The 72,089-nt window shown below is 36.9% G+C and overlaps 4 protein-coding genes and 1 non-coding gene across 7 annotated transcripts; 1 reads left to right on the top strand and 4 right to left on the bottom strand.

Moving 5' to 3' along the window:
• Positions 1–13,802: 13,802 nt before the first annotated feature.
• On the top strand, positions 13,803–36,029 carry LOC104241360 (probable DNA helicase MCM8). The gene is made up of 17 exons (XM_009796326.1): positions 13,803–14,084; positions 14,855–14,995; positions 15,084–15,201; positions 15,303–15,525; positions 15,701–15,864; positions 17,304–17,564; positions 22,885–22,980; positions 23,074–23,226; positions 26,921–26,991; positions 27,074–27,192; positions 32,081–32,210; positions 32,988–33,039; positions 33,121–33,277; positions 33,362–33,536; positions 33,695–33,865; positions 33,954–34,067; positions 35,862–36,029. The coding sequence occupies exons 1-17, from the start codon at positions 13,905–13,907 to the stop codon at positions 35,904–35,906; spliced, it is 2,370 nt and encodes a 789-aa protein (XP_009794628.1). The 5' UTR covers positions 13,803–13,904; the 3' UTR covers positions 35,907–36,029.
• A 1,029-nt stretch (positions 36,030–37,058) lies between these two features.
• Positions 37,059–39,589, bottom strand: LOC104241277 (pentatricopeptide repeat-containing protein At3g09650, chloroplastic). The gene has a single exon (XM_009796243.2). The coding sequence runs from the start codon at positions 39,488–39,490 to the stop codon at positions 37,283–37,285; it is 2,208 nt and encodes a 735-aa protein (XP_009794545.1). The 5' UTR covers positions 39,491–39,589; the 3' UTR covers positions 37,059–37,282.
• A 2,448-nt stretch (positions 39,590–42,037) lies between these two features.
• On the bottom strand, positions 42,038–52,139 carry LOC104241137 (E3 ubiquitin-protein ligase UPL4). Of its 3 annotated transcripts, none has more exons than XM_009796081.2 (18): positions 51,901–52,139; positions 50,261–50,889; positions 50,045–50,155; positions 49,831–49,947; positions 49,577–49,735; positions 49,316–49,477; positions 47,478–47,630; positions 47,269–47,387; positions 46,064–47,180; positions 45,854–45,949; positions 44,426–45,655; positions 44,126–44,350; positions 43,939–44,043; positions 43,156–43,236; positions 42,999–43,067; positions 42,787–42,915; positions 42,586–42,669; positions 42,038–42,486 (listed from the first exon to the last, which is right to left on the bottom strand). In XM_009796081.2, the coding sequence occupies exons 2-18, from the start codon at positions 50,855–50,857 to the stop codon at positions 42,421–42,423; spliced, it is 4,620 nt and encodes a 1,539-aa protein (XP_009794383.1). In that variant the 5' UTR covers positions 50,858–50,889; positions 51,901–52,139; the 3' UTR covers positions 42,038–42,420. The 3 variants fall into 3 exon arrangements, with proteins under 3 accessions (XP_009794383.1, XP_009794443.1, XP_070006542.1); XM_009796141.2 differs by having other exon boundaries at positions 44,426–45,652; XM_070150441.1 differs by lacking the exons at positions 50,045–50,155; positions 50,261–50,889 and having other exon boundaries at positions 51,901–52,138.
• LOC138874259 (U2 spliceosomal RNA) lies at positions 43,354–43,541 on the bottom strand. Its single transcript, XR_011401301.1, has one exon. It is a non-coding gene; the product is annotated as a U2 spliceosomal RNA (small nuclear RNA).
• A 5,460-nt stretch (positions 52,140–57,599) lies between the features above and the next one.
• Positions 57,600–61,442, bottom strand: LOC138874018 (uncharacterized). Its single transcript, XM_070152518.1, has 3 exons — positions 61,268–61,442; positions 61,108–61,223; positions 57,600–57,902 (listed from the first exon to the last, which is right to left on the bottom strand). The coding sequence occupies exons 1-3, from the start codon at positions 61,440–61,442 to the stop codon at positions 57,600–57,602; spliced, it is 594 nt and encodes a 197-aa protein (XP_070008619.1).
• Between the last annotated feature and the right edge of the window lie 10,647 nt (positions 61,443–72,089).

Genomic DNA, 72,089 nt, shown 5'->3' with positions numbered 1-72,089 from the left:
ATATAGCATACCAAAATAATAGAAAACAAATAGCAATGATAGCAACAATTATCAACTAGTGATATAAACAGAAGGACAACAGGAACACCAAAAATATTGCTCAATGTATAATGAATACAAGTACAACCATTTAATCAAATCCTTCAATTACAAATCTTTCATAATTAACAAGTGACATACATAGCAGGACAACAAGAACACCATAAATATTGCTCAACAAATTATGATTACAAGTACAACTATTTAATCAAGTCCTTAAATTACACATCTTTCATCTAAATATTTTTCAAATAATAATCTTTAGAATATAGTACTTACCAATAAATATATTTCGAATATACTTCCTTCAAATAAATATCTTTCGAATCTAATTCTTTGAAATAATATTTTGAATATAACTCTTTCAAATAAAAGTCACATTGTGACACCTCATTTCACAATCATAAAAATACGGGTCTCAGCCCACCTTCATATTTTTCGTAATACAGGCCTCAGCCCACTTTTATATTTTTACGGCACCTCGTGCCCATATTTCTATCACAACTGCACGGACAACTCACGTGCCAAAAGTATCAATATATAAAAAAATATGCACGAACAATTTACTTTATAAATAGTTTGAGTGAAGAAAATGACATTGCACTTAAATTAAAGCATCATATAAACTATTGATTTGGATGTAAAACTTATTAATTTAAAACATAATAGCAATTTCTTTTATTTAAAATAACTCAATCATTGAAAATCACTAAAAACCAAAAATATAAATCTTCAAAGTCTCGTACTAAAAAGTCAAAGCCAACACATTGCAACAAGGAGCACAAACACATAATAAACATAATAATAATAATAATAATAATAATAATAATAATAATAATAATAATAATAATAATAATAATAATAATAATAATAACGTTAACTAGTACATCACGAAAGAAGATAAGAATTTACGTATTAATGAAACAAAATCACCAAAGACAAGAACATAAACAAAGAAATATCAACAGGGCACTCCCGAGGTACCGCCTCGTAGTCCCAAATCATAAATAAATTCACAATATCTCATTTCCTTATATCACCGCGTGAGCCTTCACATATAATTTTAAAGAAAATATTTTTCCCCGAAATAGCATCCCGCGTTTTAGCCACCCTTATCACACCGCATGACTTCTAGTAGTTCCCCTACTAGCCACGCATTTCAAGCCACCTTTATCTCACCGCATGCATTTCAACACCCTGGCCTTATGTCACCGCATGCGTATCAATATCACAATATTTCACAAATCGCACCTCAAGTGCCCAAATATCACAACATATGCAACTTGCACCTCAAGACTCAAGTGTCCAATTATCGCAGCATAATACAACTTGCACCTCAAGTGATCACATATCAAAACATATCACAAATTGTACATCAAGTGCTCAAATATTACAACATATTACAAATTTCACATCCAGTGCCCCAATCTTATAACATATCACAAATTTCACGTCAAGTGCTCAAATATTACAACATATCACAAATTGCACATCAGGCGCCCAAATATTACAACTTGCTACATAAATCAACAATACATTATTTTTCCATAATAAGAAGCCCACGGCTCGGTCATAATGCGCACAAAAATTCTAACAAAATATTTGGGAGTGAAAACTCAACAAAATAATATTTCACAATTTAACACTTCGCCTCAATATGATTTACAGCCTTTTATAACTCAATATCAATTTCAACCGCATGAACTGAAAAGAAATTCATCAAGAGATAACACACTTTTTTTTAATTCACAACTTCGTGAAATAAATAGATTTATTCATCTTATTAACTAAATTTCTCATTTAAATTGTATGTAGATAAAATCAATAATGAAAGTTATTTCCATAAAAATAGCAACTCAAACAAACACAGAGTTCACATAAAAGTCAAGTAGCAATCACACCAAATTATCATATAAAAATAATCTAGACAAATAAGGAATGAGACATGACAAATAAGAGATTTAATAAATCTCAACAATTTTTCAATTTAATACATAAGGTTGTCTACGAATATTAACCGATATAATTTGCACATATAAACCAAGTACGTACTCGTCACCTCGCGTACATGGTTTTCAATCACACAATTTCCACATAAGACTCAATGCCTAAGAGGAAATTTCCCCACACAAGGTTAGGCAAGATACTTACTTCAAATCATGCTATCTCAATCCAATAATTGACATTTTTCCTCGATTATCCAACTCTGAATGGTTTGAATCTAGCCAAAAATAATTCAATACAATCAACACAAATTATTGGAATCAATCCCATATGAAAATACCAAATTTTCCAATAAAATCTAAAATTAGATCAAAAATCGCCCGTGGGGCCCACGTCTCGGAATCCGACGAAAGTTACAAAATATGAACGCCCATTCAACCACGAGTCCAACCATACCAAAATTACTAAATTCCAACAATAAATCGACCTCCAAATCTTAAATCTAAGGAATAGAGAATTTCTACCATTTTCAACCCAATTCACTAATTTCATGATAAAAACAACAATAGATTCATGTATTTTAATCAAAATCGAGTTAGAATCACTTACCCCAATCCATATGGTCAAAATCGCCTCAAAAATCGCTTCAATCCGAGCTCCATAGCTCCAAATGTGTTAAAAATGGCTGAAACTCACGTTTTGTAATCTGTCCAGGTAAGTCGCAGGTGTCGAACACAGCATTACCCGCCTTCAGTAAATCAATCATAACGTTTTGTACAAATGTCCAAATGATGAACGGTTTGAAGCGTTAGAAACTAGACTCAAAGACCTTAATTTGATGCGTTGGTCATCACATAACACCTTATATATATGTAGATATGCTCGCCCAAAGTGTAATCTTGTGCGTGCTCATTTAAAATTTTAGTCTATCTTGAAATTTTACAACTTGGCTTAGACTTAGGCTTCTCCTTAGACCCCAAATCACTTATAATATACTTCGTACACTTATTATCATATCCAATTGATATCCATCATATTAAATAGTCTGTCTTTGCACACAAAATAATATAATTATCGCACATCAACTTTCTTAATAACTTAAGTACTTCAAAAACATTCCGGGGTGTTACATTCTCCCCCACTTAGGATCATTCGTCCTCGAATGAGAAGTAGAGTCAACCCCAATTCTGCACATATCTTCACTCTTTTCTCACACACCTCAAGTTCCCAAAATTTTGACTAACTTTCAAATTTTATAGAAATTTCGGCAGAGTCTCCCCTGTAATTGGGCCTATCGACCTGTCAAAGTAACACCAAAATAACTCCTAACAACACATTTACAACCCAAATCAATAATATTAATCTCAGTATTACAAGAATTGCATCATCATAATGATATATGAACATAAAACACATCATATATATGTCCATAACTACATCTCTGGTCTTAATAATTATCCATAATTGATTACAACATCGCCAATTAACTTGCTGAAACAAAATCTCGTTTCAAACCTCCACTTTCCTAACAACAAGGCATGAGGCATGAAGACCTCATAATTATTTACCTGAATTAACGAGTCACATTTTACACCACTTGGCACTCACCTCATAGGTTGAAACTAAATAATTACAATACGAATTTAGCAAAAATATGCACAATAACACATAAAAGAATTATCAAATAAACCTAACATGCATAAATTTGTGATAATACTATAGTACAAATTATAATTTTACAAGAAGGATAATTTAAACACATAAATTTTCATCACAAGTATCTCGTCCTCATATAACTTCAATAGCAGCACATAACATGTTTTAAATATTTCACATCCGCTAAAAATTGTGAGAACCTCGTCCTCAACTCTAAATCATAAGTATTTTGCACATTGTGCCAACTGAATTCTTTTCATTTCCTTTCTTTCTTCTTTTAAATAATTTCCGTTAAATAAAATTACAACATATAATGAACCCTCATACCGATAGGGAATATAATTCACAATTGAAATTAATTATTTAAAAATTACATCAAACTCACCGAAATGATTAACAAAAGTCACTTTTAGCCTTAACACTATTCTTACTGACCAACACATAATGATGAACATAGCTATCTCCACTCATGAGTAAGTTTCTTAATCCTAAAATCTATATATATGAATACTCCTGTTGAGAGATGTTGAGCAACTTGTCACGATCCCAACTTTCCCTCCGTAGGATATCGTGACTGCACCTAGTCTCTAATACTAGGTAAGCCTAGTGACATGCAGAATAATCAAATAACAATTTAAAAACTCTCAAAATATCCATTAATCAGTACATAATAAAATTTCCAAAACCTGGTGAAAATACAAGTCACAAGCTTTTAGAAGGAGTCCTAAAATAGCTCTAAATATCAGAGTCTAATAAAGATAAAGAAACAAGATAGTAAAGATAGAATGGGACTCCTAGGTATGTGGACGCTGGCAGATATACCTTGAAGTCTCCATGCACCGCTAGCTCACGGGTACATGGTCTGATAAGAAGTACCTGGATCTGCACATAAAAAAAATGCGCAGAAGTATAGTATGAGCACACCACGGCGGTGCCTAATAAGTGTCAAGCCTAACCTCGGTTGAGTAGTGACGAGGTGAAGTCAGGGCCTTACTGGAATATAATACAAGACAGGGCAAGAAGTTTAACAATATAATAGCAGTAATGACAAATGGAAACATGTCACATAAAGATTATGTCAAAATTTAACAACACAAAATAAGAGCAATTAATAATAACTTACTGAAGGGAAAACTTCAATTCAATAAATAAAGAGTCATAAAATAACTAGAAAGTAAATGCAGTCGTAAAGAAATATCAGCAGGGGCACTCCCGAGGTACCGCCTCGTAGTCCCAAATCATAAATTAATTCACAGTATCTCATTTCCTTATATCACCACGGGAGCCTTCACATTTAATTTTAAAGAAAATATTTTTTTCCCGAAATAGCATCCCGCGTTTTAGCCACCCTTATCTCACCGCATGACTTCTAGTAGTTCCCCTACTAGCCACGTGTATCAAGCCATCCTTATCTCACCGCATGCGTTTCAACACCCAAACCTTATACCACCGCATGCATATCAATATCACAATCTGCACCTCAAGTGCTCAAATATTTCAACTTGCCAAAATAAATCAACAACAACAATATTTTCCACAATAAAAAGCTCACGACTCAATCTCGATGGGTGTAAAATCTCAACAACTAATATTTCACAATTTATCACCTTGATTCCATACCAATTTTTACCATGCCAAATACTTCATATTTAAAATAATTAAATTAAAAAAAAAAAACTTCAAATAATGAGCACAAATAAAAGAAACAAGTTTCAATTTAACAGATAGGAAATTAGCAAGAAAAGGTCAGATAAATTTCAAGGATATGAAAATAATTCAATGACAATGAATATAACAAGAGTAAATGATTTAATTAATATGCAAAAGTGATCTACACAATTTAAAAGTATAACCTTCCATATTTAGTTCGTGTACACACTCGTCACCTCATGTACACGACTTTCAATACATTGCAATTAGCACATTAATACCAATCCTAAGGGAAAGTCCTCCACGCAAGGTTAGACAAGTCACTTAGCTCGACTTGCTCCAATTTAATCCACTAGTAGTCCTTTTCCTCGATTATTCAATTCTGAATGACTCGAATCTTGCCAAAATAATAACAACAGCAACAACCAGAAAAATAATAATTACAAAACTAGTTCATGGAAGCAAATGTGAAGCAGATCCGATTGCAAGATGGAAGAACAATCAGTTGTCAGAGCAGTACCAAAAAGAAAATCATAAAAAGGTGCCAAGAAAAGGAACTATTGTAAACTAAAGAAACAAAAATATCCTGGATGAGATCTGGATGAAACATAAAAAGAAAGTTCCAAACGTTTTGGCCAAAAGCACAACAATGAAAGAAAAGTAATCAGAAAAGAAAAAGTAAAAAAAAGTTTTGAGCAATCTACATGGTACTATAAAATCCCGCAGTAAAAGAAAACTACTCAACCATAAGACAACCAAATGAAGCAATGAGTAAAACTCATTTCACTTATCAAGATTTAAATCTAACATCTTTAATAAAAAAAAAACTACCATAAAACAAAGATCAAAACTTCACTAGACTAAACCCGAATTAAAACTACTTACTTTAATCAAATACTAAACCGCCACAAAATAAAGATCAAAACTTTACTAGACTAAACCCGAATTAAAGCTACTTACTTTAATCAAATACTAGACTGCCATAAAATAAAGACCAAAACTCTAACAAATAAACCAAATTTAAAAAAAGTATAAGTACCTCAAATAAGTCCAAAAATGAAGAAAGGGAGAATTCGCAATCTGGGGTTGATAAGGTCTTTCAATAAATAGTGATTGCATATAAATATATAAGTTTAATGAGTGAACTCACCTACCCAATGTGGACTTTTATGGATGGAGAGAAACAAACTTTCGGTGACATGGTCTAATTTTCTTTTGTAAACACACTAGTTTACATCTTGCAGTAAGAGTACGACTGCTCTTTATTTATTTATAAGATTCCAAGAATACTGCCCTATAAAATAAATTTCGATTTGCCTCAAATTTTGCGCACAAGTCATAAATGACATAATGAAGCTATGAAAATTTTCAGAACTGGATTCTGATCCCTGTATCAAAATGTTAACTCCTCGATCAAACTTCCAAACTTAAATTTCTTATTTTCGCCATTACAAGCCTAACTTAGCTACGGACCTCGAAATAATTATTCGGACACACTCCTAAGCCTGAAATTACCATACAGAGCTATTAGAATTATCAAAATTCTATTCTAGAGTCGTTTACACATATTTTACCTTTCGGACAAATTATTCAACTTAAGCTCCCTTCTTGGAGACTAAGTGTCTCAATTCATTTCAAAACCTCACCGGACCCAAACCAATTACCTCGGCAAGTAACATAACAACTGTAAAGCATGAATTTAGCAATAAATGGGGAAACGGGGTTGTACTATTCAAAATGACCGGTCAGGTCGTTACATTCTCCCCCTCTTAAACAAACGTTCGTCCTCGAACGGGTTTAGAAAAATACCTGGAGTCTCAAATAGGTGTGGATATTTGCTCCGCATATCCCGTTCAGTCTCCCAAGTAGCTCCTCCGACTGACTGATCTCTCCACTGCACTTTCACTGAAGCTATGTTCTTTGATCTCAACTTTCGAACCTGCCGATCCAAAATTGCCACCGGCTATACAACATAAGTCAAATTACCATCCAACTGAACTGTACTGAAATCCAAAATATGTGACGGATCCCCAATATACTTTCGGAGCATAGATACATGAAACACTAGATGAACACCCGATAGGTTAGGTGACAAAGCAATCCTTTTAAGTATTTCAAAAGGTTCAATATATCTAGGACTCAACTTTCCTTTCTTCCCAAATCTCATAATGTCTTTCATAGGTGAACTCTTCAGCAGGACCTTCTCACCAATCATGTAAGACACATCACGGACCTTCATGTCAACATAACTTTTCTATCTAGACTGTTCCGTGCGAAGCCGTTCCTGAATCAACTTGGCCTTGTTCAAGGCATCCTGAACCAAATCAGTACCCAATAGCCTTGCCTCACCTGGCTCGAACCAACCCACCGGAGACCGACACTGTCTCCCATATAAAGCATCATACGGAGCCATTTGAATGCTGGATTGGTAACTGTTATTATAAGCAAACTCTGCTAGCGGTAGGAACTGATCCCAAGAACTCCCAAAATCAATGACACAAGCACGTAGCATATCCTCCAATATTTGAATAGTGCGCTCGGACTGTCCATCCGTCTAAGAGTGAAATGTTGTACTCAGTTGTACCTGTGTGCCTAACTCTCGCTGCATTGCTCTTCAAAACCGTGATGTAAACTGTGTGCCCCTATCGGAAATAATAGACACTGGTACACCATGAAGGTGAACAATTTCGCGAATATAAATCTCCGTCAACCGCTATGCAGAGTAAGTCGTCACTACTGGAATGAAATGAGCTGACTTGGTCAATATGTCTACAATCACCCAAACTGTATCAAACTTTTTCTGAGTCTGTGGAAGCCCAACAACGAAATCCATAGTAATCCGCTCCCATTTCCACTCTGGAATCTCTAGCTTCTGAAGCAATCCACCTGGTCGTTGGTGCTCACACTTCACCTATTGACAATTTAGGCACCGGGATACATACTCTACTATGACCTTCTTCATTCTCCTCCACCAATATTGCTGCTTCAAATCCTGATACATCTTTACACCACCCGGAGGAATGGAATACCACGAACTGTGAGCTTCTTGGAGAATCAACTCACGCAAACTTTCAACATTAGGAACACACAACCGACCATGCATCCTCAGTACCCCATCATCCTCAAGAGTTACATCACTGGCATCACGGTGCTGAACCGTATCCTTTAGAACAAGTAAATGAGGATCATCATACTGGCGTTCTTTGATGCGGTCATATAAGGATGACTGAGAAACCATACATTCCAGAACCCGATTGGGCTCCAAGATATCCAATCTGATGAACTGGTTGGCTAAGGCATGAACCTCCAATGCTAATGGCCTCTTTGCCACCGATAAATATGCTAGACTGCCCAAACTTTTCACCTTCCGACTCAAAGCATCGGCCACCACATTGGCTTTTCCCGAGTGATACAATATGGTAATATCATAATCCTTAAGTAATTCTAACCACGTTCGCTGTCGCAAATTAAGGTCCTTCTGCTTGAACAACTGTTGTGAACTCCGATGGTCGGTATAAACCTCACAACGAACACCGTACAAATAATGTCGCCAAATTTTCAAGGCATGAACAATAGCTGACAATTCAAGGTCATGCACATGATAATTCTTCTCATGTACCTTCAGCTGTCTGGACGCGTAGGCAATCACCCTACCGTCTTGCATCAACACTGCGCTTCTGGGTAGTCAACACCAGTTGAGCTTCTGGAAGCTTTCCTCACAATCCTTAGACCACCTGAACGGAGCACCCTTTTGGGTCAATCTGGTCATAGGTGTAGCAATAGAAGAGAACCCCTGTACAAATCGGAGATAATACCCTGCCAAGCTGAGAAAACTCCGGATCTCCGTAGCTGAGGATGGTCTGGGCCAACTCTGAACTGCCTCTATCTTCTTCGAATCTACCTGAGTCCCTTCATCAGACACTATATGCCCCAAGAATGCTACTGAACTAAGCCAGAACTCACACTTAGAGAATTTTGCATAAAGTTTCTCCTCCTTCAGTCTCTGCAATACAATACCAAAGTGTTGTGCATGTTCTTTCTGGCCACGTGAGTATACCAGGATATCATTAATAAATACTACGACAAATGAATCAAGATAGAGCCGAAATACACTGTTCATCAAGTTCATAAATGCTTATGGGGCGTTAGTCAGCCCAAAAGACATCACAAGAAATTCATAGTGACCATAACGGGTCCTGAATGTTGTCTTCAAAATATCGTAATCCCGAATTTTCAACTAGTGATACCCAGACCGCAAATCAATTTTTGAGAATACCTTGACACCCTGCAACTGATCAAATAGGTCATCAATACGAGGCAATGAGTACCTATTCTTTAGTGTAATATATATATATATATATATATACATTAGAGAGAGAGAGAGAGATAAAGAGAGAGAGAGGAAGATAAAATTGTTTGAATTGACTTTTTTTTGAAATATAAAAAATATCAATTTTAAATTTTGCATCTAAATTCTAGGATCTAGGATAAGATAGTTATAATATATATATTAAAGGAATAAAGTTACCATATATATTTGCATTATGGTTAAGCCAAGTGGCAAGCTATTAAAAAGCCACTTGGCAATATTAAGGAGAGTTTGTAGGGATATTGTCAAATAAGGAAATATATCTTATATATATATATATATATATATATATATATATATTAGAGAGAGAGAGATAAAGAGAGAGAGGGTGAGAGATAAAATTGTTTGAATTGACTTTTTTTTTGAAATATAAAAGAATATCAATTTTAAATTTTGCATCTAAATTCTAGGAAATAGGATAAGATAGTTATAAAATAATTATAAGCGTAAACAAAAATTGAAAAATAATAAAATTAAAACTCCATATTTTATGTTGAAAATAAATGAGAACGAAAATTTAAGCTTGAAATAGCATGCGTTAAGCTATATGTTTTAGATTTATGTATCTTTTTCTTATGTGTAACAATCTCTCTATATATTAAAGGAATAAAGTTACCATATATATTTGCATTATGGTTAAGCCAAGTGACAAACTATTAAAAAGCCACTTGGCAATATTAAGGAGAGTTTGTAGGGATATTGTCAAATAAGGAAATATACCTTCTATATATATATATTAGAGAGAGAGATAAAGAGAGAGAGGGAGGGAGATAAAATTGTTTGAATTGACTTTTTTTTTTGAAATATAAAAGAATATCAATTTTAAATTTTGCATCTAAATTCTAGGATCTAGGATAAGATAGTTATAATATATATATTAAAGGAATAAAGTTACCATATATATTTGCATTATGGTTAAGCCAAGTGGCAAGCTATTAAAAAGTCACTTGGCAATATTAAGGAGAGTTTGTAGGGATATTGTCAAATAAGAAAATATACCTTCTCTCTCTCTATCTATCTATCTATATATATATATATATATATATATATATATATATATATATATATATATATATATATATATATATTAGAGAGAGAGATAAAGAGAGAGAGAGGGAGGGGGATAAAATTATTTGAATTGACTTTTTTTTGAAATATAAAAGAATATCAATTTTAAATTTTGCATCTAAATTCTAGGATCTAGGATGAGATAGTTATAAAATAACTATAAGCGTAAACAAAAATTGAAAAATAATAAAATTAAAACTCCATATTTTATGTTGAAAATAAACGAGAACGAAAATTTAAGCTTGAAATAGCATGCGTTAAGCTATATGTTTTAGATTTATGTATCTTTTTCTTATGTGTAATAATAAAATAATAATCAATATATCTTCTATATATTTACTTTGTTAAATCAAATCATATTCAAAACTTATTCAAGCTTTTGAATTGAAAAATAAAATGAATCAAATCTTATCCAAGTTTTTGAATTGTAAAATAAAACTCCAAAGACAAATTATATACCTTGAGATTTTGGTAAAGTATAAAGTATAAAGTACAGGCATATGCACTTTTATTTATTTTGTATATTATTGGATTAAACACTAGATAGAATAATTATATAAAATTTATAATAGAAAAACTAATACAGGGGAACTAGATATAGTGTGAGAGAATTTATACTTTGAATTAACTTAAAAATAAAATAAAAATAATAGATAAATATATTCAAAAATATTATTGATAAGTTTGAATCTGAGCAATAGAATAGAAAAATAAAAGTATATGAAAAATTTATTACAAGAAAAATAATATAAAGAAAAAATTTCTATAGCGTAAAAAAAGAATATATATATATATATATATATATAGTAACTTAAATTGTAGTTAATAAATAGAATCATAATTCCTTATTGAATAATACAAAAATATAAAGATATTATTAGGATATATATATACATAAGATTTAACATAAGATAAGGATACTATTTAACATATAACAAAAATTATTTAAAATATGGATAGATTTTTTGAAAAAATAATAAAAAGTTTATCTCTTTTTAGTTTTGATAAATTAAAAGTTATAATTTAGTAAACAAAATATTACATTATTTAATAAAAACTAATCAAATATTTCAGTAGAAAAGAATGTACGAAAATAGGGGATAAAGATAATATTAGGATATTTATATTTTAAATCAATTAAATATAACAAAAGGTACAAAAATAATACTCAAAGAATTTATTGACAAATTTAGACCTTTTGAACAGTATAACATAAGTTAGAAAAATTAAAGTAAGAAAATATATATCTATTTTATATTAAAAGAAAAATAATGACAAAATATCAAGACAATATACAAGTTAATAAAGAAATACATTAGTAAAAATAAATAGTTCTAAGTACTTGCTAATTTAATAAACAATAGAATAAGGATCAAATAATTTATTTGATTACCATATGATGCGTATTCTTTAATTTATATAGATTTTGTTATATTTATGCATACTGCATTACAAAATAAAATAGCAACTAAATTTTATTAAAACAATATGATATATCATATTATAACCTCATAAGACTAATACTCTTTCAAAATATTCGCGCATCGCGCGGGTTCTAACACTAGTTAATAAATAATTTCAAAGTTTCAACTTTGTTGGAGCTTTGTCCTAAAAATCTACACTTGTTGTCTTATGGTTATACCACTTGGCATCATATAATTATTTACTTCTCTTTATATATATATATATATATATATATATATATATATATATATATATATATACACACACACACACACACACACACACATATTAGAAAGAAACTACTCCACAATTTGAATCAAAAGCTTTTTTATTTTAAAATAATTTTAAAACTCCAACTTGAAACTACTCCACTCAATTTGAATGGGCTTTTATATACTTATATTTTTGTTTTTTAATTGTAGTTAATTATAGATATCTATATTTATTAATTCAAATAAAGTAATCTTTTCAATAGATAATTTCTTTGTTATTAACCAATTATGCCATATGGTTTTTTCTAGGCTACCACTTGGATTAATGTGATGCCTTTTTCTTTGATTTTTAATAATATATAGATATAGATATGGATTTGAATTAGCAATTTTTTTTATATAGATTCTTATTATAAAATAATTTCAAAGTTTCAACTTTGTTGGAGCTTTGTCCTAAAAATCTACACTTATTGTCTTATGGTTTTACCACTTGGCATCATATAATTATTTACTTCTCTTTATATATATATACACACACACATTACAATATTAGAAAGAAACTACTCCACAATTTGAATCAAAAGTTTTTTTATTTTAAAATAATTTTAAAACTCCAACTTGAAACTACTCCCACTCAATTTGAATGGTTAGTAATTTTTTTTATATACATATATTTTCGTTTTTTAATTGTAGAGGGCGACCTAAGAAGTATTGGGGAGAGGTGATCAGACAGGACATGACGCGACTTAGGATTACTGAGGACATGGCCCTTGACAGGGAATTATGGAGGTCGAACATTAAGGTTGTAGGTTAGGGGAAAACTGTGAATATTTCTACAGCACAATAGAGTGAGACTAGCTAGTTAGGAGTTAGACTAAGAATGCCATTGGTCGTCTATTGATGCAGGGCTTTACCTGCTAGTTTTACTATACCAGCCATTTATTTCGTATTTCGTATTCTGTATTTCATATCTCTTATATTGCTGTTATTGTATTATGCATTTTTATGGTACTAATATATCGGCTCATGTTGTTTTTTGAGCCGAGGGTCTCTTGGAAACAACCTCTCTACCCTTCGGGGTAGGGGTAAGGTCTGCGTACATATTACCTTCCCCAGACCCCACTTGTGGGATTATACTGGTCGTTGTTGTTGTTGTTAATTATAAGTTATCTATATTTATTAATTCAAATAAAGTAATATATATATATATATATATATATATATATTGTAGTTTTTTTTTTCGTTTTTTATATATATTTTAATTTTAATTCAAAAATTATTAATCAATAATTAATTATTTGCTAAATAACTAATTAGTAACTAATTATGTGGCTTTTTTTAAGGCTATATATATATATATATATTTAAGGCTGCCGCTCGGGTAAAAGAGAGGGCTTTGTTAGCGAGTGTTCTTTTCCCGCCAAAACAGCGTGAAGTTTTTTCGTCGTGGAGAGCGTTGGACCAATTGCAGTCGCAATAGCCATTTCGCCGTGAGCGGAGAGATGATGAAGAACGGGAAGATTCAACAGAGATTGACGGATTTTAGCGGTTTCTCCAAAATATTGTCTCTCTATTTCCCTAAAATCGATTTCTCTCTCGATGACTCCAAGTTCAAAGTCCGCCTCTCCTCTCAGCTTGCTCGCTTCTTCTCTTCTCCTTCCGGCGAACACTTCGTTTCTCAGGTTAGCTTGATTTTAAAGAAAATTGTAATGTGTAGTACAAATTGAGAAATGGCTATCTGTATGTACATTGAAATTTATATGAATTGACCGTTGTACTCCAAATTCCGAGTATTTGCTGGTTCCTAGGATTTTTAGGCTAATCGGTTTGTGTAGTTAATGTTTTCTAATGATAAAACTTGATGACTGGAGTCTGTATATGTGCTGTGAATGAAGGCGAAATTGATACTATTTGTAAAAGGAATATTACTTATTTACTGATTTTATAATGTAACATTACTTCTAAGCAATTTTAAATTGTTGTATTTGAATGAAAAACTTTGTCCCCTCGAGTTTATGAATTGACTGTCGTACTCCAAATTTCGAGTGTATTTGCTATTTTCCCTAGGGTTTTGACTCTGCTAAGCTGTTAGTGTATTTGATGTTTTCGAAGATGAACTTAATGATCGGGGTCTGTATCTGTGACTTTGAATGAAGGCTAAATTGATACTATTAGTAAAAGAAAAAATACTGATTATTGATTTTCTAATGTAACATTACTTCTAAGTAATTTTCAATTGCTGTAGTTGAATGTAAAACTTTGTCCACTCGAGTCTGTGTCTGTCAATTTATGGCATAGTTTGGTACTAGTAGTAAAGGAGAATGGCTGATTTACTGACTTTATCATGTAAGATTTTGATTTATTGGCCAAGTTATTTTCAATTGCTGGATAATTATGATAATTAGAATTTTAAGATAAAGGTTAAGGACTGACATTGAATTATTATTTCTAGGTGAAGGAGGTTGATGGCACGTTCTCATTGCCACTGGACTTTCTCCAGTTCCGTAAACTTTCTGAACTACAGGAATTTCTTGCAATTTTAGAGAGTAAACCTAAAGATGCTCTATTGTGTATGAGTGCTGCATTACACAAGGTAGTATATTTATATTTATGAAATTCAATTTTTCACATATTTATATCGTTTTACCTTACTTGTATCGGTGTGTTGCTGATGCTAGCAGGTTTTCTTTGAGAAATTGGGAGATGAAAGTTTTGATGATTTTGTGAAGATAAATATCCGTCTCCACAACTACCCTGAATCAATGATTGCATTGAAGAACCTAAAAGCTGCTTATATTGGTAAAAGATGATATTCAACTTTACATTTACTCTTTAGATATCAAGCAGTTTAATGCTACTTAGATTCTAAATAATTGAGTTTTGATGTTTTCAATTGACAGATAGGCTTGTCTCTGTACGTGGTACAGTGGTAAAAGTCAGCACAGTCAAGCCTCTGGTGATGCAAATGGATTTTACTTGTACTAAATGTGGAATCAGTATTACTCGTGACTTCCCAGATGGAAAATTTTCACCTCCACCAATATGTAAATTGCAAGGTTGCAAATGCAGGACTTTTAATCCCATAAGGTCTACAGCTCGACTTATAGACTTTCAGAAAATAAGGTAAATTCCTCTTCTTTGCTGTCTTTTGATGTCTGCACTTAAACATCTTTATAAATCATACTATTTGAGTTAAAGATTTAACAGAAACTATCTTTTCTGTTATTCTTTTTATTCATCTTCTCACCTTGGTATTATCTTGTTCATTTCTTATCTTATAATTATCTGCTTCTCCTAGAATTCAGGAGCTGCTGAAATCTGAAAATCATGAAGAAGGGCGAGTACCTCGAACTGTTGAATGTGAACTATCTGAAGATCTTGTGGATGCATGCATCCCTGGAGATATTGTGACTGTCACTGGTATAATTAGGGTTATTAACAACTACATGGATATTGGAGGAGGTAAATCATTTTATAGAGGACACGTCATAGATGTGTATGGATTGTAGAATTGCACTTCCTCCACCTGTAAAGCAAATTAAGATACTTGTCCTGCCTCTTGTGAGTCTCTTTACGCCTTTCAACAAAAATTCTAAATGTTTTTCCCAACAAAAGTTTCACAGTTAGGTTGCTGCATCTTATGAGCAAAATTTCTTATACTCCTAATTTCCTTCCATTCCATATATATTAGAGTGTGTGTGTGTGTGTATATAATATACATATATAGAGTGCACATAGTGTAATATTGTTCCTGAGAAATGAAAGAAGACTTCATTCAATCACTTGCATGATGCTTTACTCATATTTTAAATGTAGTTTGTTTCTATTTTAGTGCAGCAAAAAGCGTGTTCCATCTGATTTTCTCCATTGAGTTAGATGATATACGTGATCATCAACAATAGCATTCTTTGATTGGATTGTAACATATGGTTCCCCTTCTGAATTAAGGATATAAAGGAGAAGTCTTCTTTATCCTCTTCTCTACCTCCACAAGGTAGGGGTAAGGTTTGCGTACACTTTACTCTTCCCAGACCCCACAATGTGGGAATACACAGGGTAAGTTGTTGTTGTAAAGGAGGAATTTTTGAGAAAAGTTGATGCAGTGTGCTGACCTTGTTTTGACGCATGAGTCTTTTAATTTCATGTAAAAGTATGTTTCGAGTCACATGCTTCAAAACTCATGCTCCTGACCGATACGAAATAGGAATCAGATTCAATTGCAAGCTTAAATCTGATGCAGACTAGTAATATCATCAGCATTAATGAATCTTGTAGCTTATTGTTTGTATAGCTTTAAAGACTTTTAAAAAATCTGAACATCTTGGGTTAAATCTAAAGGCAGTACCTTCTTATATGTTCCTATCTTTTATTCTGAACCTATTTTATTAAGTTCTACTGCTGTCTGCACAGAGTGCAAATGGTAATGCACTTTGAAATTTCTAATAATGTATTAAGTACGAATGCTGCTTTTGTTCCTCCATGTAAAGAAGGTTTAATGTCTTAATATACTTGTCATTCAAAATGCATATTAACTAGATCAAGTAACCTATGATTTCTCCGTAAATTTTGTTGCACATAACACAATGGATTCAAAATGATATATCGATAGAGTGCCTTATAACAAATTGACATTCGAATTAGTTATGTTTTAGCACCCTACTTTGAGCCCAAAAATCACAGATATTCTGCCTTTGTCTGAAATAACTGATATCTGGGACAGACAAACTCATTTTACCAATTTCCTACTGCACTGGAAAAAAATACGAGACAGTCACATTGAATAATATTGTAGGTGCTGTTGTTAACTGGATCAAATTTTTGCTTTTGATTTGCTGCTATGTACTTCATTTTCTGTTAATCTATGTCAGATGTTAACTATAAGCGAACCTTGGTAAATGCAGGAAAGTCAAAAAGCAAGAATCAAGGACTTCACTATTTGTACGTAGAAGTAATTTCTATTACAAACTCGAAGTCTCAATCAACACTCCAGGGTTCACAAGATAATTCTAATGCTAGATCTACAGAGCCTTTTGATTTATTCTCATTCACTTCAAAGGATTTGGAGTTTATTGTTAAGTTTTCTGAAGAATACGGTTCTGATGTCTTCCGACAAGTACTTCAATCTATTTGTCCCTCGATCTATGGTCACGAGCTTGTTAAAGGTATACATAACGACTGGGATGAGTTATTATTATTATTTCTTTAATAAGCTATCTTTCTTTAATTTATTGATGTGTACTCTACTGCATGGTGATGAACAAGAGCTTATCTGGTTGTATTAGGACATATATCACATTGACAGTCTTAGAAGATGAGTTGGGTTCTTTGTATCTAACCCTCTTGTTGGACATTTGGCTTTTCTTTATATCTCATTTTCACAGCTAGGGTAATTATCTGGGGTAGGATTGTTTGTCTTTGGACACTGGATTAATGCCTTCCAGTCGTAATCCCTTTTCGTATGGTGATGTGTACCTTTTACTGAAGAATAGAAATCGACCAGATTCACGTCTAAGGGGCGAGTGACTATTTTCTCCTTGACTTTGTATTAGTTTTAGGAAAGCAATCTATATAGGTTCCAAGAGTTGACTCCTTGTTGTTGATGATTGCTGTTATGAGCCGAGCCTTTGAGGTCAAATATTCAGGTGGTAATCCTAGAAAAGATAAAAGAAAGAAAAATGTTACAAGCTATGCTAGCTCTAATTTTTACAGTTTGCACTAGTCTACTATTAAACTAGAGAATCATGCACGTTTCAAAGCTCTGATGAGGGACAGTGGTCAATTTTAATAGTCATGACTAAATGCTTATATCTGAAGAAGCAACAATCACGAGGCAAGTACTTACAACTGATGGTGCTGAGATATGTCTAAGGTCTCCATTATGATAAAACTTCTTCCATACTGCTGTTTGCACCGGTGTAAATCTATCTCCAGCTAAAATGGAATAGAATTGAGGGCATCAAGGACAAGTTATCAGGATATAGTGGACTGAGAATATCTCCGAAAGTGAATCTGCTCATAACTGTGTTTGCTGTTGAAAAGTAAATCAAGCAGTTATAGACACATAACAAGAATTTTGTTCAAATTTTGATGGTATCCTGTGATCTCTCTTCCATAAATAGGAAGTATGATCCAGGATGATTGACTAATCCAATGCATCTCATGCAATTTTTTATCTTTAAACAAGAGTTCAGAATCTCTGTCAGTCCTTATGGTACTTTGTATCAAGATTTACCCTCCAAGAGTGTCTCTGTTTTTGGTATACGCAAAAGAAAAAGCTTTATATTGAGGAATCATTCTGTCATATACTTATTCAGTATGCTAATGTTTGAGAAGACAGCAGATTGTGATGTTTGTGTTCTTGAAATCTTGTACTTCAGTCAGTTTGCTACTTTATACCTAAAAACGGAAGGGGAAGTTCTTCTGTTCCTCAAGGAAGGGAATCGACATTGACATTTAAGATCTTTCTGATATGCTAAACCACTAGATGACGAGGGCCTGCTTGGCCAACCACCATCAATCATACTACATTAGTTTTTGAAATTGTCAATACAATGGAGTAATTATGATTATATCTGACGGTCTTTCATTCAGACTTGCTCTCTGGCACGGGAGGATACCCGATTTTTATGCTGTTTAATTTCTTTGTAGTTGTTGTCATTGTTGTCCTCGGGTGGGGTTGAGGTTGGGGTCCAGGGGTGGGAAGGGGGGTAAGAAAGCCTCTCGGCTGAGAATTGGGTCTTGGAACATTGGGACGTTGATGTGGAAGTCTATAGAGTTAGGTAAGATTCTTCAGAAGAGGAAGATCAACATAGCGTGTGTTCAGGAGACTAGATGGAAGGGTACTAGGGCACGAGATGTAGACGGGTTTAAAATATGGTACTCAGGGAGCGCTAGGGGTAAGAATGGGGTAGGTATTTTAGTAGACAAGGACTCCAGGGAGCTCGTGGTTAAGGTTAGGAGGGTAAATAATAGGTTGATGAGTATTAAGCCGGTAGTTGGTGGGTTTACTGTAGACGTGATTAGTGCATACGCTCCTCAGGTAGGTTTGGACCAGGAAGTCAAGAAGCAATTCTGGGAGGATTTGGACGAGATGGTGCGTAGTATCCCACACACAGAGATGTTGTTTATTGGCGGAGATTTCAATGGTCGTATTGGGGCTAGTGCTAGGGATTATGATGATGTGCATGGCGGGTACGGTTTTGGGGATAGGGATGAGGGCGGTAATTCACTGTTGGATTTTGCTAGAGCTTTTGATTTGGTTATAGCTAACTCGAGTTTTCCGAAGAGGGAAGATCACTTGGTCACTTTCCGAAATTCATTGGGCAAGACTCAGATTGATTATCTTCTTTGTAGGAAATGTGATAAAGGTCTGTGCACTGACTGCAAGGTCATTCCAAGTGAGCACCTCATGACTCTACATAGGCTCCTAGTTATGGACCTGGAGATCAAGAGGAGTAGGAGGAAGAGGGCGGGGTGCAGGCAACCTAAGATCAAAGGGGGGTAACTTGACCAAGGACAAAGCTCAGGAGTCAGGGGAGAAGTTGTTGGCTATGAGGGCCTGGATGAGTATGGGGGATGCGTCTAGTATGTGGTTCACGACTGCGGATTGCATTAGGGTAGCTGCTAGAGAGGTCTTAGGGGTCACGAAGGGCTCTCCTGGGGGTCATAAAGGGGAGTGGTGATAGAATGGAGAGGTTCAAGGTAAAGTGGAAGCTAAGAAAACTGTTTATTTGAAGCTAGTAGAGAGTACAAACGAGGAGGAAAAAAGGACTTATCGGGAGTGTTACAAAAAGGCAAAGAAAGAGGCAAAGTTAGCAGTTACGACGGCTAAGAACGCGACGTTTGCTCGTTTGTACGAGGAGCTCAAGGGCAAAGGCCGGGACAAGAGGTTGTATCGGTTGGCCAAGGTGAGGGAGAGGAAAGCCCGCAACTTAGACCAAGTCAAGTGCATCAAGGACGAGGATGACAAAGTGTTGATGGACGAGGCACTCATTAGGAGAAGATGGCAAACATACTTCCATAAGCTGTTGAATGGGGACGGGGATAGACGCATTGTGCTGGGTGAGTTGGAGCACTCCGAGAGTCTGCGGGATTTTGGGTACTGTAGGCGGATTACGGTAGAGGAGGTGGAAGGGGCGATGCATAAGATGTGCAGGGGCAGAGCGACGGGGCCAGACGAAATCCCGGTGGAATTCTGGAAGAGTGCGGGGCGGGCAGGTTTAGAGTGGCTCATTGGGCTGTTTAATGTTATTTTTAAGACAAAGAAGATGCCCGAAGAATGGAGGTGGAGTACGATGATTCCACTTTACAAGAACAAGGGTGATATCCAAAATTGCAACAATTATAGGGGTATCAGGATATTGACTCACACTATGAAGGTTTGGGAAAGGGTGGTGGAGGCTAGGGTGAGGAGGTGCGTGTCTATTTTCGAGAATCAGTTTGGATTCATGCCGGGGCGTTTGACTATGGAAGCGATTCATCTGGTTAGGAGATTAGTGGAGCAGTACAGGGAGAGGAAGAAGGATTTGCATATGGTGTTTATTGACCTTGAGAAAGGCATACGATAAAGTTTCGAGGAGGTCTTGTGGAGGTGTTTGGAGGTTAGCAGCGTTCCGGTAGCGTACATTAAGGTGATTAAGCATATGTATGATGATGCTAAGACTTAGGTGAGGATTGTGGGTGGTGACTCGGAGCATTTCCCTGTGGTGATGGGGTTGCACCAGGGGTCGGCTCTTAGCCCACTTTTATTTGCCTTGGCGATGGATGTACTGTCGCGTCACATTCAAGGGGAGGTGCCTTGGTGTATGCTATTTGCTGATGATATAGTGTTGATTGACGAGACGCGTAGCGAAGTTAACGCGAGGTTGGAGGTTTGGAGACAAACCTTGGAGTCTAAAGGTTTCAAACTGAGTAGAACCAAGACAGAATACTTGGAGTGCAAATTCAAGGATGAGACCCATGATGCATACATAGAGGTTAAGCTTGATGCTAAAGTTATCCCCAAGAGAGCGAGTTTTAAGTATCTCGGGTCTATTATCCGGAGATTGACGAAGATGTCGCACATCGCATCAGAGCGGGATGGATGAAGTGGAGGCTCGCTTCCGGTGTTTTGTGTGATAGGAATGTGCCACTAAGACTTAAGGGTATGTTTAATCGAGTAGTGGTTCGACCGGCTATGCTGTATGGGGCTGAGTGTTGGCCAGTCAAGAACTCCTACGTGCAGAAGATGAGAGCAGCGGAGATGAGGATGTTGAGATGGATGTGTGGGTGTACCATGAGAGATAGGATTAAGAATGAAGCTATCCGGGACAGAGTGGGAGTAGCCTACGTGGAGGACAAGATGCGGGAGTCGAGGCTGAGATGGTTCGGACATGTTAAGAGAAGAAGCATTGATGCTCCTGTCAGGAGGTGTGAGAGGTTGGCCATGGAGAGTTTGAGAAGAGGTTGAGGTAGGCCTAAGAAGTACTAGGGAGAGGTGATTAGGCAGGACATGACGTTGCTTCAGCTCATTGAGGACATGACCCTGGATAGGAGGGTGTGGAGGTCGAGGATTAAGGTAGAAGGTTAGATGGTAGTTTATAGTTGTTCACCGATAGTCTTAGTAGCATGCATGTCCCTTCAAATTCTTAGATTTTTATTACGCTATGTGGTTTTGTTCACCTCATGTATTGTATTCCCTGTTGCTATTATTTGATACTACTTATCCCTTATCTCTCCCTTTTCTTTTCTCTTACATCTTTCTTCCTTCCTTGCTTTCCTCTTCTTCTTCTTGCCCTTCCTGAGCCGAGGGTCTATTGGAAACAACTTCTCTACCTGCATTAGGTAGGGGTAAGGTCTGCGTACAGACTACCCTCCCCAGACCCCATCTATTGGGATCAAACTGAGTTTTTTGTTGTTGTTGTTGTTGTCATTGTTGTCATCATTTCTGTTTCCCTTTTTTTTTGGCTTTGGTGAGCTCTATCTCATGAAGTAGGGACTTGATTTCTTGAGCTGTCAACGGTCTATCCTGCCACTTTTCTCGGAAAGCCTTTGAATGGAAGAGCGTACTTTGATTGAATTCATTAGGTATAAATATATCAAAGGTAAAACACAGCTTATCTTCCATTTACTTTAGATTTTCTTCATCTTTTTCCTCTTAACCAGAAGAAAAACACTGAAATATTCTCTTTGCCTGAGCTAATATGGAGGAGATTGTTATCACTTGTTCTACTGCTTAAGTGTTTGGCTTGCTTGCTTTTGTGCCACGAAAACTCTTGCATTACTGTAACTTGTGTTTCCTTATTGTAACTACAGGTATTTGAGTCATGGAAAAAGGACATACATACAATTGAAACAAGACCGTACTCCTTCCTTGTTTTGTTTACATTGTGTTTTGAGGAATTTGTTTTGTTCCCTTGCGCTGTTTCAAGTTGTCATTCTGTGGGTTTATAGATGGCTTGATCCTCTTTCCTCTTTTTCTTATTCTCTTTTTTTCCTATATAGCGGGAATTACATTAGCTTTATTCGGGGGTGTGCGGAAGCATTCAATGGATCAGAATAAGGTTCCTGTGAGAGGAGATATCCACATAATAATTGTTGGTATGTGACAGAACAGTTTGCCTTCTTTGGTCCTTGTGAAATAAATTCTGGAAAGCAGTTATCAATTTTTTTAACTTCTGGAAACCAATTTAGGTGATCCTGGATTGGGTAAAAGTCAACTACTTCAAGCGGCAGCTTCCATTTCTCCTCGTGGCATATACATTTGTGGTAATGCAACAACCAATGCTGGCCTCACTGTTGCTGTTGTCAAGGATCCTTTGACCGGTGACTATGCGTTTGAAGCGGGTAATGGTTTCTTCTTTTTGTGTGGGATGCAATTTGGAAATTCACCAATCTATTGGATCCTTTTGCAGAAAGTTATATTTAAAGCAATGTCAAACACACATGGGAACTAAAATGAACTTTTGGTGTATCTCAGTTCTATGAGAATTCTTATTAATTTGTTTATTTTTGAGGGAGGTTGTGTCTTTTTAAAATGATTTGAACTTGTTATAGTTCCTTGTAATCAAACTGATGCTATCATAATGGTTCCTAGTTTGTTGGTTGATAGTGTCCTTTCTTACCTTCCAGATAGAGGAAAAATCATGAATTGCCCGTAAATTTGTCTAGCTATATTTTTTAGAAATTTATAATCCGTATTGTTGTATACAAGACAACATTTTTTTCCTTTGCCTTTTGATGGAATATATTTGTCTAGCTTCAAAATCCAACAAAGAAACCTACTTCCCTTCTCAATCCGAAGAGGAAAAGTTGGACTTGTTGAATGTGATGAGTCTGTAATGTAAAACAAGTCCTGCTTCTTGTAATTCCCCAACAGTACTATTTTAGTACTGTATATCAATAAAATCTTACCTTATTAAAAAAACATTACTATGCAAGCTTATGTGAATTTTGGTTCTAACTCCAACTTATAACAGGTAAGCATATTAAACATCCTGCTGGTTTAGTTAAGAGCCAATAAATCTTCCGGAGCTATAGGAATGATATTTAGTTGTAATATCAAATGAAGAGACAACTAAGACTGTTGACCTAAAACATACAAAGAACTTTGTCCGATCTCTAATAGTTTAAGCTTTAAACATGGCAATTTATTTCTGTGTGGAATGAGTAGGTTTTGGTCTATAAAAAGAACCAGGTAAGCATGTAAAGGATCGTGCTGTAAACCTATAATATTTAACTAAATAAATGTGACCCCCTTCTAGCATTTTAACTTCTCAACAAGGCGGTTCTCACATTTAATTAAAACATTTCTGGTAATACCAGAAAAATATCAATATATATCAATTTTCATACAGCAAGTGTTACCACAATCTTGAAGCACATCAGTGTGGGGTCTTGCAGCCTCAACCAGAAGCATAGAAGTCAAAAAGGAATACTCACAATTAGAAGTTGGTGACTCTGCCGATATTAACACTCATCATTGGTTGCTCATATGATTGGTGACTTTGCTAGTATTGCTGCCTCCTCATTGATAAGTTATGTGGCAATAGAATAACCACTGAGGATGGTGATTCTTTAAAACATTGAATCTACAAAAAGGTTCCTCAATTGGAAGAAACTAGCTTGAGCACACGGAAGCTTCTGCTTTTGGTCACCCAGTTGATATGTGTGTTCTAGTGAAGAAGATAAACTGACTCTCAGCTATCTCATTATTAGCCTGTCAAGGCATCAGTTCGACATGAGAAAACTGTTTGGCAAACAATTTTTCCCGGAGAGTTTAAATTTGTCACTCTGAGTTCTGCATACTTTTATATGTAACTGATGAATACTTTGTTCAATAGAAGGATCTCCTTCTGCTCTTGGGAAAAGGCTTTTATATTTTCTTCTTTGATGTTGGCTCTCACAAGTCATCCCTAGTAGAGAGAGTTTCAAGTATCTTGGGTCAGTTATTCAAGGGAATGGGGAGATCGACGAGGATGTCACACATCGTATTGGGGGGAGGGGGGATGGATGAAATGTAGGCTCGCTTCCGGTGTCTTGTGTGATAAGAATGTGCCACCAAAACTTAAAAAGGAAAGTTCTATAGAGCGCTAGTCAGACTGACTATGTTGTATGGGGAGGAGTGTTGACCAGTCAAGAACTCCCATGTCCAGAAGATGAATGTGACTGAGATGAGGATGTTGAGATGGATGTGCGGACATACGAGGTTAGACATAATTAGAAATGAAGTTATGGGGACAAGGTGGGTGTGGCCTCTGTGGATGACAAGATGCGGGAGGCGAGGCTAAGATGGTTCGGACATGTGAAGAGGAGAGACACATATGCACTGGTGAGGAGGCGTGAGAGGTTTGCCTTGGAGGGCCAATGGAAAGGTAAAGGCAGGCCGAAGAAGTATTAGCGAGAGGTGATTAGGCAAGATATAACGTTGCTTCAGCTTACTGAGGACATGACCATGGATAGGAAGGTGTGGAGGTTGAGAATTAGGGTAGAGGGTTATGTAGTCGAGCTTTGCCTTTGTTTGTTATAGTAGCTTTGGTACACCACTTAGTGTCTTCCGTGTATTTTCGTCTTTCTAGACTTCTGTTATTACTTGTTGTTGCCTTCGCTTCGGTTTTCTAATTGCACTACCTAGTGTTAGTTGTGTGTTTTCGTTTAATTTTCTGATTGGTTTGCTTGTCATTGCCCCTTCGCTTTATCTTTCCTGAGCCGAGGGTCTACCGAACAGCCTCTTTGCCTTTTTAAAGGTAGGGGTAAGGTCTGCATACACACTATCCTCCCCACACTCCATTTGTGGGAATATACTGGGTTTGTTGTTGATGTTGCCTCATCTAATCATCCTGTTGCCCTTTGGTTTTTAGTGTTAGGAATGGTTCGGGGAAAAAAATGAACTTGCTACTGAGCAATGCTTGGTAACTAAAATTTCTAGGGCTTGCAATTGTGAGACTCTGAGGACAAGCATGTTGGCAGGCATTTTGGCGATTCACAAAGGTTTTTGCCCTTTCTGACTGGCGGCCGAGACATTGTAAAACGTGAAGGTTATTATCAGTCAATGAATCATAGAGACGTAAATAGGGTTCTTGGGAAGAAAAGATCTTAATAAGAAACAAATGTGCTAAATGAATCCATTTTGTATAGTTAAGCACTCAAGATTCACAAGTTAAGCACTTATGCTACCAATTAAAAGAAAAGATTTGTTAGTGAATCACTGGGATAGATCTAGTACTAGAGTTTAACTGTTTAAGAGGAGGAGCACGCATCTGCGAATCTGAAAGAAAAATTCAGAAAAGAATCTTATGAGGCAGAACACAAACAAGAGCAAGTGTCTCATTGCCATTTCTCTTTTTATTTTTCAGCAAGAGCAGTGATCCCAACCTAGGTTTGGTAGCCTATATTCTCTCTGAAAGTTTTGGTAGCTTTCATTCACTCTTCCAATTTTCTGCCAATAGCCCAATAGACACGATCTCCTGCCCATAAGCTGCAACTTTATTATACGTTGCTCATGTTCAGCTTGATCTTCTTCTAGCTCCAGAAGATGCAAGTCAGTCAAGACTTGTCGGCATCATTTCAAAAAGAAAGACTTTTTAGCAGCATAGGTCATAAGCGATATGCATTTTCAGACAACCAACCATTACTGCGATATATCTTGGCTTGACATACTCCGAGGTAAACTGACTATGGAATTGAAGCTTGAGAAGGAATAAAATAGTCAACAACCAATATAAGCATGGAACTGGCGGATGGTTTTCAGATCATCATATCAATAGCAGCAAAGAGTTATATTCAAGTAGCTATATGGAGCACTGCATCATCACGTTTGAGTTTTGAGGAGAGAGTGTTGTAATTCCTGTCCAAGTACTATTATATCCTGTGTCACTCATTGTAAAAGACATAAAGATTCCTCTATATTTCCTTTTTTCCCTTTTTCTTTTCTCCTCTTTAAGTGGAAGATAAATTATGCCTTTAGTCATTGCTTATGGTAGTCATCTGGGTCCTGAAATGCTTAATTATACTGGCCTGCATTGCTTTTTGGCATGGTTAGGTGCTATGGTTCTTGCAGATCGTGGATTATGTTGCATTGATGAGTTTGACAAATTGTCTGCAGAACATCAGGTCTTTTTTATTAAATGAATTATACTGTCAATTGGTATTTCACACTTAATATCAGGACCTAATTATTTTATCATGAGTATAGGCCCTATTAGAGGCTATGGAACAACAATGCGTCTCTGTTGCAAAGGCGGGACTTGTTGCAAGTTTGCCAGCACGAACATCTGTTTTAGCAGCAGCGAACCCTGTCGGTGGCCACTACAAGTATTTTCAAAAACTCACTCATGTATTCATTTGAATATTATGGATGGTTGGTTTAATGATACTTGATGCCTTTAGATCACTTCTTGGGTTATGTAAGCAAAGAATTATTGATAAAGCAGCGAAGCATGGCGATAATGCTGGACATTACAAAAGAGGGGATATCCCGCATACAAGTGGTCATGCTATCCTCCTTATATACATTTCTTAGATTAGCTCAGAGAGTTACCAAACATGAACACTTTAGTTTAAGATAAGTAAAGTAGTAATGTCGCCCTCAAAGCATCTCTGGTTCCTTTCTTTCCGTAGACCCAACAGACACGTGCTGGAATTGTTCTCCATATCTTTCAGTTCTTTATTGCATTTGCAGCCCATCCAGCTGCTAGAGAGCTCCTTAACAGACTGGCATCACCCATTTTATCCCAATAATGTTAATTGTTAGAAGACAAGTTCCAAAGTTGTCTAGCTAAAGAACAATGCAGAAACAGATGACTGCTGTCCTCCACCTCCTTTTTACACATGAAGCATTTACTGAAAGATCATCATTTCTCTTTTCTGCAAATATATCTGGGTAAGGCGTGCATCATCTCCTAGCACCCAACAAAAACAAGCTACATTACTGGGGACTTTAGAATCTCCACATCTTCCCCAAGGCCATGAAGGGAATTGGACACAGGTGGTTAGCCTCCTGTAACGTGACTTACAGAAATGTCCCTGCTGCTATGTGCAGTCGAAAAGTTGATGTCTTTTGATCATTATTGGGCTAAAGTGCACACAAGCTCTTCATAATTTTGCTTATTTGTTTAGTTGCCTAGCCTAATGCTAATTTTTGGCCTATTTGATATATTATCTGTTTATCCTGTCAAATTCCACGTGATCAAGATGCGCTTAATGGTAGGGGTGTATTTAGCAGTTTGATGTAACAATAGCGGAGGAAATGAAAACAGACGCAAAAACAGAAGTGACATAATTGGTGGCTTGATGTACAATACAGGAGACAAAACACAAGGCAGAAAGAGCAGTGGCATGATTGGTAGCTTGATGTACAACAATGGAGAATAGAAAACAAAACAATAGAATTGAGCAGGGTCAGGACTAGGCTTACGGAATGGATGGACGAGAGGAAGAGAGAAAAAAGAAGAGTAGTGAAGAAGAGTGGAAGCTAGGTAAGGAGAAAAGGAGGGGAGAAGAGGAAGGTGGCTGCCAGATGGCATGGTAATAGGAGGGGGAAGAAGAAAAAGAAGAGGAGGAAGAAGGTTGGGAGCAAACCATATCCTACTTTAAGTTTGATAACTGGTGGTTGAATACTGAAGGCTTTGTAGACAGGATCAGAGAATGGTGGACCTCTTTTGAATTTCACGGGAGGCCAGATTATGTGTTAGCATGCAAACTCAAAGCGTTAAAGGCAAACTCAGAGAATGGAGCAAAAGTAGCCAAGGAAACTTGGGGGTTCAAAGAACCGAGCTTTTAAAACATTTGGCAGTCTTTGATGCCATTTAAGAAACAAGAGCATTGACTGAGGAGGAATCTGTGAGGAAGGCTTCTACCTTCATGGAATATGAGGAACATCTGAAAAATGAAGAAACTGCATGGAGGCAAAGATCTAGGGCTCTGTGGCTTAAGGAAGGAGACAAGAACACTAAGTTTTTTCACCAAACTACTAATGCGCGTAAAAGATGCAACAACATCGATCAACTAGTGGTGAATGATGAAACAATTGAGGAACCAAGGAGAATCAAGCTTGAGATCATTGAATTCTACAAGAATCTTTATTCAGAAACTATGGAATGGAGACCCGAAGTCAATTTCGACAACTGCCCCACAATATCAGAAGAAGAAAAAGAGCTTTTACAAAGCAACTTTGAAGAACAAGAATTGCTATCTTGTTTGAAGCTATGTGCAGTAGATAAGGCTCCGGGGCCTATGGGTTTCTTCATCAAATGTTGGGACATTTTGAAACAAGATATCATGGAGGCTCTCCATAATTTCCATTCTTAGGAACTCTTTGAAAGAAGCTTCAATGCAACATACATAGCCTTGATTCCTAAGAAGATTGGAGCCAAGGAACTCAGGGACTTCAGGCCAAGCTTAATAGGCAGCTTTAATAAGCTGCTTTCAAAGATTCTAACAGAGAGACTCAAAAGGGTGATTAGCAAATTGGTGGATGCACAACAGATGGCTTTTATCAAAGGAAGACAAATAATGGATGCTGTTCTAATAGCCAATGAAGTAGTAGATTCAAGAAACAAACTAAAAAACCAGGAATTTTGTGCAAACTAGACATTGAGAAGGCATATGATCATGTGAATTGGAGATTCTTGTTGAAAATGCTAGAACTAATGGGTTTTGGGAAGAAATGGATCAATTGGATGAGAGCTTGCATATCTTCGGTTAAATTCTCCATTCTCATTAATGGATCCCCAGAAGGTTTCTTCCCTGCACACAGAGGGCTCAGACAAGGAGATCCCCTATCTCCTTTTCTCTTCATAATTGCTATGGAGGGGCTAAACAATATGATCAAAACTGCAAAAATCAATGGATGGATCAAAGGGTTCGAGGTAGCAAGAAGGGGCAACAACAATCTGGAGATTACACATCTCCAATATGCTGACGACACTCTAATTTTTTGTGATGCAAAAGAAGAATAGTTGAGGTATTTGAGAATCATCCTGGTCTTGTTTGAAGGTACTTCAGGATTACGTATCAATTGGAAAAAGAGTCATCTGTATCCAATCAATGATGTGCCTGAGATGGAGCAACTATCACTGATTTTGGGAGGTGTAGTAGGATCTCTTCCTGCTATCTATCTGGGCATGCCTTTAGGTGCTAAGTCCAAGTCCAAGGAGATATGGAATACAGTCATTGAAAAATGTGAGAAGTTATCCAGATGGAAAGCTCAGTACCTTTCTATGGGAGGAAGATTGATTCTAATCAATTCAGTACTTGACTCACTTCCTACATACATGATGTCACTCTTTCCCATCCCTGTAAGTGTTATTCAGAGACTGGATAGACTCAGAAGATCTTTCCTTTGGCAAGGAAACAAAGAAAAGAAGGGGGTATTACCTAGTGAAATGGAAATCTTTGACGATTGACAAAAACAAAGGTGAGCTAGGCATCAGGAACTTAAAAAATGAAAACAAGGCTCTTAAGATGAAGTGGTTATGGAGATTCTCTCAAGAACCTCAATCCCTATGGTGTAATGTCATCAAAGCTAAGTATGGAGAGGAAAACAACTGGGTTTCAAAGGAAGTCAATACAACATATGGGGTTAGTTTATGGAGATCCATCAGAACACTGTGGCCTATAGTGGATCTCAGAACACACTGAGTCTATCAGAACACTCTAGCCTATAGTAACCCTTAGGGGTTGGCCTGGTGGCAGTTGACTTGAGCCTTGGGATTTGCTCCCTTTCAAGGTCTCAAGTTCGAAACCCACTGGGTGCAAACAATTTTTGAGGGCCATCAGACTGGGTAAAACCTGAATTAACCGTGGTACACTTGCGGGAAACTCCTTGCCAAGGGCCTGTGCACTCCCGGGATTAGTCGAGTCTCATAGAGACTCGGACACCCGGTGCAAATCAAAAAAAAAAAAACACTCTGGCCTATAGTGAAGAGCCAATCCTGCATCAGAGTGAAGAGTGGTACCAAAACTTCTTTCAGGAAGGATAATTGGATGGGATTTGGAAGCTTGATGGAACTATTTCCCGATATGTATGGTTTAGCTCAACACCAGCAAAAGACAATAGCTGAAATGTGGACCCCTCAATGTTGGGATATGATACTTAGAAGAAGACTTAGAAGAAGGCTGAATGACTGGGAGTTGACGAGGTTGACTGAACTTTACAAGCAACTGGAAGCATTCAAAGGCCTTCAGAATGGTAGGGATGCACTATGGTGGAAGGGCCACAACAAAGGAATCTACAAGGTGAATGAGGCTTACAAGATGCTTAATCATACTAATGTACAGATCACTAACTAGCCATGGAAACACATCTGGAAAGTTAAGATACCTTACAAGGTATCTTGTTTCAATTGGTTATTTGCAAAGGAGGCAGTCTTGACCCAGGATAATCTTATGAAGAGAGGGATCCTACTGTGCTCTAGGTGTTTTTTTATGTGGGGAAACAATTGAGACAGTTAGCCATTTATTTCTACACTGCAGGATCATAGATCAACTATGGAAGATATTCATTAACCTTAGAGGTATTTCATGGACAATGCCCTCTAAGATTATTGAAGTGCTCACTAGTTGGGATGAAGCTGGAACTGGAGCTGGAAGCAGAGATAAATGGATGACTGTCCCCGCATGTATATGGTGGACAATATGGAAGGAAAGAAATTCTAGATGTTTTGAGGATAGTAGCAATTCAATACAGAAGATCAAAATGATTGTGTCCTACTTTTTTATTTTTTGTGTAAACAAAAGTGGCCAGAAGATATTGTATCGATTCTAAAAGTCCTAGAATACTGCTAGGATTGTAGCTCAGTAGTCTATCCTTTTGCATATTGTAAATATGGTTTCAGTACAACCTATGTACTATTATATATCAATACACACAAATGTTACCTTCTCAAAAAAAAAAAAAAAAAAGGAAGGTTGGTAAGGTACAACTAGGTGTGAGAGAGTATTGAGGAGAAGTTGAACTATACTGATAATATAGGACTTGAGGTGGGCAGGGAGGAGCGGAATATGGCAAAGGGAACTGTGGGATGGGCTGGTGGTTGAAGGATCAAGAGTAACACGTAGAAGAAAGAGAAGAAAGAAGAAAGGAGAGGGATTGATCTCATATGATAATGAAAACTTAGATTCATCAGAATACTTGCATTATCATCTTGGTATTTTAAAATCTATTAATCCATGGTAATAACGTGTAAAAATATTCTTGCAGCCGTGCAAAAACTGTGAACGAGAACTTGAAGATGAGTGGTGCTTTGCTTTCACGATTTGATTTGGTTTTCATATTACTTGATAAACCTGATGAAGTGCTGGACAAGCGACTCTCTGAGCACATTATGTCAGTAAGTGTCCTCACTCCTTTCTGCAAATGTTCATGCAAATTGAAAATTATTAAGCTTTGTAAGAAGTATCTAACTGTCAACATCATTGCATTGCAATTTTTTTTTCCTATATGGAGACAATTCCAGTTGCAGTAATCACTTTCTTTTAAATTTTCAACTTGAGCAGTATGAAACACTATCTAAATTGACTCATACTGCATTATGTTGTTGGAGCTTTTGATGTCATGAAAAATTATGTTGCACTGTCTTAAGCTTGATAGTGGAAGTATGAATAAATACGACCTATCAACATTTGACATTCTCTCGTTAGAAATGAAGCTGAGATTAGAGGGACAGGAGCACTCTCCATTTCATTAGTCATCATGGGCAAAGAGGTGGTGTGCTATATGTGTTGTCTAACTGGTTCGAACACTCTGAAATCACTGAGATAGCAGTGCTGGAGTTTCATATTAGCCATTTAGTATGTCAACAGTTCAAGTGAGGGCAGGCAAGCTAAAGAACGGGAGGGGGCTTGATGGGAGATAACTCTTTGATGGCATCCTCGATTTGGGTGTCATAAGATTAGGTAACCATTGGCAAAGAAAAAACCGATCCTGTCACTTGGCCTGCTGGCTTTTGCATCATTTTCGAGAGTTATCGAGGAAAAGCTCCTATTACTATCATGCATGTTGTGCATTACAATTGAGTGAAATTTTATCAGTCGATGCAGTTATATGGTTATTATCTACTGTTTATTCATGTGAAAAAACTGCACGAGTTAAAGCTTTTCCTTGTCAGCTTCATGCAAAAAGTGTAGAGCAGCCACCAAGCACGAAACGGTTATGTACAGGTTTGCCCTTTACCAACCTCTATCTCAGCAAGAAATACTTTTATACAAATTGCTCTTATTTATTTGTTTTGTTTTATGCAGCCTTGCTGGATGTTAGAGAAATTGACTTGAATGCAAAGCAGGGTTCTTTAGTTGCAAAACTGAAACTTGACCCTAAGAAAGACAGCGATTTTGTTCCATTGCCTGGCTCTCTTCTGCGTATATACATTGCTTATGCAAGAACTTATATATTTCCTAGGTTGTTATAACTGCTTTCTTTAGTGTTTCAAAGTTTTATCTACTTTTTCAAATGTTTATTTATCTACTTGTCATTTGATTCAAGGATGACAAAACCAGCAGCAGATATCTTGCAGAAGTTTTACTTGAAGTTGAGAGATCATAATACGTCCGCTGATGGTACACCAATAACAGCAAGGCAATTAGAAAGCTTAGTAAGGTTGGCACAAGCTCGAGCTAGAGTGGATCTAAGAGAAGAGATAACTGAGCAAGATGCTCTGGTAAATTATTGTCTTCGTAGTTGCTCATTCCATACAGTTTCTAGACAATATTTTGCTATTTACAATCATTTTCTAAAAGTCATTCCAGACTTACTATGATCTTGATCATCAAATCGCTCTATCCATAGGCCCTTAATTCATGTATGATCAATTTTCAGGATGTTGTGGAAATAATGAATGAATCATTGTATGATAAGTATGTTGACGAGCATGGTTTTGTGGATTTTGGACGGAGTGGAGGAATGAGTCAACAGAAAGAAGCAAAGCGGTTTTTGAGTGAATTGCATAAGCAGTCAGAATCGCAGCAAAAGGATTGCTTTTCAATTTCAGTAAGCATCATTTCACCATTGTATATTTTCTGGCAAAAGTACGGCTCAAGAATTGGAAAAAGCCTGATACGAGTATCTATTTTTTCAGGAAATATATAGTCTGGCAGATCGGATTGCACTAAACGTTCCAGATATTGATACACTTGTGGATAATCTAAATACTGTTGGTCATTTACTAAAGAAGGGTCCCAAGACATATCAGGTATCATAATGTCTGGCTTTTATATTTTACGAGATAGCCAAATTGCGGTTTGGAATCTAGTTTATAAGGTTGATACTTTTTTCCGTCATACTTATAATATAACTTTAAAATAAGTAGTTTTCTTTTGTTTTAAAAATATTTACAATAAATTTATTTAGTTGTTGGTTTTGTATAAAATCAAATAAAAGGCAACCAATTAGTTCACAGGAGGGTGTTAACTATTAAGCAGCCAGGTTCGTTTTTTGTCCTGATATAATATTAAAACTTAGTTGTTTTATTTCATCTTGTCTAAAAAAGTTAAATATTTTTAAAACAAAAGATGGTTATTCTTTTAATTCCATACTCGAAGGACTTAATTTAGTATGCACCATAGAGGCAGGGGCGGACGTAGCTTGTAGAAAGGGGGTTCAGTTGAACCCGCTTCGTTGGAAAAATTAATTATTTTTACCACGGAATTTCTTGAAAAAATTATGAAATTGGTGAATATTATAATATCTGAACCCACTTGACACTAACAGAAGTTGTAAGAGCAGTGTCAAGCGGGTTCATAGTACTTAAAACTGGGGTCACAAGATCGAATCTCTGCTAAGGCAGCAAACTAGCTTATGGCGTTTTTGCTAAACGTATATATTATTTTGCCTATTGTTAGGCCTTGTTGTTTCCTATTTTGTCTTTGTTTTCTTACTTTTCTTTATGATTTCTTTTCTTTATTTAAATTCAATAAAAGCTATTCTTATTAAATTCCTCCATTTTACTTCAAAAAAATTTAAACCTTTCTAGAAAGTGAATTTTTGTTCTAGTGCTTTATCGAAATTACTTATAATCTTTTAATTTAGTTTCGTTTAGTTTATACTGAAATTGTTAATTTGTGTTATATTAAATTTTTTTGTTTGATTAGATATCTTTTTCTTTAATAATTTGTATAAATTAGTTTAGTTTATAACTCTTTTTTTCCGTGTCTTTTGTTTGTAACAACTTTGTATGTTAAATTTTTTAGAGTTATAATATGATTTTTAAGTAGGTTAAATATTTTTTGGTTAAAATTGCTAAATTTCTTAAACAAAATTTGTTAATTTATATCGATAAATTTTAATTTTTTTTTTAAAAGGACAGATTTCTTTAAAAATTTCTTCCTACTTTTTTTTTAACAAAAAATAAATGACTTTATTTTGAAGCGATTTGATGAACAAAAAAGAGCAGTACACAAATTGTGTTTACCACTGCACTCGTACAATCGACTACTGTGTTCTTTGATTGAACTCGCTTGTACAAAATCCTAGATCCGCCACTGCATAGAGGTAAGGGTAGACTTTTGGAGCCAATTGATGGGTTTTTATTTCATCTAAAAATAAATTTATAGATGATAAATGAGTCATTTACAAGACACATGATTCTTCCATTGAAAAAATAACACGTTATGAGGTCTCATTTTTGCACGTTGTTTTAAGTCAGGTTATCATGTAGAGTTTAAAAGTAGAACAAAAAACATGCGTATCTGATAGAGTAAGTACCAAAAGCACAATTTGCTCTTTACAAATTACTGCCTCAGTTTGAAACTCAAAAGGAGGCAGGGAATTTGAATACCAGAACAACAGTTTTTCAGTATGTTTACCCCCCCAACCGATCATTGAAAGTTTGAAACTCATTTGCTACTCTTTGCTTCTTAGCTATCAGTTTCTCATACTTATAATGAAAATATCACTCTTTGTATCAAATTTTTGGGTTCCCACCCATTGTGCAAAATTTCGAGTTGTTGAATATCTTGAATTGACGTCTTAAATCATCTTCATGCAGGTGGTATCATCATCTTATTCACAAACATCAAGGTCAAGAAGATAGTCGAATAACACTAACACTAACACAAAGGGGACAATTAAAATCATGTCTTTTTGTTTCTTTTCCAGAAGCTGTACGTAATTATTTACGCTAGTTTATGGAAAAGGCGTCATACCTTTTTGGCTTCTTGATGTGTTAATTTGTTCTTTTCATGTGAATAGTTCTAAATATGCCACCTTCAGGTTATTCTGAAGAAATTAACACATATAAGTTGATATCATTCCGTGTTATGTTATTGCTATGTTGCAAGCCTAGTTTTTAATATTTCAGCATGAACTGAGCAAGTAAAATTGATGAAAGAATTGTCAACTCCTAAACGTTCATGAATAAGGTGGAAATAACATCATGGTGGTTTTTTTACCGTTCTCCAAAAGGAGCAATAAATCGAAACCAATAGGAAATATAGCCTCTTATTGGCCAGCAAGATGTCAAATGATTTCCTTTCCAGGCTCCAGTCTCGAGGAGAAGAAAGTGAAGCATTATGTAACCCGTTCGAACCTGTTTTATAGGCTTTCCTTTTGGAGGGGAACTAAGGGGTTGTTTGGTTGGGAAATAAGTTATCCCAGACTAGTTATCTAGGGATTGTTATCCCACTCTCATAGAAATAAATATAGCACTACAATCCCGGGATAACTAATACCGTGATTAGTTATACTGCGATTTTATATTAAATGTGGGATAAACTCATCTCAAATTTAATCTCGGGATTAATTATCCCTTATCCCTCGTACCAAACGGGCCCTAAGGGTGTAGTTGCAGCACAAGCTAAAACAAGAATAACATTTTGCTAAATGAAACAAGAACCATATGATGCAAGGTTATACTCGAGTGGTAGAATTCTTTTTTTGGTTTGCCACTCGGTGTCAGATACTTGCTTTGAGCCCGGATGAATTTGGATTTGCACCACGTACGATTCATTAAAGAGAAAGTGCTCTCTACCAGGATCTTTTAGATTCCCTGGTCTCGAACCTGAGACCTTTTGTTAAGGGTAGAAGGAACTTATTCATCCCACCATAATTCTTAACGGTGAGAGACAGAAGTCTTGAACATGAATAGGTACGGTAACTGGAACTCTTGTAACTGTATACACCTCACGAAATTTGGTAGCACATAAAAGTACTAATTACCACAACTACTAGTACTACTATGCCTTCGTCCCAAACAAGTTGAGGACATAAAAGTATAATTGCTCTTTATCAAAGATGGAATACAGTATGGTTAATTCAGGGCTTCATCACATTAAAGTCCTGCTTTCCAACTATACTAGAATTGAGTAGAAAGCTGTATCAGATTATTCAAATGTATAAACATAACAAACTTTCAGATCTATATTCAAGTATAATATCTATGTTCTATAAGCTGATCCATTTCACCTTCACTTACTCCGATCCATATTCTTCGTCAATTACTGAATCAAGACGCCACTCACTTCCATAATAGGAGTTGGGCAATCCCAACCAGAACTTGAACGCCTCAGCTGCTCGTTTTCGCTCCTTTCTCCTGTCCTGTCTAGATTGCGATGCATGCTTGCTGGTAAACATCCTCGAGTGCATCTCAACGTAGATCCTAGTAAACTTAGTCTTATTTGGTGGTATCCCATGTTGCTCCATGCAGGCAACAATCTCCAAAGCTTTCTTGAAGAAAGCTGCCCTAACACATATATCTGCCAAAGTATCTAACAGTCCTTCATCAGGTTCCAATGGTGGAAGACCTGAAGAAGGATTAGACTCCTCTCCTGTTCCCATCCCGCACCTCTGCCTTATCTCATTCCAAAGCAAAAGCGCTTCCCCCGGCTTCCTAGCCAAAGCAATTCCATTTGCAAGACTCCCATAAGTAGCCACATTCGGGTAGATTCCGTTTTCTTTCATCCTCTCAATCACACTCTTTGCTTCCTCAACCTTTCCAAGCTTAGAGTATACATCAACCAACATGTTCCAAGCGACCAAATCAACCTTAACTCGAGGGTCTTTAAGCATCTCGTCAAATACCTTATTAGCTAGCTTCGTCTGACCAGACGAAGCAAAGGCTTTCATCAAAGTGGTGTAACTTACTTTGGTCGGAGCAATACCTCTCGCTCGCATCTCATTGAAGTAAGAGAGAGCTCCTGCACTATCATCGACCAATATACATCCATCAATAATTGTGTTATAGGAAACCACATCAGGCTCTATTCCAGTATCAAACATCTCCTTAATCAGCTCTTCAGCTTTGTCAATCTGCAGTTGCTGGCAATATCCCTTGATTAGAACATTATAAGTGACTCTATTAGCAGGCACGCCAATTCTGGCCATCTCGGCGAGTACCTCCCGTGCCCTATCCATTGAACCTTGCTTCACAAACGCAGTAATAACCGTTGTGTAAGTGACATGGTCCGGGTGGCTCTCACTATCGCCTAAATGCCTCATAGCCTCGAGCATCCTCACCATATCTGTAACACGGCCTGCATTCATATAACCTTTCATTAAAGTCGTATACATCCTAGAATTCGGTTCAAATACTCGAGACAACTCCAGTGGCTCATTATCTCTTGAACTAACAGAATTCGGAAGCAACTTTTCAAACACATCTGTGTCACTCAAACACGGCTTTTCCTCATTGGCCTCTCTTAGAATCTTGCAAAGATCCCTCCTCCCTTCCCTCATTGCTTGAACCACTTTTTCAGCAGTTACCAAATCACCAAAACCAACATACGCAGCAACTAGAGACTGAAACGTCGACATACACAATGGAATTCCCTTCTCAACTATCCTTTCCAATACAAACACAAGCAAATCCTTCCTATCAGCTCTTGCACAAAGCTTAATCATCACATTGTAAGTCAAAACATCAGGCTCACAATCAAACTCATTCATCTCATCAAATAACTCCAAGAACCTATTTTTATCACCAATATTAGCACAAGCATTTAACACAGCATTATACGCAGCCGTATCCGGCTTCGACAACTTAACAACGGCAGGATCAGAAAACCTTCTAACCCTTTTAGTAACAGCACTAAAAATCTTTATAGCTTCCATTGGACTATCATCACCTAAAGAAGCAAGTTTACTAACAACAGAACTCCAAGCTTTAACATGCGGAAGATAACCTGATTTTAACATAGACTTAACAATAGAAGATGCATAAAGAACATGTCCACCTTTAGCTGCAGCACTAGCAAGAAGACCAAGGGAATTAGCATCAAGACGGTGGAGCTGCCGCTCGTGGCGGAGGCGTTGGATAATGGACTGAGCACGGCGGAGACTGACAGTGGAATTTTGATAAGATAATTGAGAAACTAAACGGCTAAGGCAAGTGGGGTTAGGTAGTTGTTGTTGATCAAGATTCTTGGTGTAGTATAACCAAGCTTCATCAGTTTTCCTTTGCTGTAGAAGGGTCAAAAGGGTATTATCAGGGGAAGATAAAAATGAGTTCTTGGAAGGTATTAAGGAAGTGGGGTTTGAGGAATTTGAAGTTGGTTGTGGTCGAAATGAGCTTGTAGCTTTACAAGTAAAGTGGAAAGAAAGATTTTTGTGGGAGAAAGGAAATGGAGAAGATGGTGAAGTGGGGGAGGGTGAAGGGGGGGTGGGGGGTAGTAGAGTTGTCATGAATTCTTGAACATTTGGGAAAGAAGAGGAGAAAGGGGGAAGGAGCAGTGTTTAAAATTGGGGGAATGGTGATAAGGTGGTGTGAGATATTTGTTTTATTTTTTGAGGGGTTAAAAGGGGTTTTTGGGTGGAGAAGGGATGAACTACGTCAGGATATTCCCTTCCTCTTGTTTTGGCAATCATTTATTGGGTGGCTCTTGTACTTTCCTCCTTTTCTTGATTTCTTTTCTTACAAGTTTCTATTAAAAAAAGGATACTTTTTAACTGGAGTTTGTCTAGATTATGACACTTGTTTGGACTATCAAGGTCGACTACTAGCATATTTGGTCTAAGCTTTTTTCTTCGCCAAAACTACTTTTTTTGTCAAAAATATTTTTTTTCTTCAAAGTTAACGTGTTTAACCAAGCTTTTTGAAGGAAAAAAAAAATACTTGAGTAGAAATAGAAATAGTTTTTGAGAAGTAGAAAAAAGTAGCTTCTCCCCATAAACACTTTTGAGAAAAATACACTTAGAAACACCTTTTAACAGCTTGTTCAAATACTAATTGCTGCTCAAAAATATTTTTCAAATTAATTATCCAAATACAAATTGCTTCTCACTAAAAGTACTTTTTTTAAAAGCACTTTTAAGAAAAATACTTCTCAAAATAAGCAGATTTTTCCAATTTGGCCATACATGCTATAAATGAAAGTGTGGCCTACGTGATGTAAGAATAAATAAGAAACAGTTCGTTGGAACTCTTTTACAAGCAAAAAAGACAGCTCGATTCACAAAGTATCTCGCGTTCATGCATGATACAGGGAAGTATATTTCTATTTCTTTTTTATTTTACATTTCTTAGAAACCACAACAAAGTAAAATTTCATGGATCAAATGGATGTGATATAAAGTAAGAGCTATATTTTAGTTAAATATTTCTTTATGATTTTATTCGCTTAATCAAAATTTTAATTGATTATGTTGAAAAATTATTGGAGAAGGAATGTAAGATACATTTTAATTAAATATTTTTTTATGATTTTATTCGTTTAATCAAATTTTTAATTGATTATGTTGAAACACTACGGGAGAAGTAGAAGGAATGTTTTGGGGAAAGTTTTATAATATATTTATTTGTAAGACTCACTTTCATGATATATCTAAGCTTTGAAATTACATCAAATATTCCAAAAATATTACTCTATACCTCCAAATCTTCCAAATATTCTGAAACATACCACAAGATTCTAATTTGAAATACAATTCAAACCAAACATACCACAAGATTCTAATTCGAAATACTATCCAAACCAAACATACCACAATATTCTAATTTGGAATGTAATATTCAAACTAAATATACCACAATATTCTAATTTGGAATGCAATATCCAAACCAAACATATCGTATTATTCTAATGGAGAATACAATATTCAAACTAAATATATCATAATATTCTAATTTGGAATACAATATCAAACCATACATACTATATTAATCTAATTTAGAATACAGTATTCAAACCAAACATATAATAAGTATACATGGTAAAATAAATTTAAAAAGTAGGTATACAGGAAAAAATACATATTTTAATTGTATATGGTATTAACTGTCGTTTTCAGTAGGCAAACCACGTAGATCTCCCGATTTGGGTAGTACATGCGGCTTACGGTCTAAAGTCGATTCTGTAATAAATTAGACAACTCTAACCCCTGAAAGAAATATGTTGTTACTGTTGAAGAATTGCATATGTCAAGTTTCTATAATTTGGTACCCATAGTTGTCACAGAATTGTTTTGTTGGAAATAGATGGAATCCAATTGAAGAAAGAGGAATCAGAATAAAGATTTTTGACCCTCCATTTCCTTTAAGCCATAATCACTACAAAATCAATGGTAATGAAAGAGTTTAGATCCATCCTCTTATGACCAAATCAATAACAACAACAACAACAAATCCAGTCTGATCCCAACATGTGGGGTCTGGGGAAGGTAGTTTGTATGCAGACCTTACCCCTATCTAATGCAGGTAGAAAGGTTGTTTCCAATAAACCCCCAGTTCAAGAAGGGCAAGAGGGAAGCAAGGAAGGAAGAAAGATGAATATGACCAAATCAAAACTATTTAAAAAAAAAAAAAAGGCAGCCCAGTGCACTAAGCTTCCGCTATGTGCGAGGTGCGGAGAAGGGTTTATTGTACGCAGTCTTACCCTACATTTCTACAAGAAGTTGTTTCCGCTACTCGAACCCGTAACCTTCTGGTCACGTGCCAGCAACTTTACCAATTACGCCAAGGCTCCCCTTCTAAATCAATACTACTTATTACGGTTAGTAAAAAGAAAGCTAAGTTTAGTATCAGAACCAAGTAAAGTTTCCTACATAAGAAGTGTTGAAGGGAGCTTCTATTTGGTTGTGGTTTTGGCCTTCATACCAAAGTAAATTTTCTTGTCCAACCAGTTGCAATAAAAATCTTGCAATTTGGTTCAAGTTCATTTCAGGAGATACATTGCTAATATACTTCCATCATAGTGTAACCTCGAGAACGGGAAAGAACGAAACGAAACAAAATAAGAGAGCAAATTAACCTATTTCACTTTCATCTTCCATCAAACTGACCTTAGGTGGAATATATAATCTGCAACTGTTTCCTGTACATAGTTTATATGTACCAAAAACTAACTGAACCAAGCTTTAAAAAAACCCCAAGAACTTTTCACTGTACAATTCACCTTTAAGAACTGGACTAACTACTTTATTATACTACTTAACCATTGATTTACACAACCACCAAGTTTTAGTCAGTGCAGCAGCAGTAATCAGCTCCTTGTTCAACTCCACAACCAACGACCCGCTACCGTGATTCTTCTCCTATGTCACCAATTTACCCAGCCGCCACCTACTCTGAACTATATATTCACAAGCTATGTACCTGATTGACCAAGACAGCGAACCTATGAAAGGTAGAATGAGCCTTGTCCTTCAGTTATGGCATATAACAGTTTTTCCTTCATTTTCTCCTGCAAAATTTAGAGAGAATAAACAAAGTTATTTGTTTTGCCAAATAATATTAAACAAAAGAGACCTCACACAATGCAGTGAAAGAGAAAGGACTCGACTTTTGAAGAGTAAGGTGGTAGCTTCAGATAATTGGCACATGTCATCACACTAGGCAGGTCAGCATCAACCCAACCACTGCAAGTCTGCGACAAACCAAAAGAGCTTGACATTAGAGCAGGAAGTAACAAAGTATAATACGAATATCTTCCTCTTGTCAATTGGACTATATTATGCACTCAGGAAATCTACATTGTACAGACCTTCCGAACAATTGTTAACTTTGGGCTTAGAGATGCCAGACCCCCTGGGGGCAGTCTAGGTGCACCAGTCACAAACTGCAGGAATGCTCTCTGTTGTTTGCTGTCAAACTCCCTCATAATTTCGAGTAACTGCAATTTTCCAGGAGATCAATTGTCAAAATAAGCAATTGGTTCCATGAATAAAATCTGAAAAGATAAGAAATGATACAAACATTTACAACTGGAGGACTGCTAGCAGTGTACCCGTGGTCAAACTTGATGTGATCCAGAAGCTCATTGGACTGCACAAAAGAATGATAATCAATGAAAATGTAACAGGAAATTGAGCTTTTAAGGTATATCAATAGCTGCTTGGGAAGCAAAACTTACGTTCCAAAATCCACACTCTCCGCACAACAGTCGCTCTAATTCATCCTCTGTGAATATTTGAAGATGTTTGATGGGGAACACCTGAGGAACCGACAACATTTAAGAGGACTGATATTGGACTGCTATAGAGAGGGCGAAGACTTTAAAGAAAAAAATGAATAACATGTGAACTACTTTTAGAGTTCTTTTCTTTTTTTGGAGGGGTGCGCCAGGCCCGTGCAGTAGTGCAATGCATGGGCGACGCGCGAGAGCCCAAGTAGCAAGCTACCTTAATGGACACTCCCCCTTAAAAAATTGAGTTAATATCATGTGGGTTGATGACCCACATATTAGATATTACACTGATAAGAACAGATCCAACCAAATCTTATGGCAATATAAGATATGTGGGGTAACTGATTTTCTCATTTAATTTGATGAAGCAGCTCCAAAATGCTGCCATTTCAATAAGAAAAAACAGTGTCATAGTATTTCAAATGCAGATGAGATTGCACAATCTTTAAAATACATAATTTTCTGGATAGTTCCGTTACATGAAAGCTAATATCTAAATACTTTAACTGGCTTGCTAGTGTTCATGCGCCGGATGACACATACTTCAAATGACCAGCAAATCTTAAAATGTGATGAAAACATACATGGGATTTCTTACAAATTTCTGGTGTTACCACTTCCAGAGAGTAATTAACAAATCATTCAACTGATTTTCCCCTGATGCAAACTATAGTTGCAGATCTATAACAAGAAGAGATTATACTTAAAGATCGTTTGGTTGACACAGACCTGATCAAAGCCTGACTTGAATGCTCCAATTTGTCTTGATATCCCAGAATTTAAAGAAGCATCCACAATGAGTGAAACATATTCCTCTAAATTAGACATGTCAACCTAGAAAGCAAGTCATCAACTTCAATGATTAGCCAGTTAGAATCTCATAAAATATCAGGCATCAACTTGTAGAGTGCCTAACCATTTTTGCATCGGATGCAGAATTAAAGACATAATCTGGATATCCAGGAAGAGTATAGTCAAGGCAAAGATCATCAATTTTCGTATTCCGGAAATTAAGTTCAAGGTCTAATGATGGTTTTCCCTCAGATTCCAGATGTCTTTTTCTTTCAATAAGAGCCTGAAATTCTAGGAGAGCCCCACCAAGTTCGGGGTCAAATGACTGGATGTCATATACCGTGAGTTCCTACAAAAAGAAGAGAACATAAGGAAAACTCACGAACTAGAACTAACATAGTGGCCTATTAAAAATGGAGCATACCCTCCCAAGAACAAGTTTGTAAAATGCTTTGGATAAAGGAAGATCCAAAACCCTGCCATCTTGGAGAGCCTTTGCAACTATCTGCCCCAGAAGCACAAACTTTTTCAGCACTTCAGAGAACTCTAGGCCACTTGACGAACGGGATAAAGGGGACCATGGGCGAGGGAAGAGACCAAAAGAAGAGAAGAGCATTCCAGATTCCTCCTCTACACTCACGGTTCCACTAGCCATGCGATCACCTCTCCACATCCCTAGCCCAATCTTCTGGAACTCATGACTGACCAAGGTAAAAAATTCCAAGGTTGGTCCAAGACCAGTACCGACCTCATCAGTATATTCCACCTCAATGACAACCTTCTGATCGGCATGGAGGTCCATCATCTGTGTTGCAGAATCCAAAATTCTATTTCGATGAACTAAGATTTTTTTCCGGCGAAGGCCACTATTGTTTTGATGCCTACCGCTCATACCCCCTGCCGTATTATGAGATGACGGTTCAGGTTGGATTGGTGGCTGACCAAATGCAGCCAGGCGGAAATACTTGCATCTTGCCTCGAAACCAAACAAAAAGGGGCATGAATTAACCAACTGTCCACACCAAGGTGGCATGCCACCTACGGAAACAGAAAAAGGATTCCTCATTTGCAGTTCTAGTTTCTCTGTCAATTTAGTGTTTGCAAATTCATTCTGAGGGAGATCAGAATTTGTGACCTTTATATCACCAAAATCGGTGGTCTTCCCTTCTGCAAAAGCGTATATTTTCCTACGAGACATGAGATGAAAACTGAACCTGTTCAGGCCTTCCAAGCTTTTCAGAAGAAATAAGATGTCATAAGTTGGACTTGATTTCTCAAGATCAACCATTTCAGAGCCAAACATGCTAGAGAAAAATGGGGTGTACTGCCACCATGTTATAGGTTTCTCAGATGGAGTAGAATCTACGACGTGTTTGCCACTCTGAGCACATCCTGGTTTATGTCTCACAAATCTTCTGTAGATCACCCTGTGTACGTGACTCCACATGCTTGAATTAGTAATGATGTCATTCCCTGCTTTAATCTGCTGCTGGAGTACAGTTTGATATAGGGTCAACTTCTGGTTCAACTGCTGTCCCTCCAAGTAGAATATCAATTTTGGTGCAACATCTTCATCATCAGAACATCCAGTACACTCTAAACTTGTGCTACTATCATCTTCAGACGAACAAAGTTTTCCTTTCTCCAAAGACTCCTTCAAGGCAACATTGGAACATAACATCAGGGATATGTCAGAATGCAGAGTACGTTGATTTGACATAGCCAATAAGATTCCGCGGCTATTTATACCACAATACAGAATCACTTACACATTGCAAAGAAAAAATTGAGGACATGCTAAAAGTACATAAGAAATAACTTGTTAAAACTATTACCAAAGGAAAAAACTTACTGCATTAATATTTGAAATATCCATTGAATCACTCTTTGTTTTTTCTATATCCATAGTTTCCACTTCAACAGATAGTTGTAAGTTACCCTTCACCTCCTGAGAGAAAACCGTAAGAATCTTGAATGAAGGAAGCTCATTACCATTAAATAAAAGGTATAAATGTAACAGATTGAGAAGCAATTATTACAAATAAAATTTTGATAAACAAACCTGTGTTTCATGGGCATTGGTGGATGTGGTGTCCAATTCCATGGGTCCTGGACTTTTGCCTTGAGACGTGCTTGCACCTTGTGATGAACGAGACGATGACTCTTCCTCTATAGCCAGAGTGGGAGGTTTCAACTTCTCACTTTTCCTTTTACTCACTTTTGGCCACAAGTATCCCTCAATTGTTTCCAAAGGCGAAAAAGGATCTACATTCACAACACCCTCTGTATAATCTCCAAGTGACGACTCCCCATCTCCCTTCACAAAGTGGACCTTCAGACAAGGATATGAAGTACAACGCCCATATGGGACAGTAGCATACGAGTTTCGTAGCTTAGACGCATGACTCAAGATGACTGGGAAGTTTTCCACAGAGGAAAGTGCACTGTGCAATCTCTTTATCAGTGCAAGAAAGGCGGAGTCTTCCGGAGGACAGACTGAGTTATACAAAAGTAATCTACCAAACAGCACAAATCTCTTTTCTACAATATACAGCTGATCTACTGAACCATCACCATCTACCTTTTGTCCCAAGTATTGGCCATTGGAAAGGTAATTCACGAGAGACTTTACAACTCCACTTTCAATGAACTCAAACGTGGAAACGGCACCATTTCCGTTTAACTCTGACATAATTTGATGCAAAACAGGGTAAAAGTCTTCTTTCTCTTGAAGAGGAGCAATGCTGCTACTAGCTTTATGGACCAGATCAGTTAACGCAGAAGATAGAGTCTTCAGCTTCTGTAGAACATCGGTTATTCCTAATTCAGGATTCATTGAGTCTGTTGCAAAGTAATTGGTCCTGATATGCCTAGCAAGATTTTGAACAGTTTCTTTCTCTATCTTGCAGGTCCTTGCTTCGGGTCCTGTTGGAGACTCAGAAGCAAAACAAAGACATTTTATTGCAGCACATGGTACTGATCCTTGGCAGGTTTCATCTGAAAATAGAAACTGCGAACATTTTTCCGGTGAAAGAAGTGCATCAACAGCAAAGAGAACACCTTCCTTCACAAATGAGTTCAAGAAAACATGAGAGAGCTTCTCTAGAAGCTTATCAACAATCTGAAGGGCTAGTATCAGAACATGAGGATCTTTGAGAGTAAAAACTCCAGCTAAGAAGCTGCAAGATACAGATAAGTCAATATAGCCTAATAGAAAGAAGATATTAAGATTTTGCTAAAAGCATGGAGTAAATGAAACCATCTCACCTTGAAATATTAGTATTTTGAAGAAATTCGAGCATGTCAGATTTGCTGAAATAAACTAACTTATTGATAACAGATAGACAGCCGTAACAAGCATATAAATTTACACCAGAATTGACCACCTGTTTGATGATTAAAAAAAAAGTTAGTTAAAGAAAGAATGACAAAAACTAGAGCAAACTAATTTAGATACCACAACTAAGAGAAACCACCTGGATTAACACAGGAAATAAATCAAAGCCAAATTTCTGCAGAAGATCAGGGTGATTGATGAGGAAGTGTTCTTTGTCTGCAGCTAGTTGGATATTCTGCTCTCTGGATATGGGAGGAAGAAGTTCGTTTAACAACTTGAGAACTTCGTCTACCTGAGGAAGACAATAGAACACTATTGCTTCAGCAGTCATCACATGTAGAGACATAACCATCTGACAAGATATGAGCCAAGACACTGACATTTCAATAATTGACATCCTAAACTTATATATAGCTACCAAAAGACAAGAAACACTTCAAATTAATGCTTCCCAATAGGTAGAATTGCTACAACCCCATAAAGGAAGAAAGTAATGGAACATCTGCTGATATTTTTTTAATATCTGCTGATATTAAACAAACCGAAATGAAAAGAAGTTACTTGATTGACAGACAAAGTTCAGCACTATTTCATCAAAATTGAGCAGGGGCACAAAATGATGAACTCCTGATGATCCCACCACTGTATGCTAGCTGTTTGTTTCAGCGATCAGACGCATGATTTACAATGTTTTTATGTGAAAAGATCCAGATGACTCCTATTCAAACAACAACGAAGAACCCAGTGTATTTCCATAAATGGGGTCTGGGATGACTCCTATTCAAACGTTGAAGTGATTTTACCTTTTTGGTTTTCAGCCACCTTTCAACCATTATCTTTTTCCTATTTCCCTCTCCTAAAATCTAAGACTAAAAGGTATAAAATGCTAATTCTCTCAATTAGCATAGTATGGAGGAAGAGAAATAGGAGACCTTTTGAATGGAAAGAGCTTGATTTTGTACATCTGAGAAATAGCCTCCCGTTTTTAATGTCTTTTTGGTACACCCATGAGGTTCCTAATTCTATAGACGATGGATGTCTTTCATAGAGAATCATATCTTTCTGCCGATTCTCTACTTTTGGCATACCTCTTGTATATAGGAGCTTTCCCAGTATCAATAAAATCATTGTTACTTGATAAAAAATCAAGACTTGCATATCAAATTTATGGTGGTATTCCTCTACTCCAAGATTGCAAGTCAAGACTTGCACATCAAATTTATGGGGATATTCCTCTACACTCCCTTTTATTAATTCATACTACTCTTCTTCCTTCTCTTTCTAACAAAGAAGCAGTCCTTTAAACCCTAACCTAACCATAGCTCTTAGCTTTCATAAACTTGGTTAACTATGCAGTTGTCCAAGATCATACACTTGAATAATATTAAATTTTCATCATGATAGCATCACTCTTCCACATTCTATCTGTTCCAACAAGAACACCCAGCAGCTCCTCTAATAGCAATCCATGAGTTCATACTAAAACAGAATGAAGCCATGACGGATCACTTATTTTCCACATAAAAGAGTAGACATTGATATCACTCAAAAACTACAGTGCAACCTAATTGGTCCCCCTCTTTTTCAACTTGACAGGTAAAATCCGAGCAAGCACCTGTGAATGAGTCAACAGATAAAGCACAAAAACCATGCTCGACCAAACGAATATTACTTTGATATCTTTCCTCAAACTCCCAGGCAACAGAGAATTATCTGGTCAAAGTTACCAACAATCTTTGAGAAACCAAAAGTTTAACTGGCTTAATGACTACCAGACGTAAGTAGATAACATACCAAGAACTATGATTAATAAAAAATTCTTTCACATGACAACTCCCTGTTGCTTCTTTTTTTTCTTTGTGATCAAATCTATGCTACAATTCCCTTTTCATATGTATAGCTGCGAAATAGAATTTCATTTAAAATAACATAATAATCAACAATTAAAAGAATAAGGACACTATATAAGGCTAAGACCTGATTATAATGCCCATCAACCGTCAGAGTAGAAGGCCCCCCATGTGAGAAGTCATAAGTGGATAAAATGTCCTTTGATATGCGGCTGATGTTAAGTTCAAAGAGAGTCCTGACAGCCACAATAGATCCAGCAGCCAGTTTGACAAGTAACCCAATTAAACCCTAACATGGGAAAAAATTACTTCTAAACCAAGACAATGAAGAATGTAGACAAGGGATATTCATATCTGATGACTGCAACTAAAACAAACAACAGCTTACAACATAAACTGATTGGCAAACTGTTGTTCGACCATTCAATTCTATGAGATGTGTGGCTTGATGAACCAGACCGTGTTTACAGAGTTCATCCAACATATCGGAAGAGCGACATACTTGCTCCACTATTCTAATTAAGCAAGTGGCTACACTCTCAACAAGCTGAAAGATGAAGAAACCATTTCAATGTTATAAAATTGTAACACTAAATACTTAACATGAATCAGTACAGGAACAGCTCTTGGAACAAATTATACCTGTCTATCCTCGTATAGAAGAAGATTACACAAAATGGGAACCGCCTCCATCAAAGGTGACGGACATTCAGAGGGAAGCTTTTTACAAATATTTACTACAGTTGAGAGTGCCTTTCTCTGCAACAGATAAATAAAAACAAAGAGAAGAAGATCAACTTCTCAACCTTCAATTCATCAGTTTATCAATAGCAGATTCTTAATGTTATTGTTTTACCTGCACACTTGTAGAAAAGAAATCAATATAACTTAAAATAGCCATGATAGCCCCAGATTGCAAACACACAATCGGCTGGTCATGGGAAATTTTCTCCAGTGCTTGCAAACACTATATTGAAGAAGAAAAAATCAACCACAGGAATCCACCTAAAAAGCTTTATACTATTTACTTTAGTACAAAGAAGATAAATTATTGATAAACCACTTGGCACACCTGTTCGGCCACATCCAAGTACTCAATGGCCATTAACCTTTGACAAAGGGCAGGAACTGCGTCATGTCTAACTAGGTAGGCCGAAGAACGAGGATGAATTTCACACAAATAAGTCATTGCCCTGATAGCTAATAGCATTATATCAGGATTGCTCTCATGTCTAGCCAATCTTACAAGAATGGGAGAAAATGAATCTGCCATTAAGTTTGAGATCGAACTATCAGGAGAAAAAGATAACAATTCACATAGCTCGGTAAGAGCAGCCAACAGCGCTGATTCGTTAGATAATTCCTTGCTCAAACTTGACAAAATTCCTTTGAATTTGCCCTGATTGTCCAGCGATTGCCGCCTGTAATAGTCCCTGAAGCTATTATCAGATTCACAAGATCCATAAGCAGAGTCCTTTCCACCTTCACTTGACCCTGAACTTGACGATGATGTGTCCACATCGCCATTGCGGCTTTCGTGTATAGAACTCATTGTAGTATGAACCACTGAATTAGAGGTACTTGGCCTGAATTCTGTGGAGCTACAGGCTCGCTTATCGGCAGGCAGTTCATCAACAGTTTCAGTTCTTTTCTGCCCCCGGTTTCCCATTAAACAACACCAAGCCAGTTCTATATGCAGTCCTGTCAATATTATTATAAGCACTTCTCTCTTAACAACCCATAATCATTCTCAAGTGCACCAAACATCAACAGATCTAATTTTTTCAGCCATCTAAACAAAAAATTTGGATAAAAATTTCTAACAAGCAAAACAGATATAGAGGACTCATAAGGCCAATTTATCCTTGTATAAATAGCACAAGTTGTGGATATAATCCACTCATTGATTAATCCATGGAAACAAAATTTTGGACTTCTCTAGTTATGGAATTACAAAATATGTCACAACAAATTAACCAGTAACAAGGAGAACCTCCCAAACGAAGTCATCATAGTGTTATATGTTGATCATTTAGTAGAACAAACAGACAGTACATGCTTATAGCAATAGAGTGAGTTTATGTAATGCGCACTGACGGGGCAGAGGCGGAGTCAGGATTTCAAGCTTATGGGTTCGAGATTCTAATCGTTTTAAGTTATTGGGATTTTTAAGACAAATACGAGGTTCGAACCAAAACTAGGAAACCCGCTCCCGGCACTCTAGCTCCGCTTGAGTGACGGTATAAAGATATTTATAGGATCAGGTTCTTTAAGGTAATTATAGGTAACTAACATGCTATAATAGGTTAAATTTCACTGATACATGTAAAAGAATCTCTAAAAAGTCACTGTATATAACTTTAATCCATTACAGTAGAACAACATATCAACGTTAAAACACTAAAATTAGCAACAACAAAAAATGCACTCTTTCGACCAAAAAGCCTCCAAAAAAAAAAAAAAGACACCCCAGAAAAAGTCCAAGTGATTTAAGCAAATACATACACACACACACACATACATCATACATACATAGTTTCTGCAATTTGAAGGAGGTGATCAGCTTAAAGCAATAGGCAAAAGCACAAAGTATGCAATTTCTGTCGGGTAAATAGCCTTTACCCAGATGATTAAAAAGTGCAAAAAGATGAAAATTACACGACCCATAATCACTTTTCAACCAAAAAAATAGAAAAATTAATTCTTGGGTACCTAAGGCGGTGGAGTTTAATTGATCTTTTCTTTTCTTTTCTTTTTAATTACTTCCCCTTTTATCTTCTCCTTCTTCACAAATTCTGCGTTGAATATTTACACATACACACCAAGTTCAGTGTGTGTGTGTGCGTGTTTAAATATATACAATGGAAAAATAAAGGATGATGATGTTTGATGATAGATAATGATGAAAAACAGAGTAGCGAAAAGGGGTGGGGGGTGGGGAGGGGGGGGTTGAGTGTTAATTATAGGAAGAATGAAATTCTAAGAGGAAACACATTGTATGAGATTAAGGTATCTACACACTAGAAACTATCAAGGTCGATGCAGCTTCACCATCAAAAGGTAACACGTGATAGACTACATGGAATTTTGATCATATACAAATATATGTCAACCATAGAGAGCTGTGTAGGAAGATAATTGTTATTCTTAAACAAAAGTTTGGGCGAAGTCCAACAATAATCATTTTTAAGCCCGTTATTTAAAATATATTCACAATTTATAATGTATTTAAATACTAGCCAATTCACCCAAACTTTAGGACTAAGTATCATGAATTTAAAAATTCAGGACTCTAAGTCCTGAATTTTTGAACGGATAATTTGAAATTCAGGACTATGTGTCTTGAATTGCTGAACTACTAATTTAAAATCCACGACATACTATTCGAACTTCTCGATACAATTTTTGAACTTCGGGACACGATGTCTTGAAGTTTGAACTTTGAGGTTTAAATTTTAGGACGTCGTGTCCTGAAGTTTGAGCGAAATTGGCTAATCTTTAAATACATTGTAAACTGTTGATATATTTTAAACAACATACTTAAAAGTGGCTACGTAGTGTCATTTCCACCAAAAGTTTCGGGTTCTAGTCCGAGAAATTTTATAGTAGGCCATGCAATTCGAATTTAGATGAAGTGTACAAATTATTATTTCTAGGATTGCTATTTAAAAAATAGGGGGCTTGACACAAAAGGGATTTTTCGAGTGGTCTTAGCGGAATGTCACCAAAATTGGCGATATTTAGAAAATGACCTTAGATCCGCACAAACTTTTTAGGGGTTTCTCTACCACATTAAATTGTTCATCGAAGTCTACCGGATTGTCATACCTTTGCTCTTGAAGATTTCTCTGCCAATCCAGTATAGTTGATGCTATTATTACTCTACCGATTTATTAAGTTGTTCATTGAAGTCTACCGGATTGTCATACTTCTGTCAAGCAGGAATTTCTCTACCAGGTCTGTAGAGTTGATGTTATATTTTGTTTATCTATTTGTTAAGTTGTTCATCGAAGTCAACCAGATTGACATATTTTTTCTGGGTTGTTTTAACATGGTGCTCTTCCAATTTGCACCTTTAATTTCAATCAAATCACCCCAAATTTGCTCCAATACCAACCAAATACCAACACAAATAATTCACAATCACCAATTTAGTCGAATAAAATCAAATAAAAAAGACTCACTTTGTCTTCTTCAATATTTTTTTGGTAACTAATAATTTTATTTATCACCTGAGGTTTTGAAACAATACAAAACTTTAGCACTGTAGACCAGTTGGCTAATCAAAGGAAAACTAAAAAGATCTCTAAAGCCTCATATCTAAAAGTACTCCCTAAGCTCTGCTACTTTAAGGAAACACTAATACAGAATGCAATTACATCATAAAACTTTGGACTAAGTTCCTGATTCCTTCTGAAGCTCTGATGTTGCAAATGTATACAATCTCTCGTTTGATGCTTTGTCAGGCAGTGGCTCTCTTCTAAACATTCTTATGTTTCTCTCCATCCATATTGCATTAATACACTCAGTGTATATTATTTTAGAAATTCAGGTTAGCTGGCTTCTTCCCTTAGCATTTTTGATTGCCCACGATAGATGTGATTCTCAATTGGTCCACTGAAAATTGGCTCCTTTCATCTAGTCAAGAATTGTTGTCTATATCTTCTCTGCAAATTTACATTCCACAAAGATGTGATCTCTTGATTCTTGATGGTTATGACATAGACTGCAACTTGGATCTAGTACTAATCCCCACTTGAGTAGCCTATCTGTAGTCAGTAACTTTCCATGCAACATTAGCCACAACGTGAATCTTGATTTTGGTCGTGCGCCATTTTGAAACATCAGACACTTCCATGGCACCTTTGGATAATCTCCTAGCAGCTGTAAGTATATTTGTCTGATCATATTTTTTCTTAGATTAAACTCACAGTGAAGCTGGTTCACTATCTCCTTATTGTTGATGACTTGCCTTATCATCCAACAAACTTGTTGAGGAATAGGTATTTCATTCATCTGTCTACCATTTATATAGTATTCATGAACCCATCTGATCCATAAGTTATCCTTTTTGCGAGATAGATCCTAGTAAGATTTTGCTAGTGCAACTTTGTTCCAGCATTTCAAGTTTGTCAAGTTCAACCCTCCTCCTGCTTTGGGGATGCATACCTTGTCCCATGCGATCAAGGCCTTCTTGGTGATCAATTTAGTTCCTGACCACAAAAAACTTTTGCAGTGTTCTTCTACGATTTGCAACATCTTTGCAGGTAATATAAACATTTGTGCCCATTAGGATTGCATACCAAATAGAACAGTTTGGACTAGTTGAGCTCTCACAACATATGAGAGCCTTTTTGTTGTCCCTGAGGTGACTCTAGTTATGATTCTATCAATAAGAGGCTTCCACTGGATCAAACTTAGTTTCTTTGTTGACAAGGGAATACCCAGGTACTTGAAAGGTAGTTCCACATACACAAACTCCAATTTAGAGACAATTCTATCTCTAATAGGCTGGGGAAATCCTCCAAAATATACAGAACTTTTACTCATATTGGCCTATAGTCCTGATGCACTGGCAAACTATTTAAAATAGCTTTGTAATGTTGTTACTGAACTTTCATACCCTCTTACAAACAACAGAAGGTCATCAACAAAGCTTAAATGTGTTATCCCCAGTCTTGCACATCTTGGATGATACTTGAACTTTTTGTCATATTTAAGGTCATTCAAATTCCTACTCAGGAGCTCCATAGAAATGGCAAAGAGGAAAGGGGAAATGGGGTCACCTTGCCTTAACCTTTGGCAACAGAGAAAGGCACAACGATTTCCCCATTTACCATTATAGTAGAGCTGACTATTTTGACACATTGCATGATCCAATAAATGTATCTATCTGGAAAACCTAGCTCCTCCATAACCTTCTCCAAGAAGACCCACTCAACAGAATCATATGCCTTCTGCAAATCAATTTTAATCATGACTTTATCTGAAATGTTCTTCCTGGTATACCCTTTGACTAATTCATGTGCCAATATAATATTATCAATAATTTTTCTTCTTAGGATAAATCCTATTTGTGCTTCAGAAGTCACATGAGATATAACCTTCTGTAGCCTAGTAGCCAACACCTTAGAGATGATCTTATATAGTACTGAACAACAGGCAATTGGTCTGTATTCTTTCACTGTGCTAGGATTTGAAACCTTAAGAACCAAAGTAATCATTGTGCAGTTGATAGGAGCATACATCTTCCTAGATATGAAGAAATCTATAACTACATCACTTATCTCTTTCTTCACTATGTGCCAAACTTTCTTGTAAAAGAAAGCATTATATCCATCAATACTTGGTGCTTTATTATCACCAATGGATGCTACAACTTCAGTAATCTCTTCCTCAGTCACTAGTTCACATAATATTGTTCTATGGAGCTGATTCAATTTAGGGCCATTCCTCATTGTAAGTTTGTCTACTCCTGGTAGTGCATGGGAAAATGTTCCCATCAACCCCTTATAGAAATCTAGAATCTCCATTTTAATGTACTCAGGATCAGATAGAGTTTGTCCAGTCAAGGAATTAAGTTTCACTATTTGCTTTTTGTTTTGTCTCTCATTCACCATTGCAGAGAAGTACTTGGTATTAGCATCGCCAAGTTTGATCCAGGTTGCTCTTGCCTTCTATTTTATTGCACTCTCTTCAATGAAAGACCATTTTTCTATATTCAAAATGGTTTCTTTTTTCAGCTTTAATAGATCATTTGTGCACTGATTGATTATCTGTTGCTGGATTTGTTATAGATCTATTATTGCATTCTCAATTTTTCTGGTAATACCCTTAAATTCCTCCTTATTTAGTTGTCTTAACGACACCTTCAATGCTTTCAGCTTGTTCCACACATCTTGTATTTTATAACCCTTCTGAGGTTGATCCCAAATTATGGTAACTATGTCAAAAAAGATGTATGTTCAGTCCATACATTGAAGAACCTAAAGGGGATTTTCATATTCCTTTATCTCTATTGAAAATTGAGTAACATTGGAAAGTGGTCAAAAATATTTGGCACACCATACTCAGTGATAACACTACCCCCATTGCATCATCCATTCAAAATTGCCCAAGCTTCTATCCAGTCAACAACATATCCTATCTGTCCCCAGTTGACTATTGGTCAATGTATAATATGCTCATTTCCATGGTAATTCATCCACCATTAGCTCAGATACAAACTCTGAAAAGTCTTGTATTTTAGCATATGTCACAGGATTACCCATTATTCTATTATTTGAAGTTAGCACATCATTAAAATCTCCACTAATAAGTCAAGGCTTAGAGATACCCTGAGCTACTTCTTGTAATGAACTCCACAAAGATTTCCTTTGGTCAATAGTGTTAAATCCATAGATCACAATTAGAAAACAGTCCACCAAGCTCTTAATGCCTTTAACATGACAATGAATGAACTGACTGTCTGACCTGAGGTGCTTAACTATATACGCCCTTCGTTCCAATTTATGTGAACCTATTTCCTTTTTGGTCTGTTCCAAAAAGAATGATCCCTTTCTAAATTTGGAAATAACTTAGCTTAAACTTACAATTTTACCCTTAACGAAAAGCTTTATAACCACACAAATACTCTAGGCTCCTTTTTGACTTGTTTAGAACCATAAATTCTAAAAGTCTTTATTTTTTTAAACTTCGTGCCCAGTCAAACAGGTTCACATAAATTGAAACTGATGGAGTAAGTGTTAGGATCCCAAACAATCCAAATTCTCCCATTAGATGCATATTGGTAGTTATTCAAAACTTCCCATCTTGGTATAATATTTCTACTGATTGCTTGAAATTTATGCTCTTTAACTCTTGTTTCAATTATTCCAGCCAATTTGATTTTCTTTGCTTTGATATAATTCCTCAGTTCCTTTTGTTTATACCTCTTGTTCACTCCCCTAATATTCCAGAATAACCAAATCATTGATTATTATTAGGAGCCCCTCCTCTTTATCTAGGAGGTTCAATTTCTTCACAAGTCCCATGTTGAATAGCCCAAAATTCATTCTTAATCTTAGTGGATCCCAAACTAGGGAAGTTTTTCAAGTTTAGTTTTGGACTCATGGCTGTTTTTCCTCTAGATACAGGCTTTGTTCTGTAATTTTCATCAGCTTATGAGATCTGTCTCCTTTATCTATTACCATCTGTGTTTTGGGAAGACATCATGCTGGCTTGGCCTATTGTAGTGACCTGGCCTTGTTGTGACTTCTCAAATAAAACATTGCCTTAAGATGTGCTAGGTCCAACATCCTTCAAATGGATGTTATTTGTTTTAGTGCTTGTGATGATTTCTTGGCTATGTCCTTGCTTCCTCCATACTTGTGTAACCTTCTTTGCTGTATCCTTTCTTCTATTTTGATTGACTATTGTCTTTCCACTCTATGCTGAGTTATGCATTTGTGTCCAATAACCGGACATTGTTCACAAAACTCAGGATTCCAATCATATGCGACCTCCTGCTGGAACTTCTTTCCATTTGGATCTTTAACTTCAATTGTAATGAGCAGCCTCTTTGTAACATGTACCTCAATCAGCATCCTTGCATAAGAAATCCTAGTTTGTTTAGTAGTGCATTCATCAGCAAAAATTGGATTTGCAATGGCATTAGAAATTTTACTAAATGAGTTTATTCCCCAACAGTTCATAGGTAGCTTTGGAAATCTAACCTACAATGGAATTTCAGTAGAAAATTCTTTATTAATGTCACGACCCAAAATTTACTAGTCGTGATGGAACCTAACCCAACCCGTTAGGTAAGCCAACTAATAACTATCTAACTTCAATAATGTTAATAATTCAATTAAACAAAAAAAATTATCTGGATCTATTACATTTCCCAAGGACTTGTAATACAAATCATGAGCTTCTAGTAATAGAGTTTACCAAGCTGACGTGAAAAGAATACATCTTCTATTTGAATAGTACATAGACAAGTTTTATAATCTAAGGCTATCGTGAACAAGAGGCAGCTACAACAGGAATGCAGGTACACCTTCAAATCCAGCAACCATCGAACGCAGCAATATCGGCATTCGGGATCTGCACGCACCGGGCAGGAAGTGCAGTATGAGTACAACCGACCCTATGTACTCAAAAAGTAACAAACCTAAACTTAGGTTGAAAGCAGTGACGAGCTAGAACATAGGTCAAGTCCAACACCAATATCCAATAACAATTCATAACAATGTAAAGCATATAAATAAGGAAGTAACTTAGAGATAAAGTGTTTAGTTTTTTCACAATTTTCTCAAAAGAGTTCCGCCTTTCAAGAGTATCAGTGAAAACCCAAATTCTTTACCGAAAACGTTGTGAAATATGATAGTTTGAAAAATTGTATTTTCTTTTCCAAAACTCCTTTTCACAATGAATAAGATGTTTCATTTTCTTTCAAGATAACAAGTATGAGATACCTCTCTATGATCATATATCAATGTGTGTAAAATATCATGAATGGCGTGATACCGTACCGCATGAGGAAAATGTGTCTCTATGCATGCATGTCATATATACATGCCAATGTTATGTACCTCAGAGATGAATCATGTATGCACACGCTCAAAGTACTCAACCTCACTGTATCACACCTTCTACTCATCATAATCAACCACTCGATACTCTATATGGCCCATACGGCCTAGGGAAGATCCATCCTGGAATATATACATTACTGATTATATGTCACCCAATACCGAGGAAACAAGCCAATCCAGTCTCATGGAGAAGATCCATCTCCATACCAAGGGATGATCCATCCTTGAATATAATCAACTGCGCTCACTAGGGGTGTACAAACTCCAAAGGGGCTCCTTCATCCCAAGCACTATAACAAGCCAATCATGGCATAAATCAATCAGGCCCTCGACCTTACTCAATAATCAATAAAACATGTTTCGACGTGCATCCCGATCCCATAATTGTCACTCATAATTAGTCTCTCGACCTCACTTAGTCATCAATCTCTCTAGTCTCACTCACGGGCTCACAATATTATGAAAACTGACCCAGAATAATGATATGATGTATCAATAAGTAACAACTGAGACTAAGATATGATATGAATGCATGAATGTGACTGAGTACGAAATATCAATGAATTCAATGAGATGAAAGCAAGAAATGACCACTATGGGTCCCAACAATATCAGCATAACTCATAAACATGATATCTAGTATGATGTACAGTTCATTTATTTTATCACATGGTGAAAACACAGATATCAATAAAATAGGGCCACTATTTAGTGCCCTGGAAAGAACAGAGTCACAACTCACAGGGTGCACGCCTACATGCCCGTCACCTAGCATGTGCGTCAACTCAACATCAATCACATAACACGTAATTCGGGGTTTCATATCCTCACCACTAAGTTTAAAAGAGTTACTTATCTGAAACAAGCCAATTCCGACACCGAGCAAGCCAAGCGATTCTCCAAGAATGCCATCACGCGCGTAGCGACCTTTGTACGGCTAAAAACTAGCCAAAAAATAACTCAAATACATTAGATAAAGCCCAAGGAATCAATTACAAATGTCAAGGATTGAATCCTAAGTTAAATCCCAAATTCGGTAAAAAATACACCCGGGCTCACGCCTCAAAACTCGACCAAACTCACAAAATCTGACAACCCATTAAATTACGAGTCCAACCATACTAGTTTCACTCAAATCCGACTCCAAATCGGTGTTCAAAACTCAAAAATTCATATTATGAAACTTTAGGCCAAAACCCTAAAATTTTCATCTTTCAACTCATTAACCAAAAGCTAAAATCAAAGATAGATTTATGAAATATAACCAAGACTGAGTAGAGAACACTTACCCTAATCCTTGTGATAAAATTTGCTCCAAAAATTGCCTCAATCTGAGTCCCACATCTCAAAATATGAAAAAAAGAACAAAACTCTCCATTTTATAACTCTGCCCAGCACTTTCGCATCTGCGGACACTTTAGCCGCATCTGCGCACTCGCAAGTGCGCACCCAAATATCGCTTCTACGCTTCCAACCGCATCTGCGCTCAACCTACCGCATCTGTGCCTTCGCAGATGCGAAGCAAATCTCCGCTTCTGGGGCCCCCTGCTCCCAGCAATATTTTCGCTCCTGCGACCCCTTGGTCGCTTTTGCGGCCATCGCACCTGCGCAAACCAAAAGCAGGTGCAGCCACACCAGAACCAGCAACCTCCAACCTTGGCCAAAATCTCCAAAATGCTCTGAACCTCACCCGAAACTCACCCGAGCCCCTCGAAATCACATCCAAACATACCAACAAGTTTGATAACATCACATGGACCTACTCGAGGCCTCAAAACACACATAACAACATCGAAATAATGAATCACACCTCAATTCGGAATCATTGAACTTGAAGCTTCAAACTTTCACAACTGATGCCGAAACCTATCAAATCACGTCCAATTGACCTCAAATTTTGCACACAAGTCACATATGACATTACGGACCTGCTCCGACTTCTGGAATCAGAATCCAACCCCAATATCAAAAAGTCCACTCCTGGTCAAACATCTCAAAATTCCATTTCAAGTCAAATTCCACTACGGACCTCCTAATCACAATTCGGACGCACTCCTAAGTCCAAAATCACCCAACGGAGCTAATAGAACTATTAGAAATCAAATTCGAGGTCAAATACTAAAAGTCAAACTTGGTCAAACTTTTCAAATTACAAGCTTCAAGCTGAGAATAATTCTTCCAAATCAATTTCGAATAACCTGAAAAACCAAAACCGACGATTCACATAAGTCATACTACATCATACGGAGCTACTCGTGCCCTCAAACAACCGAGTAAAGTGAATTTTTTTAAAATGACCGGTCAGGTCGTTAGAATTGAAGTCGAAATTAGGAAACCACACCTTCAATATAATGGGTCTACTACCAATAGAGTAAGAGCCATCATGATAAATCTCAATCAAATCCTCAATAGATTGAAATTTGATCATATAGTATCCTTCTTCATGCAAGTAAATATCTGGTTCAACAACATTCTAACATATCTTTTTATTGAATTATAACCGGGAACTTCTCCAATAAAGTATACTATTAGAGCATACCTCCACTTCTCTGTTTCTTTGTCTACTTCCTCCTTTTCTAACTCTACCCCCAATTTGCCATCAACAATTTGAGGGGGAATGTAGGTTAGATTCATACCATTAGCAGCAGATCTATTCTTTTGAATAGGGACACCCATGACTGCTTCTATGGTTCCCCTTCTGGTGCCTTAGGGTTCTCATGTTCTAGTTCAAGTCCTTTCTTCACAAGAGTTAAAATTTCTGAATTAGGACTTTTCTGCAGTTGGTTGCTATGCAAATTTGCAATCACTAGAGATTCAAGCTCTAATCTGCCCATAATCTGTCTGCCTTGTGATGAGGAGCACTCTTCTTCCTGGGTTATCTCACTATTAAAATCTATGGCCTTTGGGGTCACCATTTCTTTTCCCCCATAGCTATTGGTTTCCATACGAGTACTTACTGAACTTCCAAAAGTAACTATAAGTAATGTCTTAGGTCTTCCTCTTCCCCTACCTTTTCCTCTTTCCATGGCAGAATAGCCGACGCCAATTAGCTAACATATGCCAAGAGCATAAAACAAGAAGATTTCATGTGGTATGCTTAAAAAACTAGGAGATTTCTTCTTCAATATTTTCTAAGGTCCAACAATGGAGTTTTGAGATTTTTGCTGTAGATCACCAAAAATTTTCACCATCAAACAAGACTTTCAAGCTTTAAAAATTAAAGAAAGTGTTCAAGTAAAAAAAGGGACATTTTGCTAAGACCATAAAAATTAGCAACATTCCGCCAACACCACTCCTTTCGGGGGATGGGGGAGGGGGAGGGGGCACTGTCACACCTCCTTTTTCGCCTGCGTCGCCCGCAAAAGGGACGCGAAAGGGAGTTTATTCCAATTAAAGGACAATCGAAATGAAATTTATTTATTTAATTCAGAGTCACCATTTGGGAGATTTATGGTATCCCAAGTCACTGGTTGAATCCCGAATCGAGGAAAAGAATGACTCTGTATTACAGTCCGTGCACCAGAAATCCGAGTAAGGAATTTTGTTAACCCGGGAGAAGGTGTTAGGCATTCCCGAGTTCCGTGGTTCTAGCACGGTCGCTCAACTGTAATCTTTGGCATAAATTATTTGATTTTAACAATTATGAGTCTATTTGCAAATTTTAACTTTTAGCCATTTTTATTAATTTTATTTTAAAAGAGAATTGCAACGTCGTGAAAACGCGTCTCGAATCACGTCACATAAATGCACCCGTGGTTGTTGACACATTTCGACTTCATTGGGATTTGGATTTGAGTCATATAAATATGCACTCGAGTTTAGGAAGATAATGTTAAAATACGCGCCTAAAGAGATTAATGCGTTATTATTTTGGGGAAGGCCGTGAAATTCACTAAAACGGCTCATCCCGAAGTCTAAAAATTAGTACAATATTTATTGAGGGCCCCACAATTTTTGTAATTATTTTTTGGCGAAGCACGCCTCCTTTATTTTAAGGATATCCTAAAGTGACTACATTTCTATTAAATTTGTCTCTAAAATAAAAGAGAAAAATCCTAATTAATTACATGCTAAAAAAACGTAACATATTAATTGCTAGATTAAGACAAATGTTATCGGAAGAGAAGATTACTAAAATTGAAATTATAAATAAAATACGGCATCGACAAATAACATATTCAAAAGAAACTAATTAGCCTATAGCTAGATTAAACTCGCATTGTTAGACGAATTGATTCATTGGGACTAAATGCTTTTCAACTAATTGAAACTAAACCCACCTTAATTACTGGTGCTTACGAAAGTTTGTTGAAGCTAACTCGTTAACTTGAATAACCTATTGGATTAAGGTTCTTATCCTTTCTACATTGAATCGCGCTTCAAATATGTCAAGCCTACGGATTCTATAAAATTAATGGCCTTTTTATTTCTGCCTAAAACTGGCAGAACTAAACCTATTCAACACTTACCCATTCAAACCAAACAAATCCCCCTTTTAAACAAACGAGCTGCCTGAGCCAAACCTTAATACCTAATTCACACAATTAGCCCAAATTCACGCCTTAACTAGGTTTATCTACATGTTCACGATTAACCTATTATTTCATACTGATGCCGGCTCCAATTAGGATTACCTAAACTTGTTCAATTCCAACAATTCGATATATTTATTTAAAACAAAACAAAACCCCAACTATCATACATCGAAACTAAGGAAAATTGTAGAAAAACAGTTCAGTCGAATATAAATCCTATAGTCCACCTTCTTTATTGAATTACAAAGATAGACTATAAAACTACCTATCATTTGACTATTAAGCTATCAGTACAACTTAAATACTCGACTATTCGAGCATTGCCTTTCATTTTTTCAGCAGTTACATGACCTTGTGATTCGAGAATGTACCTGGTAACAAAAGAAGAAGAGGAAGATCAGCAGGACAGTAGTAAACAACACAACAACAACAACAGCGCAGGAATACACAGAACAACTCCGTAACAAATAGCGGCAGAAACCCAAGAGCCAGATTCAGATACCAAATAGAAAACTTGAAAACCAAATAGAAACCCAGAAATTCAAACGAAACAAACACTCCAAAACCAAAAGAAAAACCAAGAAAGCCAATTCGAAAATCAGTAGTACCAAATGCAAACCATGGAAGCAGTAACAGAATTCTAATTTTCAGCCGTAAAGAAAGGCTTTACTTTTAGTTTTTAACTCTCAAAGAATCAATTTTTAGTTCTGAAAAATCAGTTCTTTCTTAACTTAAACCCTGAATTTTTTTTCCTGTTCCAGAATCTTTCTCCCTGTAATTCTAGCTCCCCTTAAAATCAGTCCCCAACCCCTTTTTATACAAATCTGCCCTTTCTTTCAACTTACTGCCCGACCCTCTTTTTCACTAAATCAGAATTTTCCACTCAATCTCCACTAAGTCTGCATTTTCCACTTAATCAACCCCTCCACTCCCTTTGGTTACCCATTAGGGTATTATTTAATACCCTATTAACAAAGCACTAACAATAAAATATAATCCTAACTATTTCATTCCTAATCAGCCAAACCTCTCTCATTCATTAGTGGTCCCCCTATCAATTAGTTCAAATTAAAGCACATCAGGACCTCATTGGACAGACCACTTAGTCAAACCAATTTTCCACTATTACATTAAATTATGGTATCTTGGTGCCTCACTTCCCACTACTATCAGTAAACCAACTTTCTCTATTTCTCTATTCCTCTAACACCCCGGAATCCCATCAACTATGGCCAATTGATCTAACAGGTAAACTAATCACTGGTTAACCTAAACCAATGCTCAATTAAACACTGAAATATAAAGAACTGTATCTATATTTACTTAAAACCTATCCATTTGATTACTAAAACTATGAAATTAATTTCTTATTGACCAAATGACATAATTGGAACAAAGCTGCAATGAACTACAGGAATCAAAACCGACTGACACATATGCATATTGTTCATATTTGAAACAAATTATACTTTCTGAATCAAACCTAAACAAAACAATTTGAATACTGTAAGCATACTGAATTACAATGGACATAATCACAAATTACATATAATCACAGGTGACATACTTTGAACTAACAACAATGTCGAACAATTACGGGACTGAATGAATTTATACAAACTTACTAATACTGACTGATCCGAATCAATCAGGAAACTAAAGAAGAAACAAAATACAGAGCAAACATGAAACCTTCAGATTTGAACAATAATAAGAAAGGAGTAAAATGACGAATTCACTGAGCAAAAACTAATAGAAAAAGAAAAATTGAACGGAGACCTACCAGTCAAACAGGGACTGAATTCGAACCTCCGGAGCCTTTTTTTGGGACGTGAGGCCAAGGCGGACCCTAGTCGAGTGTTCTTGAACGAGAACACATTCAACTAAGGTCCGTTTTGACCTCAGTCTCTGACCTAGCTTCCGCTATCATCCTGAAACTCATGATTCAAGATCTCCCGGTGTGATTCGAAGCAATCTAGGGGTAGTTTAGGAACGAGGGAGGTTCGATGGTCATAAGGTGTGAGTTTGGGGTCAAGTTGATAGGCTAGGGTTTGGGGTGGGGATCTTCGATTGAAGATTCGAAGAGCCTCGTTGAGTTTCTAGGTAAACTGAGTGCGGATTTGGAGAGAGGATGTGGTGGGGGAGCTATGGTGTAAAAATGAGGAGGTTTGGGCCACCGGAACCGCCGTGAGGCGATTTCCGGTGGCGGAGTGAGGCGGCGTTATGGGCTGGTCTCTAGGTTAGAGACGAAAGGGAGGTAAAGGTCTGATTAGGTTTGGGGGGTAAGGGGGTAGGGATTTTGATATATTGAAATCAAATGGACTAATCTGGGCCGTTGGATAATGGGATCCAACGGCTTTGATTAATTCATTTAATTAATACGGGGTTGTTTGGCTTCAGGGTGGGTTGGACCAGTGTGGGCAAAATGGGTCGGGGCTGCTTACGGGTTAGGGTTGGTCGCTAGGGACCGTTGGATTGATTTGGGTGGACGGCTATGAATTTTGACGACAAAACGACGCAGTTTCGACATCACACTACGTCGTTTCGCCCGTCTTCGAGGCTGGCTGGTCTGGATCGGGTGAAGGTGAGACTTGAACCTGATTTTGGCCCAAATTGAAATGGCCCAGTCAGGTTTTCTCCTTATTTTCACTTCCTTTTTCTTTCATTTTCTTTTAATTCCTAATTACTAAAATTCCTAATTTGAATTGTAAAAATCAAAATTAACCTTACAAAATATTAAATACACTTTAACAACAATTAACACACAAGACAAAACATTAAAAATAAAATAAAATCACACAATGGCACATTTAAATGACAAAAATAGGATAAATGCATATTTTTTGTGATTTTTTTATTTTTAAAAACAAACTATGGTTTAATTAATTCCAAAATGCACAATTAAATCCTAAATAGGCATGCAACATGTATTTTTGTACTTTTCAATTAACTAAAACATAACAAACACTCGCAGACAAGAATAATTAACCATAATGTCACGCAAAATTCTCAAAATCGTACCCAAAGGCAATTTATTTTATTTATCAATTTCTTTTGGAGTAATTTTCGTGAAGCAAAAATTACGTGCTCACAGCCCCTCTTTGTCCGAAAACACAAAGAGTTTTCGTGCAAAGATAAAGTGAGCGGATACGAGCAATTTTTGCCCGTTCGAGTACTCCGTGTGAAGCACTTTTTTGAAAGATTTAACCGAACCTTTGCTTCGAAGGTTTCCTACATATCCCTGGCTAAAAGGGAATCGGGTTAATGTAGTTCGGAAAGTTTTGGTAGCTGGGACTACCATGGGACTGCAATGTTACTGCTTTTGCATGCTGTTATTACTGCTTGTCGACCTCCTTATTACACTATGCTGAAAGAAAATAAGAAGCTAGACTAAACTATAGTCTATGAATTACAAAATCTTATCTAGATCTTCATCCATGCTCTTGTGTCTCTTGTCGGCTTGTGTTTCCTCTGGTGCCTTTCTTTCGAAAACTTTTGGGGATGACATTGGCCTTTTGCTTTTCTGAGCATAAGTTTTATTATTCCGTTCTGTCTGTTGGGGACACTGCTTCCATCATTAAAGCTTGTTATGTTGGGGATTTTTGTTGTAACCCTCCTCATTACTGACTTCCGATTTGATCTTGAAATGTGTTCCTCTATTCTACAGGCGGGGACGCTCCTGACACCAACTTGACTTTTGAAAGGTGACACAACCTCCATTCTCCAGGCGGGATCCTGACTTTTCCAACCTTTTTTAAATGTAACACCTTCATTCTCCAGGCGGGCTCCTGACTCCAATAACAACTTAAAATAACACCTCCATTCTCCAGGCGGGCTCCTGACTTCTTTATTAATATTTAGCAACCTCCATTCTACAGGCCGGCTCCTGACTTCTCCAACTTAAAATAAATAACCTCCGTTCTACAGGAGGGCTCCTAACTCCAACTTAAAATTTAACAACTTTCGTTCTACAGGCGGTCTCCTGACTCCAATTTTTTTTTTTTAAATGTAACACCTCCATTCTCCAGGCGGGCTCCTGACCTCAACAACTTCTTGAGAATAATCCAGCCTCCATTCTCCAAGCGGGCTCCTGACTCCAACTTAAAATTTAACAACCTCTGTTCTACAGGCGGGCTCTTGACTCCAATTTTTTTTTTTAAAATGTAACACCTCCATTCTCCAGGCGGGCTCCTAACCTCAACAACTTTTTGAGAATAATCCAGCCTCCATTCTCTAGGCGGGCTCCTGACTTCTTTAACTACTTAAAAATAATTCAGCCTCCATTCTTCCAGGCGGGCTCCTGAGTTCAATAGTTCAACCTTCATTCTCCAGGCGGGCTCCTGACTGCAACAACTTTGAAAATGTAACACCTCCATTCTCCAGGCGGGCTCCTGACTTCAACAACTTCTTAAATTTTAACACCTCCATTCTCCAGGCGGGCTCCTGACTTCAACAACTTCTTAAATTTTAACACCTTCATTCTCCAGGCGGGCTCCTGACTTCAACAACTTTGAAAATGTAACACCTCCATTCTCCAGGCGGGCTCCTAACTTCAACAACTTCTTAAATTTTAACACCTCCATTCTCCAGGCGGGCTCCTGACACCAACAATTGCTTCCTTCCAAACTGGTTTTGTTCCTTCGAAAACTGCTGGGAATAACACTGCTGGGAAATTATCTTCCTCCTTTTAACAATGGTGGAGATGGTATTGATTCAAAGGTCGTTGCTTTTATAACTTCGGGTTATATTGCTTCTTCCAAGATTGCTCTCCTTTTAAAACTTGTATCTCCCTTCTTGTATACTGCTGGGGATTTTATTTTCTTCAAAACTTGTGTTATCTTCTCTCTTTCCCAAATGGCTATCTGATTTCAAGAAAATTTTCGTAATGAGAGAAAATTTTCTGCCCCAGTTTGATAATCTTCTTTGTGACCCTGTCTTCCTGTTGTCAATAATATTTCCTTTCCCTACTTAAAATCAAAGAAAAATTTGTTAGTTTAAAACGGGGCGAGTGGTCGTGCCACTTCTGCTGGGGATGGTTTTTCCCTTTTTCTTTTCCCTGCTTTGCTATAAAACTTGCTGGGGAGGATATTATTGCTGAGGATGACACTCCTGCTGCGGATGGTTTTTCTTTTCTCTTCCTTCCCCGCTCTGTGTTGTTCGACCATTATGGAACTTGGTCGAGAATCTGTCGGAGTTGTTCCTATATCTCGCAAATCTGCTGGGGATCCTCATAACCTTTTAACTGTTGCTTTTCCGTTTTTCTCCAACTTTCCCTGGAAATTTGGTCCTCTTGGGATCTAGACCCATTCATCATTTGGTCTTGCGACCAACTTCTTTTTGCTTTGTCGCCTTATCTTTGACCTGTCCTATTCGCATTTTGCTTTGCACCATTTTGGCAACTGGTAGTAAGCTTTGAAGATCCTTTTCGAAAACGAACTGTTGGGGAGGTAAAGTCTTTAAACCAAGAAATGAAAAGGTGATGATTTCAAAAAATAGAAAAAGAAGAAGTCTTTCTGAACAAATGCTGGGGAAAAAGAAAGAAAATAACTTATCTGAAAGATATAACCGATCCCAACAATCATGTCATGCATTCCGGATTAATCAACCCAATCTATTTGTATCAATCAATCTTTCAGATAGCCTCATCCTGCCGGGGATAAATAAAACACTCAACTCTTTGCCAACCGCGGATCCTTCTTGCCAATCTTGCCTTGTCGCCTCATAGTGCCCTTCGAGGGGTTTTCACTAATAAGACTCTCTCATTTCTCTCAACTCCCGTCGCATTATGGTGCCTGTGAAGGTTTTCACCGATAAGACTCTCTCATTTTATTTCTCTCAACTTCCGTCGCCTTATGGTGCCTGTGAAGGTTTTCACTGATAAGACTTTCTCATTTTATTTTATTTTTCAACTGGGGATTGGAGTGCTGCCGATATGACTCTCTCTGCTGGGGATTCTTTCGGCTATCAATTTATTTCTAGTTTATGATCCTCTTCTTTACTGGGGATCAGAGGGTTGTTCCCGACTTCCGTTTGCAATGACTTGGCACTTTTCGGATACTGATCGGGAGGTCTTTTTTGGACATCAATATGGGTTTTCGTGTCTGGCTAAAAGAAAAAGCTATCAAAAATTCAAAAAATAATTTTGATAGGTGAAACATTACAACTCTTGGAATCAAACCTCTTTTGAAACTTTAAAACATAACTTCTGCCCCAGTTTTCTTGCTTGGGGGATTTTTATTTTTTGTTACACTATGACGGAGCCGTGAGGCGCCTACGTATCCTTCTTTGAGGAATCAGGTCAAACGTAGTTCCCAATTCCTTTGTTTTTCTCGTGACTTTTCTTTTGTCTTTATTATCATTATTTTTCTCCCTTATTTTTTTTCATTTTAGTTACTGATTCCAAAAGAGGGATATGAAAAAATAAATGAGGCTCAAAAGGGGAAGCAAAGGAAAAAATGTTTGGATATAAGAAAGAATTGCCTCCATCATTTCATTCTCCGATAAATGCCAACCACAAACAAACAACAATTACAATCAAAAGAGATCATACATAATATCTCTTAACTGCGTCGGAATTGATAGCCATGTCGACGCATTTCCCTTCTATATCTGTTAAACATAAAGCGTCATTGGACAACATTTGGGTTATAATGAACGGTCCTTGCCAATTTGGGGCGAACTTGCCTTTTGCTTCGGCTTGATGTGGCAGGATTCGTTTCAACACCTACTGTCCCACCTCAAATTTTCTGGGGTGCACCTTCTTGTTGTAGGCTCTCGCCATTCTCCTTTGATATAACTGGCCATGACACACAGCTGCCAATCTTTTTTCATCAATCAGGTTCAACTGCTCCAATCGGGTTTTGATCCACTCGTCATCATCAATCTCAGCCTCAGCGACAATCCGAAGGGATGGAATTTCAACTTCCGCAGGTGTTACTGCTTCGGTTCCATATACCAACAAATAAGGGGTTGCACCTACTGAAGTCCGGACGGTAGTGCGATAACCCAACAATGCAAATGGTAATTTTTCATGCCAGTGTCTGGATCCTTCTACCATCTTCCTCAGTATCTTCTTGATGTTCTTGATGGCTGCTTCAACTGCTCCATTCGCCTTAAGACGATATGGTGTGGAATTACGGTGTGGAATCTTAAACTGTTGACATACTTCTTTCATCAAATTGCTGTTAAGATTAGCACCATTATCCGTGATGATCACTTTTGGGACCCCAAATCTACAGATGATATGGGAGTGAACAAAATCCACCACTGCTTTCTTGGTTATCGACTTGAAAGTTTTAGCTTCAACCCACTTAGTAAAATAGTCGATGGCCACCAGAATGAACCTATGACCGTTGGTAGCTGCCGGCTCAATAGGCTCAATGACATCCATGCCCCATGCAACAAATGGCCATGGCGCTGACATTATATGCAATTCTATCGGCGGAGAATGAATCAAATATCTGTGTATCTGACATTGATGGCATTTCCGTACGTAATTGATACAATCACGCTCCATAGTGAGCCAATAATACCTTGCTCTAAGAATCTTCTTCGCCAATACATATCCTCTCATATGTGGCCCACAAACTCCAGCATGTACCTCTGTCATAATTGTCGTGGCTTGACTGGTATCTATACATCTCAGCAATCCCAAATCTGGGGTTCATTTGTACAACACTCCTCCACTGGGTAAGAATCCACTTGACAATTGTCGAATAGCTCTTTTTTGATCTCCGGTGGCCTACTCCGGGTATATCCCCATCATGAGGTACTCCTTGACGTCATAAAACCATGGCTCACCATCCACTTCTTCTTCTATCATGTTGTAATAGGCATGCTGATCACGAACCTGGATGTGCAATGGGTCAACATAAATTTTGTCTGGGTGGTGCAATATCGATGCTAAAGTGGCCAATGCATCGGCAACCTTATTGTGAAATCTTGGGATGTGTCTGAACTCCACCGATCGAAATCGCTTGCTCAGATCGTGCAAACATTGTCGATATGGTATGAGTTTCAAATCCCGTGTTTCCTATTCACCCTGAATCTGATGCACCAGGAGGTCCGAGTCTCCCAAGACCAAAACGTCCTGGACATCCATGTCTGCAGCTAATCGCAGACCCAAAATGCATGCCTCATACTCAGCCATGTTATTGGTACAATAGAAACGCAGCTGAGCTGTAACAGTATAATGACGTCCTGTTTCAGAAATAAGTACTGCTCTTATTCCAACACCCTTCGCATTTGCGGCTCCATCAAAGAAAAGCTTCCAACCTAGTTCCTCAGGTAATTCCAACTCATCTATATGCATTACTTCCTCGTCAGGAAAATACGTCCTCAACGGCTCGTATTTTTCATCAACAGGATTCTCAGCCAAGTGATCTGCCAATGCTTGGGCCTTCATGGCTGTCCTCGTCACATAGACGATGTCAAACTCTGTGAGTAATATTTACCATTTTGCTAACCTTCCTGTGGGCATAGACTTCTGAAAAATATACTTTAGTGGATCCAAGCGGGAAATGAGATAAGTAGTATATGAGGACAAATAATGCTTCAATTTATGGGCCACCCAAGTTAGGGCGCAACATGTCTTCTCGAGTTGAGTGTACTTAACCTCATATACTGTAAACTTCTTACTGAGATAATAGATGGCTTGCTCCTTTCTTCCTATAATGTCGTGTTGCCCCAACACGCAGCCAAACGAATTCTCCAAGACCGTTAGATAAAGAATTAACGGTCTTCCTGGCTCAGGTGGAACCAATACAGGTGGATTTGATAAATATCCTTT

This window comes from Nicotiana sylvestris, chromosome 7 (genome assembly GCF_000393655.2).
Source record: "Nicotiana sylvestris chromosome 7, ASM39365v2, whole genome shotgun sequence".
Lineage (NCBI taxonomy): Eukaryota > Viridiplantae > Streptophyta > Magnoliopsida > Solanales > Solanaceae > Nicotiana > Nicotiana sylvestris.
This window is presented reverse-complemented; position numbering and strand designations above follow the sequence as displayed.

Bases quoted from the DNA above. Each gene is read 5' to 3' on its own strand.
- LOC104241360 (XM_009796326.1), top strand. From the start codon at position 13,905: ATGATGAAGAACGGGAAGATTCAACAGAGATTGACGGATTTTAGCGGT. The intron at 32,211-32,987 runs GTAAGTGTCCTC...TTTCCTTGTCAG, and splicing joins TCTCTGAGCACATTATGTCA to CTTCATGCAAAAAGTGTAGA. The intron at 33,040-33,120 runs GTTTGCCCTTTA...TGTTTTATGCAG, and splicing joins CACGAAACGGTTATGTACAG to CCTTGCTGGATGTTAGAGAA.
- LOC104241277 (XM_009796243.2), bottom strand. From the start codon at position 39,490: ATGACAACTCTACTACCCCCCACCCCCCCTTCACCCTCCCCCACTTCA.
- LOC104241137 (XM_009796081.2), bottom strand. From the start codon at position 50,857: ATGGGAAACCGGGGGCAGAAAAGAACTGAAACTGTTGATGAACTGCCT. The intron at 50,156-50,260 runs GTGTGCCAAGTG...TCTTCAATATAG, and splicing joins ACTTGGATGTGGCCGAACAG to TGTTTGCAAGCACTGGAGAA. The intron at 42,916-42,998 runs GTTTGTATCATT...GGAAAATTGCAG, and splicing joins GCAGTCCTCCAGTTGTAAAT to TTACTCGAAATTATGAGGGA.
- LOC138874018 (XM_070152518.1), bottom strand. From the start codon at position 61,442: ATGGGTGTCCCTATTCAAAAGAATAGATCTGCTGCTAATGGTATGAAT. The intron at 61,224-61,267 runs GTTATAATTCAA...TTGTTGAACCAG, and splicing joins CTTTATTGGAGAAGTTCCCG to ATATTTACTTGCATGAAGAA. The intron at 57,903-61,107 runs GTGTGGTTTCCT...ATTCCATTGTAG, and splicing joins GTAGACCCATTATATTGAAG to GTTAGATTTCCAAAGCTACC.